This window comes from Ambystoma mexicanum, chromosome 2q (assembly GCF_040938575.1).
Source record: "Ambystoma mexicanum isolate Mex_15411 chromosome 2q, UKY_AmexF1_1, whole genome shotgun sequence".
In the NCBI taxonomy this organism is placed as follows: Eukaryota; Metazoa; Chordata; class Amphibia; order Caudata; family Ambystomatidae; genus Ambystoma; species Ambystoma mexicanum.
The window spans coordinates 912639581-912711669 of NC_090924.1; positions in this window are offsets into that span (position 1 = coordinate 912639581).

The following is a 72089-nucleotide window of genomic DNA, read 5'->3' on the forward strand; positions in this document are numbered from 1 at the left end:
TTTAGGCCAAATCTTTCATGTGTAAAATTACCTAAATGTATCAGAAAGGCAAAATAAGGTTGCACATACTGGAGGATTGGACAGATATGTGCTGCACATAATATGTAACCTGTGTATATAATTTGCCAAGAGATTGCAAGGGTGAAAATGTATGTTTTTGGCAAAATCAGATTTTAAGTAAAGTAAAGGTAGGAGTTCTTGGACATTGTAAAACTCACCTCATAAACCTGACATCATTCCCTTGGAAATCCAACCAGTTGAGAGTAAGGCGGAGACTAGCACCCCTTCCCAATCCAAGTAGTTTAGGGGCGTGCGTATGTAACCCTGCCCAGCCTCTACTTTGATGATGTCATTTTGCACTATAAATAAGGGTCCCTGACAAGACCCTAGAGACACACTCTTCCTGATTTCCTGTGCTGCGTTCCTGTACCTTTCATCGTTCGGATCCAGATTCCAACTACAAGGTCAAGCTTTGCTGATCCTACTCCAGGGCCCACTGCAGCACCCAAGCAGTGCTGACCCCATTCCCAGCAAGGTCTCCAGTATAAAGAAAACACTAATCTCCCATTAACAAGGAGAAAACTGTGATACTTTTGGCATCCTGATCCAGCCTGGCTTTCTGCCACTCACTGCATGCTGCTGCCATCCTGCTACCCTGATGACCTATATTATCCAGTGACCAGAATTGCCAGTCCAGAAGTGCTAGCCGTTAACCAGTCCCTGCCCAGTAGATCCTGTCCCGCTGTTTTAGTCTGGCTGCCCTTTGTTAGATCAGATCCGTGTTGAGACCAGAACCGCTGACAGTCCAAAATCCCAAACTAAAAGTGGACTTTGAGAATCAATAGGAACCATAGAAAACCATAGTATATCTTGCCTTGCCTTGTCCTTAGTTCCCCTCTCTAAGTCATCATATCCTTAGCCTGATAACTTGTAATATTGTCAGACTTATTCTTGAAACCCTGCCTTTGATTTCTTGTGCAAGCGCCATCTCTGTAGTAATTCTGCCTTGTGTAAATCCTGAACTATTAATCCTATTTTGAGTGATTGGGCTGGTTCCGCCAGGGCCAGTGCTGGGGAGCTAGGGTTCAATTCGCAAATCAATCCCGGAGCTTACTGTGTCCCTCTTTGGTAGCTTAGCCTGAATGCTCTAGTGTAGAGTGAAACTGTTCTTGTCAAAACTGATTTCCTTTCCTTTTTCACTGCTCCATTTTACTCAAAATGCACCTCAATCTATCTTGCATTACTCACTCAATTTACCAGCTAGAGACCTAATTTCACTTCCATATTGTACCTATGATCTATAGCTACACCCCAACATACCGATTGTAATTTACAATATTTCACCCATTTTTATTAAAAAACATTTTGGTAATTTCTGGCAGGAATTGCAAAGTTTGCAATATTTCCAACGTGTCATTTGCTGCATTCTGTGTTAAACCTGCCAATCATTTTCGAACTATATGCTCCTGCTAATCCATTGCTTGTGATTGTTTGCACATTTACATTGTTGCTTTAGTGAAGAACTGTATTGTTTAAGGTTTTTGCACACATTCATTGATTTATTCATCCATTTCCGAGTGTCATTTTTGGGCATTTCCAGGGTTTAAAATCCCTTTTTCTCTCTTATTTGGGGAGGGACGGTCCAATTTCAATTCTGTTTCCCATTTGTCATTCCTGATTACCTGTTGTTTATGTTTATCCATTTAGAATTGATCATTTGTGGGTTGAGGGAACATTGCAGGGGGAAATTCTAACTCAAGTTCTATTTTACCTAAAATCAAAAAGTGCTCCTATTTCCTGGTGTTTTGTTGATGTGTTAATAGAATGTTGAACTAAGTGCATTGCTTACATTCCTATTGTTCTTATCACCCCATTGGTGATTGCTGCCCCATTTTAAAAATCGTATGATTTCTTTTGAATTTTAAAATAAATAAATAAATATTACATTTTATCAACCAGCCTGGTTCATGGTCCATTGTGACCGGGGTATTTGAAAAGGTGGTGTGATATGAGTGGTGTACCATCTCAATATTGAATCTAACATAAAACATAAGCATTTCAATCGTGCGCTGCACAGTAGGCCGAGACTAAGGTGTGTGTCACCTGTTTGAAATCCTTAACAGGTATAAGTACATGGCAGCCTGAAATAACTGTATACACATCTTTATAAAAGGCTGGATATACCATTCTTATTGCATTGCAACTGACCTGTAAAAAGACAACAACATCATAACTTCTCCGAAATCAGTCATCATGCTTTAGTTGTGATATCACAATGCCTGCTGCCTTACCCAGCACAGAACAGAATTCCATCTTTCACTGCAGCACTAGTTAAAGACATGACAGTCTTTTCAAATTTCTTGCTTTCAAAATAGTTTTCAGTGACACTTTACAGCCATTAGTTGACGAGGAGCTGCTTATGGTAGAATATTACAGGGTTTGCAGCTTTCAGCTCTCCAAATGTTTTAGGGTCAGATTTACAGAAAGAAGCACAAAAGGAGCGCTGAAAAATCTGTGCATGCACTTGGATTGCACGGCACAAATGCATCGTGCTAGAAGGCGATTTACAGAATTAGGCGCCAGCGGTGCCCAACAGTGCAAAAATATGGGATTGTATTAAGATGGATTTCAAAACTCTGACCTGGTGGGCAGAGGTTTAGGAGGCCAGCCTCAGTTCAGTGAAACAGGGGAATCTTCTGGACAAGCCAGACCAATCTAGGTAGATTGGCAGGTGGTCAAGACTAAGTCTCAGGAGGGGTGAGAGTGATCAGAAGCCCACAATCAGCACACACAGCAACAAGCCACAAATGACTCTTAGACAAGTGTATATGAAAAATATCTATACATTAATTGTTGGCTGGACCAAATAGACACAAGTAACTTTAGCCATGAGAAAATAGTTATCACATAAATTCTTAAACTATACAATATATATACACTACGTTTCCTAATTCTATACAGTGGAAAACACAGCCACAACCTGTAAAGGGAGGGGTGAGTTAACACATAAATGGCATTAGGCAATTCTTCGCAGTGATTCCCTAACTTTTGAGTTCAACCCTAAGAAGAGTGGAGCCTTGTGCTTAACAGTACAGTTGTGCTTAAAAACACACGATTGTACAGGTGAAGCACAAAGCGGGTCTTCTTGGGAGGGCTGTAGCAAGTCAGGAAGGGGCTTGACGTGATGAAGAATTGGTTCCCACTATTCGATTAAGGCCTGCCCTTGGAGGCAAAGCAGTGTTCAATTGGCGAGAATAGCTATAGAGCGCAGGCTAACCCAGCCAAGTTCGAATACCTTTACGGATACTCCTGCGTAAAAGGGATCGGTTGTGCATGGGTGCCACCGGTAAGTGGTGCAAGTACTCACCGACCCTAGCACAGTCCAGATCAAACTTTGCCAGTTTAAGTAGGTTTGAGTCCTGCAGTTTTGCGGCGCTCCGGCTCTCATCGGCTGCGGTGAAGAAAGATTGTCCATGATAGGACAGTTGCCTTTTCTCGGCTTTTGAAGGAGGTATGAAGAAAATTCTGGTGCAGCAAACTTCAGGGCACAGGAGAGCAGAAAAGCAAGGGAACTATAGCAACCGTCACTACCAGGTAGTGACACAGGAATCATGGATGTGGGCAGCATTACACACTCTCCTAATTCGGGAACTGCAGGAACTAGTCCTGCGAAATCTGGCGAGAGAATGCACGGGACGACAAAAAAGCGATGTTCCAAGTCTCATGTCTGCACTCGAAATGGTAGTCTGTGGGTTACCCTGATGTAGAGCTGGACAGTTCACTGGATGGCCCAGGAACACTTCCGAAGGGGCTCACTCAGTGGGTAAGCAGAGGGTGCCGAGAGTAGTTGTTCCCACTACTCCAAAGTGGTGAAGTGCTTTGGTAGGCCTACTAGATCAAAGAAGAAAGCAGGGGTCCATCGGGACAGCCAAGTGTGAAGGGTGCCAAAACGTTCCAAACCATCTCTGCTGTTTTCACAAGTCTGTTTCTTTGTGCAGGAGGGTTGGCTCCTTCTATGATTCGGTGAGAACGCAGGTGATCATCCAAGAATGTATGCAGAGCCCCTTCTCTTTCCCAAGATTAGCTTTGCGCAAAATCAAGGACTTCCAGTCGAACATCTGCTCTCTTGCAGGTATTCCAGACGTGGACCAATCACGGTCCACTGTAGTCTCAGTCCTTCAGCCACTCCAGACATCCTGGCACCAGTAGTGTGGTTTGGGACTAGATAGTCCCAGCCCACTTCCTGGGCACACACATGTGACAGGCAGAAGCCTGTGAAAGAGATTGGTTATTGTGGGAGGCTGCATGCCCAAATGAGGATAACCCAGGTTACTCGACCTGACTGAAGGCAAGGGACAATATGTCCATGGAACAGAACAAAAGACTTTGTGGCTCTGACATTTATGCACCTGGCCACAGTCTTGATCCAAACTCAGTAAACATGGTTTGAGTCAGTAAAAAGAAGTAAAACATTATGAAAAGTAACTGCTGCCATCAGTTCATCCCAGGAACAATCGTACAATCACCAAAGGGCCATGAAACAAAAAGGGACCCCAGTGCACAATACTGGAAGCTACATTGTGCACTGTTAAAAAAAAAGTTACAAAGAAAGGAAACATAGTCAAAGACTAAGGGTACTAACAGTCTGAAGGATGTGTCAGTTTCGCCATGGCAAGTGAGCAAACGCCCAGGGGAGTTCAGCTGAAGGCTGGGCTTCACTGGAAAAAGTCAGGTTAGGATAGCCATACAAAAGCAAAACATTTGAGGGGTCCATAAATGGAGGACAAATTGCACATACTTACACTTGCCCTTCCCAGACTAAGCACAGGGGGAACTAATCCACCCCTGGATAGGACTCATGTTCAGGTTGGTTAAACATTCTGGACAACCCATCAGCATTGCTATGTTGGACACCTGGCATGTGCTCAATGGTAAAGTCAAACCCTTGCAGGTTTAAGGACCACCTGAGCAACTTTGGATTATCTCCCTTCATGTTCATTAGCCACTTTAAGGGCTTATGGTCAGTTTGCACAGTGAAATGGGTCCCATAGAGGGAGGGGCTAAGCTTCCTTAGTGCCATCATGACAGAGAAACATTCTTTCTTCACAATGGGCCACCTGAGCTCTCTGTCCTTAAACTTGGTGTGGGAATTGGGGATGTGGGCAGCGTCTCACACTCTTCTAATTCGGGACCTAGAGGAGCTAGGCCTGCAAAATCAGGTGGGAGAATGCACAGGACCAGAAACAAGCCATGTCCCAAGTTTCGGCTTTGCACTCGAGACAGTGGCCGTGCTGCGGGTTACCCTGAGTTAGAGTTTGACAGTTCTCTGGATGGCCCACAAACACTTCTGAAGGGGTCCTTTTGGTGGGTAAGCAGAGGGCACAGAGAGTAGTTGTTTTCACTAATCCAAAGGTGCGAAGCCCCTTGGCAGGCCTTCTTGATCGAAGAAGAAAGCAGGGTCTGATGGGATAGCTGAGGGCGAAGGATGCCAAAACCTTCCAAAGAATCTCTGGAGGTTTCACAAGTCGGTTTCTGCATGCAGGAGGCTTGTCTCCTTCTCTAGTTTGGTGAGAACACAGGTGATCGATCTGGAATGGATGCAGAACCCATTCTCTTATCCAAAATTAGCTTTATGCCAAAATCAAGGACTCCCAATCGAAGATGTGATCTCTTAGGCATCCCAGACGCGGACCAATCAAGGTCCATAGTGGTCTCAGTCATTCAGGTACTCCAAACATTCTGGCATCAGTAGTGTGGATTGGGACTAGACAATCCCAGCCTGCTTTCTGGGCATGCACACATACGTGATGGGCAGAAGTCTTCAAAAAAGATTGATTTTCACGGGAGGCTGCATGCCCAAATAAGGAAAACCAGGGCTATTTGACCTGTGTGAAGGCAAGGGACAAAATGGCGATGCGACAGATCAAAATATTTTGTGGCTCGGCCATTTTCAGACCTGGCCACAGTCTTGAGCGAAACACAGTAAACACGGTTTTACTCAGTAAAAAATAATGAAAGTAACTGCTGCCATGAGTTTGTCCCAGGCACACTCGCACAATCACCAACAAACCTTTGATGGTGTCTTTGGCCATAAAACAAAAAGGGATCCCAGAGCACGGTACTGGAAAATATATTGTGCACTGTTAAAAATTTACCAAGAAATGGCAACATAGTCAAAGACTAAGGGAAACACAGCTCCAAGTACTGACAGCCTGAAGGACGTGTCAGTTTCCACATGACAAGTGAGCATAAGCCCAGGGGAGTTCAGCTGAAGGCTGGGTTCCACTGGAAAAAGTCAGGTTAGGAAAGCCAAACGAAAGCAAAATGTTTGGGAGTTCCATAAATGGAGGGAAAATTGCACATAAATTAAATCTTTCCTAACAGATTGCACCAGGCACGCCCACAAAACGCCCCTGGTGCAAACCAAGGAGCCACTGAAACTTACCGTTATGGGAGCATTTCAATCCGTTACACCACATGCAGCAAAAATACCACAAATGACATGGCGAGTACCCACAAGCAAACACCAAGAGCTGGCACCCATATCAACCATCAACAACCCCATGCATCAAATATAGCTGCTCTCCCCAAATGCAGTGTGCACGTCCACCCCCCTGTACAACCATGAAACTGAGCCGCCCACATGCAAAGGGCACCTACACCAACTATTCACACCCCCTGTACTCCCATGAACCTGAGCCACCCAAATGCAAAGGGCACCTACACCCACTATTCCCACCACTGTACACCCCTGAAATGGAGCCACCCACACACAAAGGGCACCTACACCCACTATTCCTACCACTGGTACACCCCTGAAACTGATCCACCACATGCAAAGGGTATCTACACCCACTATACCCACCCCCTGTACACTCATGAAACTGAGCCACCCACATAAAAAGGGCACCTAAACCCACTATTCCCACCCCCTGTACACCCAAGAAACGGAGTCACCCACATGCAAAGGGCACCTACACCCACTATTCCCACCACCTGTACACCCCTGAAACTGATCCACCCACATGCAAAGGGTACCTACACCCACTATACCCACCCCCTGTACAATCATGAAACTGAGCCACCCACATGCAAAGGGCACCTAAACCCACTATTCCCACCCCCTGTACACCCTCAAAACAGAGCCACCCACATGCAAAGGGCCCCTACACCCACTATTCCCCTCCCCTGTACACCCTGAAACTGAGCCACCCACATGCAAAGGGCACCTAGACCCACTATCTATCGATAGCCCCTGCACACCCCCAAAACTGAGCCACCCACATGCAAAGGGCACCTACACCCACTATTCCCATCCCCTGTAAACCTTGAAACTGAGCCACTCACACGCAAAGGGCATCTGCACTCATTATTCCCACCCCCTGTACACCATGAAACTGAGCCACCCACATGCAAAGGGCACCTACAACCACTATTCCCACCCCCTGTGCACCCCTGAAACTGAGCCACCCACATGCAAAGAGCATCCAAACCCACTATTCCCACATCTGTACACCCATGAAACTGAGCCACCCACATGACAAGTGCACCCACACATAATAAACACAGCCCCTGTAACACCAACAAATGCCACACTACACACATAACCACTCACACACGCCTCACACCAAAGGACCTGCCCCCACAATGTGGACCACTAAACCCCACAACCCAGCACCCATGCCTCCCCATAACGACATAACGAAAAATACATTGAACAATACAAAACCACATACATGTCACTTAGCTGGCACTATCACCACACATCAGTGGGAGTACAATGGTGGATGCTAACTGTCCACCACATTTATTGGTCCTGCAGTGCAGCATGCAGATGTCCCACTTGCATCAGTATGTGTGCAACAGGAAGGCAGACAGACAACCACTGCACACCATGCATGTCTGCCCCCATTGAATGTGTTATCTAATTTCCCGGAGTACTGAAGAACGGAAAAGTGAACATCGAAGCAGTGAGCCATGTGTTTCCAAGCCGCTGGCAGTGTCCCAGGTGAAGAACCTGGTGTGCATCGTGAGTTCGGGCACTACACATGCAGCCATCAATGCAGACGACTGTGCACCCACTGAGCCTGACGATATGGCCGAATGTGACTCACAACTAAGCACATCAGCTGGATGCACATATAAGGTGAATACAGATAGGGATGTACAGTCGTCTTGGACAGTGCCACAGCAGACCTTGTCCCTTGGGGACTGCACCCCACAAAAACCCAGCCTTGTCCCTCAAAGAAAAAATCCACTGCATGCCAGCACACAGCTCAATACCCAAAGATACTATCAGAAGCAGCAGCACCTCTAGTGAGTAACCAAAACACCCCACTGCAACATGTGTCTGGTACTAGAGTAAACATCACCTAAAGCACATCCTTTGTGTGTCCCCCAAGAATGAGTGTCCACATACGTGGTTGCACTGGAATCTGGCACTACCCCAATAACTGACAATCACACTGCATGGCGGGTGCAACAACATGTTCACCATAACACCGCTCCCGAGCAATAAAACCTGACAATGACTGCCACACAAAATATAGTGGAGGACAACTGCCCCATCGCATTAGCACATCCACACAAATGTTCCCTCACACCATCCCTAGAAGTCGGAGTGACCAATGTGCTATCACATCTCCAGCCACCCAAATGCACTAGTTAGACAGACAAAAACACTGCACAAATGTGTCACACATGAGGTACGCCATGGAGAAACCAATATCGCCATATACCGTAGATACCCGTTGAGGTGAAGACACACATTCACCTGCAGCACATGTACATCCACATACATCTCAATTCACACACCCATCAGACCCACCGCACGTTGGCGTGCAGTTTATTGAGTAACACATGCATTAACAGCCATGGTGCGTGAAATGAATTCAACCCAGCACAAAACCATGAATGCAGCAGCACACACCATGACACTACATATATTGAACAAGACAGTGACCATCAATGGGTCCACTCAAGACACAGAGCAACAAACAGCATCAACCCCAACCAAACCACACCCAACACACCTGTGATACACATGCAACACAGAGCAACAAACAGCATCAACCCCAACCAAACCACACCCAACACACCTGTGATACACATGCAACACAGAGAAAGCCTTGCAGATAGAAACGTCAGCCATGAGAACATACCCACATCAATGAGACATCGACCAAACACACATGAGCAGTGCGTCCATAGTCAAGAACCACATCACATCAACACATCGGTCAACAGTGCAACATGCATGTGCACAGCAAGGCACAGTCACGCTGCCCACATCCCCAATTCCCACACAGAGTCAATCACATACCCGTACAGGAAACACACCTGGACAAAAGACCATCTGTGCAAGAAACATGATGTAGCACCACCCAAACAACCAGTATGACCAACCATCAAAACTCCCCACCACCACCACGGTCACATGCAAGCAGCACACATTATGCACACATTATGCCTATTAGCAATGTGCACATGTACACCCAAATCGCACATGCACCTTGAGCTCATACATGTTCAAATTGCACACATCACATAATCTATACAGAACCATGACATGCTGAGAGATGACACATGAATCCATGCTTATGTGGCATGACCCCTCAAAAGCAAACAAGTGTGACATGCCACTCAATAGATGACTGCACTGACACATGAGTGTTGCACGAGTGTTGCAGAAAACAATTATCCCCATGAATAAATGACAAAATAACCACAGGAATCCCATATAACCAAAGACATAACTAATATAATTGCAAATAATCTAAAGAAAAATGGTACAACTCGAGCAAAAGAAAGTTACAGTAATTCCCCCCCCGAATAAAAAAAAAAAAAAACTTCAATGATGCAAACACCAAATAAAACATATATACAGTCAAAGCTGCTGTCACATTCCTGGAAACTCCAGGTTAAATGAACCTCTGATAATGCCTCCACTTCCTGCAAGCTTGCCTCGGTGATGTTCCTAAGGGCCTGCAGGGCCTCACAAGTTGGCTGCTCTATCTGTTCTCAGGCCTTCTGCTCCCGCCTCAATTTCTGCTCTTAAAACCTGCCTCCCCCACAGCATGGCACCTCTTCTCCGGCTTCCGCATGCGCTGTAGCTGGAATGTCGTGGCCACTCAAATATGGTCCCTGGCCACCATCATCCCCTGGCAGATCAAGTATGTCTGCTGGGCATGCCTTCCCTCCAACTGCCAGCATGCACACCTCTGCTGGCGCAACTCCTCCCTCCATCTGTCAGCCCGCCTCTGCCTCTGGGCCTCCCTCTGAAAAGATGACCTACTTCTGGAGGGGAGTACTCACCCACCACTCTACACACGTGCCATGTCCACCTGCACAGCCTCATCACACGTGGCTGACATGGCTGAGCCCAGTACCAGTGGAAATCCCCTTGTGTGCACTTGCATCCCCACAGATTGCAATTGTGGAACCAGTGCAGTAAATGGTTGAACATGGACAGACGATCCTGCGGTGGCTGTCTGTATAGAGTCCACACCTGTGGGTGCCCGGAGGACAGAAGTTGAGGAGGAGGTGGGTGTGACCTGTGATGCCTGAACCATGTTGACCACACCCAGCAGTGCTACATCTGTCTGGGACAGAATGTCGCACACCTGCCCATAATGGCTGACCAGTTGGCCACAGATGATGCTCCAAGGCATTGAGTGCAGCCAGCTGCCGGATACAGCCCGAGATGAGAATGGGCATCACGGCATCTCTAATGGTATCCTCAGCAGGCACTGCCAGGGTAGTCTGTGTCATGGCATCAACATTGCTGTGCAAAACTGCAGAAGAATGACCCAGGACAGTGTGAGTGTCTGACCCTGCCACTGTGTCCTGCACACCCTCTTGTCCCAGGCGCACGTCCACAGCCTGAACATCAGATGTTGTAACACCACCTGACACCATGGGCATATCCACAAATGCCTCCTCCACCTCCACTACACCGGACCCTGACAACCCTGATGCCACCCCTGTGTCAACCTGCTTTTCTGAGTGGGACGCAGATTCATCTTTCCCTTCTGCCTTTGAGGACTCACCCTCCAGATCCATGAGAATATCCTGTGCATCTGAAGATGAACACCTCAGCTGACACATGTCCCTCAGATGAAGTTATTGAGTGGATCTGTGTACTCCATCTGGGCAGATTCCTTGAGGTCCTTGGCATTGTCACCTGCTCGTCCTCTGTGCTTCTTTCTGCAACTACATGTGACACTGGTTAGAAAGGGAGAGAGGAGAGGCATTTCAGCATTTGTGTGCACATGTGCAAGACCCTAGATTGTGGCCCTCCTTCTCCTTTTACTCCTCCTTCCATGTATCAGTAGGTATGTGAGCAGTGTAGGGACCGGCATGGTGCAGGTCTTTCGCTACGTTTGAACGGTGGGTTCTGTTTCCGGAGATTGTATGGCGCAGTCTCACATTGCGGTAGCATTGTTGCAGCGAGCGGTCGGAATACGGATCATGTTCATGCAGAGTAGGAAGCACTATTTTTATTGGTTGGAAATTTACTTCGAGTAAATCACGCATGAACCTTGCCAAGAAGAAAGTGGGCGGTTCCTGCAGAATTGGGTGCACCATCGGTGCTATTAATTAACAATTATACCACCCAATGTGAAGTCATTTTGATTTCCTCTTAAAAGCGAGGCATTTACGCCATTTTTGGTGTTGGCTAGTGTGCTCCATTGAATTATGATGTGGAAATACATAACCATTGATGCAAGTACAATACATTGGATTTCCTGATGAAGACATTGACTAAATCAGCTTAATACGTCAAAACCGGTCGAAGAAAGGGGGTGGTGGTATCATATGTTTAATATTAATTTGATCCACTCCATTAGTTGATCACATGTTGTATAATTGTAGTGACCTTATATTGAATGCACTTTATGAAGTAGGGATGCTTGTTTGACTATTAGAATGTCTTATTAAACACTGAATGTATGTTGGTATATGTTTTAGCAGTGTGTGGATGAATGTTTGGCACTGATTGTGGATGAATGAGTGACTGGTTCACTGTCAGTTTGACAAATTGGTACGTTTTTAAGTTTGATGTTTTCCTGCAACACAAATGAATTTTGAAAGTGTTGATACATGATTAGTTCATTCTTTATACATTTTGTATCATTCGAAATACATTTTGATACTTTATTAAAAAATAATGTCCTCTGGACAATGTTTTCAGTATATTCTCATTGCAGTCTCACATTGCGCCTGGTCACGGGTGGCAGTGGGTTTTTGGAGCATTTTGGTGGGTGCAGGTCCAGAGGTTATTCTGTGAACATGGCCTTGTTTGCACTTCATGGGGAGTCTTTGTACATTAACTGGATGCCTCCCTCTCCAAGCCCATGTTATTCCTCATTTCTCTGTTTTAAAGAGGGAGTTTGCATATTCCACCTCCTTATCCTGGCACAGGGCTCGCGGACGTGGCACACAGTGCTGGATTCCAGCGCAGAGGCAGATCTGTAAATCGTTGGGTTAGTTAGTGCCTTTTATTGGCGTTATTTAGTTTTGCGCTGCACAATTTATTCTGTAAACCAGGCCCTTAAGCTTTGACTTCCATGATCGCCCACAACTATCTATGCTGGCTCAGTCTGATGGGAGTTGTAGTCCAAAATATCTGCAGACCCAAAACTTGCAGACTCTACGAATGTCTAAGGAGTGCGCAGCTGAAGTTCAACATGTGAGCAAGAATCTGCATGTTATTACTTGATTTAAACAAAAAAATGAAAATGCTTTTCAATGCATTTTTTAAACTTCTCATGCTATTTTTCTGCAACACATTAGAAGCTGCATATTAGCATTTTTTTAAAAATCCAAATAGATTCTAAACTAATTATACGGATCATCAAATGAAAGATCTCCTATATTAGATCAAGAAAGAGGTCATGTATTAAAGGGGATGACAGTGTGTGGCCATGTGTTATAAGGAATAAAAAAAAAAACCGACAGTTTATTAAAAAGGAAATTGCAAGTCACTTTGGAGTTACGTGACCTTATGAAGGAATTTAGGGCCTCATTACGAGTTGGGCGGTATCTGGGCATTATTAACGTTGAGCGTTATTAGCATTAACATTGGGATTAATTGCGCAGAAACCGCTGCAACACAAGTTGACGGACACGCGCACACGTTTCCGGCGATAATGCTAATAACGCTTGACATTAATAATGCTAACGCCCGAAATCCCAGCCTAAATAGCATCACCACCGCCGGTACCGTGCGTTAATAGCACGCAGAAAATATGTCGCCGCCTGAATGGGAAACACCACGGCACCCATTTTGGAAATCGCACACAAATTCTAGACCACTGGTAGCCATCCAGAGGAACTGAATCAAAAACATGTCACAGGAGCTTACAAGGGCCAAGTCAGGCCAGGATCGTATCCACAAACCCAAATGTAGTGAGTCTGAGCTCAATGTCATTGTGTAGGAGGTGATAGCCCATTATGAGGAGCTGTATGGGGCCCAACGAAAATAAACACCTTAAAGCACTGCAACAACATCTGGGCGGACATCAGCAAGAAGGTGTCTGCAGTCGGCCATGTCTGCATGGATGGGGAAGACTCCAGAAAGCGCTACAATGACCTCTGTGTCTGGGTCGGGGGCATCCTAGCCCAGCACAGGTTTGAAAGCATGGAAACCAGAGGAGGATCACTGCCACCACCACTTGAGATCATGCCATGGGAGGAGCGGTGCAGCACCATCATCGGCATGGCAGGGATAGAGGGAGTTGGAGGAGCGGAGGCAGGCACTGCCACCCAGGAGGCTGAATGTAAGTGAACCTCCCCAATATCAAATTTAATGTGAACAGCCCGCCACATGATCCCCCAGTATGTACATCCATGAGCCGGGCAATGTGACTGGGTGCAGTGTGTGGGAACCACCACAGGCACACCCACAGCAGCACCAATGTGCCAGTGCACATAGGCCACCCCTTTGAGCCAGAGCTGATGGAAGGGCAGCCAAGGGCCACATTCGAGTGCCACACAACACACGGCCATGCAGGGGCACAGCAGTGCACCATTGCCAGTTGGCTGTGCAAACCAGATGCTTACCAGACAAATGCCCACACTATCAATCAACCCCTGCCATGCCACCACCGGGAATCCACATACGCAAGTGTGGCCCCCCTCCTGCACCAGGTCCCATAATTTTACAGCAGCGTGACTGATGTGCAGGGCCCCTATGTGTCCTCGGGGGCCTTGACCCCTCCACATCTCACCTCCCAGCTGCTGTCTTTCTACTGCACTTACTTGGGCTCACCCTACCCATGGGTGGTTGTACTTACATTCTTCTCCTCTTAGCACTTACCCTTAGCACTTCTTCATGAGCATCATAGCACCTTACCCCCCCCCACCTGCACTTGTACGTTCTGAACACTCACAAGGCATGGTAGGTCTGCCTCCCCTTCCCTTTATTCTCATTAGTTGTTGTACTATTAATGCAATTATTTATCCTTGCTGGAATTCTTTGTCCACCTTCCCCATTCCCCACAATGTCTGCCCTGTGGGCACTTTGAAACAGTGTTGCTAATTGTATAAGCACCTAGTAAGTGACCAATAAAATAAAAACAAAAATAAATAAATACCAACCCACTTCAAAATGCAAGCAGGCCAAGCCCGCGCATGAGTCCAACTGCCCCGTACAACCCCCTGTCCGTGCTGCAATGCATGCAAAACACGTGAGCGAATGTGACCTGATGCCATCCCCTATGTCCCCTACAGGCACACAGGCATCACCTGAAGCGTCCAGGGAGGATGAAGTAGCGGGTTATCCCATCAAGCGCCCACTCACGCCTCCACCAGCAGCCCACGAAGGGGCCAGCAGGGAACACTAAGGCGGAAGACCCACCCCACCACTCCACACCGCAGCAGTGCCACACCACCCACCTAGGGCAAAACACTCCAGGGCCAAGCCAACAGCAATGGCCCAACCGTTTAGGGTCACACCAACAGCAACGGCCCAACCCTTCAGGGCCACGCCAACAGCAACCACCCAGTCCTCCAGGACTGCACCAACACCGAGGTCACAACCCACCAAGCCCGAACAAGAGGAGGCTGTTGAAGCAGTAACAATATCAACAGCACAGGAGGAGAGAGGGGCAAGCAGTGACGACCGGCAGGCAGATGCGGCCCCCACACCTGCAGACATGCAAGTGGCTGAAATCAGCACACCACCAGAGAGCCATGACTGTGTGGAGGTGCACAGCCCAAGACCCCAGTCCAGGGCACGCCATCATCATGCCTAAACCCCGGTGGCTGACGAGGACACACCCTAATATGCCTCATCCTTAGGCAGCCACACCAGGCAGGACAGCCCCACAAGGTGCTACAGTCCCACCTGGTGCTACAGTCCCACCAGGCGCTACAGCTCACCCATGCAGGGCAGACCCCCAGTTAGGACAGCCCCACCAAGAATTGCAGCCCCACCCCAACAGCCCCTACTGGTCATGTGGCTGCAGTGATGGTGTGACTTGATGTTATAGAGGCACGTCAGCTGAGGATAGAGGGCCTTGCCAGAGGACACAATCGGCACGTGAAGGCCATCAGTCGTGCCATAAAGGGTGCTACAAAGACCATGGCCATGACAATGCCCTCATGAGGAAGGTGGTGGAGGCATGTACAGCATCCCTCATGGGGTTCAGGCAGAGGGTAAGGGTGCTATGCAAGGAGCTCTCAGCATTCGCAAAACAAATTCAGGAAAAGAAGAACCTTCTCCGGCAGCAAATACTAATCCCTGCCTCCATCCCATCTATCTCCACCACCCCCACCAACGAGTACCAACAGGGAATCCCAGGCCGGAGGTCACAGCCCTCTCCAGAATCCAGTGCACATGGGAAGCGGCCACATAGCCAGTGATTGGGCTGTGCATTATCGGCCTGAGTGGCCATCACATGGACACATGGTTGGGTGGGGGACTAGGGGACTGTGTGCAGGGGAGTTGGTGGTGGATGGGGGTCGGGGGACTCTGTGCAGGGGAGTTGGTGGTGGGTCAGTTGTGGGGGGACTGTGTGCAGGGGAGTTGCTGGTGGGTGGGCGGTGGGGGGATGGGTTTAGTTTCACATACATGAATGCCCATTGAAACAGTCAAAATGCAAAGACAATCATGATTGTGTACTTTATTAAAAATGTGCAGGTTGTGTTATGTGTCCAATCACTGTGCTAAAAATAAGTGTCAATCAGTGCCTGTCTGGCAAGCCTCTCCTAGCTCACCACATCCATGTGTGCATCTGGCCTGGCCCTGGCCACATGGTCCTCATCATCATCAGCCCCTGGGTCTTGCCTGTCTGCATCAAGGGATAGGGGCACATTCCGCCTGAGACAGATCTTGTGCAGCATTGTACATGCCAAGAAGATTTTGCCTACTTTGTCCGGGGCATACATGAGGGTCCCTCCAGTGCGATCCAGGCACCTGAATAATGCCTTCAAAAATCCAAAAGCACGTTCAATGCAGATGCATGTCTGGCTGTGGGTCTGGTTGTAGGCGTCGTCATGTGGTGTTCTAGGGTCACACACATGGGTCATCAGTCAGGTGAGCTGTGGGTATCCTGAGTCTCCTGCCTGGGATGAGATAACAACATCATTGATTTGTACCATTTTTGGGTCTGCAGATTCACTACATTCAGCCATAACGCACCGTGGACATTCCTGTGAGCAGCACGGCCATGCAATGTGTGATGGGGTCCGTCCTTCCAATTTCATGCCATGCATTATTTGTCATGTACATGCACCCTGTGTCTTTGAGGTGGCAGTCCTGTGGCGAATAACGGTTGACTGCACGCGGGATGGCTACTGTGGCACTGGTGGACACGGCACAGCAGGTAAGGGAGGTGTGTGAGCCACTTGTACTCATCATGAATTGGCATGGACTCACAGTTCGTACCTGTAATAGAGTGTGGGAATATTCCCTTCAATTATTGTGCAAGGGGCAGTGGGAAGAGTGTGCCCCGGGTTCCACCTGCAACTCTCCTTGGATATAGCTGGGCCAGTGATGCATGGAGTCCCACATGATAGTGCTACTGTTATGACTGTCTGACCAGGGGAAGAAGGCATTTGTTTTTTGATCTACCTGTTTCACTGGATGATGGTAAATGTGCATTGCAAAAACAATTTGTTTCAACAGTTGATACATGTTTCAATGCTATAATGGGATACTCTCTCTGTGATGTTCATGTGCATGTATAATCCTCTATATTTAATTAATACCATACTTTAGGGAATTGGGAATGGTATTCTCTCACTTTCGGAATCCTATCTGGGGTCCTGGGTGGACTCACTGTTGGGTGATGGGGTGTGGATATGCACTGCAGAACATTCCAGGTGCATTCTGGTCTGATGTGTAGTTGTGTTTGCAGCGATGTGTGTCCATCACCATGTGTGGGTCCAGGTGTGGTGGCCATGTGCATGTGCCCTTGGATCCCCCCTTAATGGTGCAGGTGCTGCAGAGGTGCTGACAGTGCCTCCTCTTGACATGTAATACTTCCTGTGGGGATGCCCTCTGCTTTGTGACTTCATCTTAAACATTAATTTTGATCAGGGTTTGTACTCACCCACTAGCCAGGTCCATTGTCCCCTGAGCCTCTCCACGTAGACCAGAAGTGTGCTGTCGGGTAGCACCATGGAGTAGTGGGTGGATCCAGGGTAGTGGGCCTAGAAGTGGCTGATGGTTAGGTCAGGCCCACAGGTCAATAGCACATTCAATGAATGGTAGTGCTTGTGGTTCTGAAAGACTGCCTCATGGGCTTGGGGCGCAACCAATGCAACATGGGTCCAGTCGATGGCTGCAATGACGTTGGGCACTTGCACAATGGCATAGAACCGTGCCTTGAGGTCATTCACCCGTGCCTGGGTGGTGGACAGTGCTATGTGAAGGTTTACATGGTGCAGCAGTGCATCCAGCACCTGGCTCAGAACTGCACTGAATTTGGACTGGGCCATGCCATCCATCATGGCCACAGAGTGCTAGAAGGTGCCTGTCCCCATGAACTGCAGGACTGCCACCAGCTTAACCATTGCGGGCACAGCTGTGCGGATGGCAATCCTGCTTCCAATGTCGTTTTGTATCATGGCCAGCAGCTCTGTGATGGTGGCCCAATTCAGCCGGTACTCAGTTACTATCTGGATGTCACTGAGGGCCCCTGGGGATAGATTGACCCTTGGGATGGGTGCACGCCTTGCTGGGGCTGGTCTCCTTCTCCTCCTCCTCATTCCACCCCTTCCCGCTGTGCTCCCTGTGCCCTGTCCAGGTTGTCCAGCATCTGTAGCTGCAGGCGCAGCATGTGGAACTGCAGGTCAAAGCTCCCAGCACAGAATGGCAGCATGGTGTTGAAAAGTGTGCTTGATGCAAAGCTGTGTGTTTTGGACCCCTCTGGTGTGCATAGTATGCATCAGTGGCTTTATTCCTGGCACCTGGGCTCATTTACCTCTAGCCAGAGGCTGGGGGTAAATCCAGCTGTATGAAACACCGGTCTTTGTGCAACAATACTGCTGGAAATGGTGTTGTGATAGGTCTGTGATTACTGGTGTTGAGGCCGAGTAGAATATAGAATGCGGCCAAGCAGAATATGGAAGGGGTCCTCAAGGAAAGAATGGAACGGGCAGAGGGAAGGAGGGAAGGAGTGGGGAGGGGAATATGTTTGGCAGTTATGAAAGGATAATAAAAGAATACAGACAAAGAGCCAGCCTCACCGTTATTATTTAATGACATACTGGCTAATTGTAATTGTGTAAACTAATACACAACAACTGGTGATGAGGAGATGACCCACGTTGCTGATCGACGGAGGGGACCAGCGGCATGCGGAGGGGGCCAAAAGAAATTAGTAGCCTGTGAGAAAGGTGAGAGAAACACAGCTTGTGTAGGTGGCTGAAGCTAGTGGAGGTGAAGAGGACGGTGTTGGTCTGCCAAGGTGGCCAAAGAAATTGGTGGCCTGCAGAGGAGGCCGAGGAAAGTGCAGCCTGTGGAGGTGGCTGACGCCAAGGGAGGTGAAGAAGAGGAATAGCAGAGGATTGAACGACCTAAGGAGGAAGTTGTGATCGAGGTTTGGGAAAAGACACAAACAAAAGTGAGGAGGAGAAGAGCTGCCGGAAGAGGCCAATGGCTGATGAGCTGCCAAAGGAATGGTCGGCGGAGAATTACAGTGAAGCAGAGGTGACGCAACGAGGACTACAGACACTGCCGGTTAGGAGCGAGAAGCAATAACTATAAAGACGGTAAGAAGTGCAGCGCGGCCTGCCCACACAAGATTACTTAAGTGGCCTGAAAGAACAGAGGCTATATGGCGCTGTTTCTGGACTGTCAGAGTATTGTAAAGCAGCGAGTTTGATTACGAACAATAGTTAAGAGTTGCTGCGCAGGCAATCATTAATGTGCATTTTTTTAAAACGTTTGGAAGCCGCGCTACTCACCAGCACGTGAAAAGGACAATTCCAAGCTAGTATTAAAGTCAGGAGGCAGTGCGTAGCATCAGAGAAATGGACACAGGAACGTGCGGCCATATATAGGGGGTAATTCATAGAATTTAGCGCACAAGTGGCGCACGCGGCTGGCGCACAGTGTGCGCGTGCGAATCCCTGCGCCAGCCGCGTGCGCCAAAATACATTTCCGCGCATAGCGTATTCATGGATTCCAGCCACCAAAACCAGCCGTGGCGCACAGTGGCGCAGCGACCCTGCAGCAGCGCCAGTTACGCCCCCCAAGAACGCCCCTTGCGCAGGGAAAAGGCATCAAAATCCCAAATCCAGCTCAAAGGGCTGCGCTATCCCTGTACCAGCACGGCAAGCGGGGTACGTGTATCACTGGGGTGCGCGGGAAGTACCTCACGTTATTTCAGCTGGGTACGTGTATTTCAGGGGTGCGCGGGAAGTTCCACACGCGATTCCATCAGGGTACGTGTACATCAGGGGTGCGCAGGAAGTTTCACACGTGAATTCAGCAGGGTACGTGTATATCAGGGGTGCGCTGGAAGTTCCACACGCGAATGTCCTGGGTACGTGTATTTCGGGGTGCGCGGAAACGTACACACGTGAATTCAGCAGGGTACCTGTATTACTGGGGTGTGTGGGACGTTTCACATGCGATTGGCCCTGTGCGAGCGTGGTACGTGTATTTCAGGGGTGCGCGGGAAGTTTCACACGCGATTCCATCAGGGTACGTGTATATCAGGGGTGCGCTGGAAGTTCCACACGCGAATGTCCTTGGTACGTGTATCTTGGGGTGCGCGGGAAGTTTCACACACGATATCAGCAGGGTACGTGTATTTCAGGGGTGCGCTGGAAGTTCCACACGCGAATGTCCTGGGTACGTGTATCTTGGGGTGCACGGGAAGTTTCACATGCAAATGTCCTGGGTACGTGTATCTTGGGGTGCGCGGGAAGTTTCACACGCGATATCAGCAGGGTACGTGTATTTCAGGGGTGTGCTGGAAGTTCCACACGCGAATGTCCTGGGTACGTGTATCTTGGGGTGCGTGGGAAGTTTCACACGCAATATCAGCAGGGCACGTGTATTACTGGGGTGCGCTGGAAGTTCTACACGCGAATGTCCTGGGTACGTGTATCTTGGGGTGCGCGGGAAGTTTCACACGCGATATCAGCAGGGTACGTGTATTTCAGGGGTTCCGTGGAGTACTACACGTGAATTGGCCGTGTGGGTCCTCCCAGGAGTTCGCTCCACAACCTCCACAGCCCCTGCAGGCAGCCCACACCACGGGGGACTAGCCTGCACCCCCACTCATGTCCCCCAGCTCCCCCACCCCCCAGCACTGTGGGGCACCCTCCACCAGGCCCCCAACTCATGTCCAACTCATGTTCCCCTACACCCCCACCCCCCAGCACTGTGGGGCACCCTCCACCAGGCCCCCAACTCATGTTCCCCTGCACCCCCACCCCCCAGCACTGTGGGGCACTCTCCACCAGGCCCCCAACTCATGTCCCCCTGCACCCCCACCCCCCAGCACTGTGAGGCACCTGCCAGCAGGCCCCCAACTCATGTTCCCCTGCACCCCTACCCCCCAGCACTGTGGGGCACCTGCCAGCAGGCCCCCAACTCATGTCCCCCTGCACCCCCACCCCCCAGCACTGTGGGGCACCTGCCAGCAGGCCCCGACTCATGTCCAACTCATGTTCCCCTGCACCCCCACCCCCCAGCACTGTGGGGCACCCTCCACCAGGCTCCCAACTCATGTTCCCCTGCACCCCCACCCCCCAGCACTGTGGGGCACCCTCCACCAGGCCCCCAACTCATGTCCCCCTGCACCCCCACCCCCCAGCACTGTGGGGCACCCTCCACCAGGCCCCCAACTCATGTTCCCCTGCACCCCCACCCCCCAGCACTGTGGGGCACCTGCCAGCAGGCCCCCAACTCATGTTCCCCTGCACCCCCACCCCCCAGCACTGTGGGCCACCTGCCAGCAAGCCCCCACTCATGTCCAACTCATGTCCCCCTGCACCCCCACCCCCCAGCACTGTGGGGCACCCTCCACCAGGCCCCCAACTCATGTTCCCCTGTACCCCCACCCCCCAGCACTGTGGGGCACCTGCCAGCAGGCCCCCAACTCATGTCCCCCTGCACCCCCACCCCCCAGCACTGTGGGGCACCTGCCAGCAGGCCCCCACTCATGTCCAACTCATGTCCCCCTGCACCCCCACCCCCCAGCACTGTGGGGCACCCTCCACCAGGCCCCCAACTCATGTCCCCCTGCACCCCCACCCCCCAGCACTGTGGGGCACCTGCCAGCAGGCCCCCAACTCATGTTCCCCTGCACCCCCACCCCCCAGCACTGTGGGGCACCTGCCAGCAGGCCCCCAACTCATGTTCCCCTGCACCCCCACCCCCCAGCACTGTGGGGCACCTGCCAGCAGGCCCCCAACTCATGTCCCCCTGCACCCCCATCCCCCAGCACTCTGGGGCACCTGCCAGCAGGCCCCCACTCATGTCCAACTCATGTTCCCCTGCACCCCCCAGCACTGTGGGGCACCCTCCACCAGGCCCCCAACTCATGTTCCCCTGCACCCCCACCCCCCAGCACTGTGGGGCACCTGCCAGCAGGCCCCCACTCATGTCCAACTCATGTTCCCCTGCACCCCCACCCCCCAGCACTGTGAGGCACCCTCCACCAGGCCCCCAACTCATGTTCCCCTGCACCCCCACCCCCCAGCACTGTGTGGCACCCTCCACCAGGCCCCCAACTCATGTTCCCCTGCACCCCCACCCCCCAGCACTGTGGGGCACCTGCCAGCAGGCCCCCAACTCATGTCCCCCTGCACCCCCATCCCCAGCACTGTGGGGACCCGCCAGCAGGCCCCCACTCATGTCCAACTCATGTTCCCCTGCACCCCCACCCCCCAGCACTGTGGGGCACCCTCCACCAGGCCCTCAACTCATGTTCCCCTGCACCCCCACCCCCCAGCACTGTGGGGCACCTGCCAGCAGGCCCCCAACTCATGTCCCCCTGAACCCCCACCCCCCAGCACTGTGGGGCACCTGCCAGCAGGCCCCCAACTCATGTCCCCCTGCACCCCCACCCCCCAGCACTGTGGGGCACCCTCCACCAGGCCCCAACTCATGTTCCCTAGCCAACATGTCATCACAATCTAGATCCCTGGTCCCTATGGTCAGCCTCCAAATGCCAAACACCCACCCGAGTATTGCATCCACCCACTTAGAAATGGCAATAACATGATAGAACCCCAATTGCAAGTTTGGAAATGAACACATGTCCCTCACATACACCCAATGGGTGTCAGTGAATCTCAAAACCCATATCATGATATGCATGAAACAAATGAGATGATACTACACATTGAAGTTTGAACAAAAAATATGTATTAAAGGAAACTTAAATTGAATCAAAAATAAACAAACAGAAATGGGAATTTAAAAAAATAAAAAGCAGCATGTCTGTGAAATAATGCAAAACCAAAAATCATAATCCAAAGGAATGGTGTCCAAAGTCACAGCCCACAAAAGAAAATCCAATGGAAAATTATAATTGAAAGCCATTGCTCCATGGGTAAATTGTTAAAAAAAAAAAAAATCCAACAGTCAACTATATACAGATGAACAAGCCAGGGTCCATGATCCCAACAGAAGAAATGAAACCTATCTAATAACACTACCTAATAAAAAAAACTATATACAAAAATGTGGCCCATTGTCCAAAAGGTCCAAAAAAAATGCAAAACCAAAGGAAACCTAACACTAACTACAGAACTATTTACAAGAGCAGCGGGTTAGTCCGACGGCTCACTTTTGGATGTCCCGGGCCAGGGCATCATCTAACTCCTGCTCAATGTCCCGGATGCGGTCCTTCTCCATGGCCTGAGGGTCCGCAGGGCCGTCGACATGTCCACCTCCAACCCCCTGCGGATTGCCTCGAGGCACTCAGCCCACCTCAGGGCCCTCCGCATGGAGTTCTCCGCCCTGACCATCGTGAGCCATGCCTCTTCCGCCCGCTGCCGCTCCGCATCTATGGCGTGGCCCAACCGCTGCCACACGGAAGACACTTTCTGTCCTGGGTCCTCCTGCCCTCCGGCCGATGCCTGCCCCTCCGATGTCGAAGGCCCCGAGCCATCATGGCTCCCACCACGTTGCTGCTGCTGCTGTGCCTCTGCCCGTGCACTGCCTCCTGCTGCCTGCACATCCTCCGCTGGCTGGGGTGCAGTTGTTGATGTGGCCACCCCTGCTGGACGTCCGTCTCCCGACTGTGGAAGGGATGCCTCCTCCACCAGCCTGGCCGCACCATCAGAGGCAGCTCCACAGGGCACCCAGGTGACTGATGTGTGGGAAGATGGCACGGAGGATGACTGGCGCATAGGGGGTTCAGTTGAGGAGGGGGTCGTAGCAAGCCCCATCAAACGGAGGAATCCGGCCTGGGCGACCTGTCCCAGCGGCTGACTCGGTCAACGAGCCATTCGAGATGACGTGCAGTCTCCTCATGAAAAGACTGCAGGTCACCTCGCATGGCCCGTTGACGCAACGCCACACCAGTCAGGACAGGCTCAACCCAGACCCGGATAGCCACGTCCGCAGGCAGAGGAAGGCCAGTTGTCGTGAGCTCATCCCCTGCCTGAAAACGGGTCTGGACGTAGGCATCCCTGCTGGTGCAAGATGATGCAGGGACAGGATCAGGGACAGGATTGCACACAGGCACCTCTGCGGCGGCCTGTGCTGCCTCCTGTCCCTGGTCCTGCACTGCACCACTAGCACCAGTGGAATCCCCACCTCCAGACCCCATCTCTGTTGCTTGCACGGCCTCCTCCTCCACCAAACCACCCACCAACCTGGATGACTCCATGCCATCTTTCCCCGTTGGGCCCTGTGGGGTCCCAGCTGCCCCTTCTGCTGCCGAGGAGTCCAACTCCAACCTCCGCCTCTTGGACCTCCCCCCGGCAGCTGCGGCCTGGGACGCGGCACCGGACTCCTCACTCCCCGACGAGATCACAACCTGGGAGGGGAGCCGGGCCTTGCGTCTCCGGCTCGCGGTGGGATCCCCGCGGCTGTGCTCCAGAGCACCTTCTCCGCCCTCTTCATCAGTTGACGCTGCAGACAGGGAGAAATAAAACACAGGCATCAGGGCACTGTACAATGGACACATACACACATGACAGTTGTACATGAGTGGCATTGGCAAACCTCAGACATGCCATCACAATCCCCAACACACATGTCATTTCAACTTGCACACATGAGCCATACCAGAGCCATATCACAACTGCCAGCACCATCCATACACATACAACAGCATGAGCAGGCAATGGTGAGCCAGACATCACATGCAACACAGGGAGTGCACTACACATGTACACACACCACCACACTTGCATGCATGTGTACACCTCTGCCAAGTGTCGCAGTGTTCAGATGGGCATCCATTTCACATCTGCCAATCAGGCTTCCACATCCCGCTGTCACATGCATCCATGTTGCATCACTGTTGCACCCTTGTCAAATACACACACATGCACATGTACACAGTGCTGATACATGCAGCTGAAAACAACATACATGCGTGACATCACGAACAAGTCTACTTACATACACATTCATCCAAACATGTGTGCCCACACAACTGCATTTGGCATGCAAGCCTACACACACAAGCACAATCCATGTCTCACACATTACAGCCCTCGCATGTGTTAGCCTCACGGCCCTGTACACCCCCACCCATCCTCGACCCCATACAAACATATGTGCAACCTGCACACTACTGAAACATCACCACACGCACAGCTCACAATCAGGATGCATGTACACTTACCGCTCGACTCCAGACGGGTCTGCCTCTCAAGGACCTGGACGTGGAGCGCTGGGGATATGTGTTCCAGGACCCTCATCTGATCTTCCGACAAGTGGCCCCGGCGCCCCTTAGCATCCGCTGCCTTCAAGAGGCGCCGGGCCTTGTTCAGGGTCCTGGACCTGAAGTCCTCCCAGCGCTTCTTGACATGTTGGAAGTCGCGGACTGCCACCCCCTCCGCGTTGATGGCAGTCACGATGTCCGTCCAGATCCGAGTCCGTCCTTCCTTGTCGGTGCGGGAACTTCCGAAGAGGGCATCATACTGCCCCAGGACTTGCTCCACCAGGACACCAACTTCCCTGGCACTGAAGCTGGTGCCCCTCTGCCTCTCTGACCGGGGGTTGTCAGTGGTGCCAGATGTTGCAGTTCCCGACATGACAACCCCAGAGGCAGGAGTGGGTGGGCAACTGGGTCCTGGGGCTGGGCTGTGGAGCGATGGAATCCCAGTCGGGAGTCTTCGGTTCCAGCAGGGGTGGTCACAGCAACAGCACCCCTGGCTGATGTGCAGGCAGCAAATGGCAGGGCACGTGGGCAGCAGGCAGTCAGGCAGCAGAAGATGGCTGGTGGGAGCGTGCTCAGGGCTCTGGGGGGCAGTAATTCGGCCTTCTGGGCAGGAGCGTGGTCTTCCGTGTGGTTACGCGTGGCCAGCTTGATACAGAGTGATTTGGCACGTGAATATTCTGCACGTCAGCGTGTAATTCGAGGAAAGGCCCTTAGCGCGTAAGCGCGTCTGCACGCATACGCAATTTCATTGGACATCAGGCCCCTCAAGCGCAAGCGCCCCTGTGACGTGGCACTCGCAGGCGTGCATGGGCATTTTCAGCGCGCGTGAAAAACTGCACGTCCGCGTGTAATCCGAGGAAAGGGCCCATGCACGTAAATGACGTGACGTGCGCGGGGGTTTCCCTCAGCACGGGTTAAAGGTGAGCGGGCCCAGCAGTTCGCTGTACGTGCCTTTCGCGGAGACCGACGTGTGTTGCTGCTTCCTGTTGTTTCGCGCGCCATCACAACTTCACAGCTATCTTTTGGCGGGGGTATTGGCTACGCGTGTTTTTCTGCATTGCGCTAGTCAGACAGTGAGTCGCACATGCTCTTTTTCCCACTGTGGGTGCCCCTGTGTATCGCACCCATTTTCGATGTCATAGTAGCCTGCGTGTCCCACGCGTACGCGTTATTCGTGTTACTGGGTGCCACCGCGTACTGCGGGAGGTTGAATCCACGCACATAGGCTGCAGGGTTGCGTGTACGGTTTTACTGCAGTTTTGGGGTGCCTGAGCGTTGCGTGACCCGTCACTACATCACCGGGGTCACATACAGCCTTGCATGTGCAGGGGGGCTGTTAACATCTTGCTTCCCACCCCCTTCACCCCAATTGCCCAGGTCAATTGTGGTGTACACCTCCCATTGGCACCACTGCATCTGTGCCGGCACTACTACATCTGTGCCATGGTTGGGAGGCCACCAAAGGTGAGGGGCGCCTCAGCTGGGCGTACTCCTCGTGGCGGGCGTGGTCGGGGATGTGGCCGTGGTGACCAGGGAGTAGGGGGACTCCAGGGTGTCCAGGACGGCCACAGAGGGGGAAGAGGCAGGGGTGCGCCACTTGAGCACAATGTTGTGCCATGTGTCGGTGCAGTCATGCCACCACCCCCTGTGGTTCCGGGGGATGCAGCTTCTGCATCTGGCACTGGCGCCCGTGTGACCCGGCAGTCCGTTCCATCGACTGCCACGGGCCCAAGGGTAGTGGTAGCTGCAGGTGCAGCTGTGGACACCGCCACCCAGGCTCAGGGTCTGCCAGCGCAGGCTGCGTTGGCACTTGAGGAGCCCTTGGTAGATCTCCAACAGGCCATAGGGGCAGGCCCGGCTGCTCAGACCAAGACATGTGTCCCTGGGGCAGTCATGTCATCTGCTGCCCCGAACAGCCGGGTGTTGGCAAGTGCAGGGGCAGATGCACCCAACAACACCCCGGTTGTGAGTCCGCCAACCAGGACCGTTGCGGTCAATGACCCTGCCACAGCTGATGTTGCTGCGCAGGGTCCATTAGAGGGCACCCAGCTGCCACTGACACAAGTCAGGCCTTTGGTCGTCCCTCCACCTGCCACTCCCTCGGCTCAATCCACCAAACCCACTGGCCATACTGGTCAGGGCGGCATTAGCCAGCCAGGATCTGCGCCACAGTCCAAGAGGAGGAAGGTTGCACCTGCAGCACAGGCTGGGACCCCACACACAGCCACGACCTCCTGCACGTCGAGGAAGAAGCCTTTCTGCAAGCAGGAACTGGACTTCCTCGTGGACTACGTGCGGGGCCACAGCCGTGACATGCTAGTGGATGCCAATAGTCAGACTACGGCTGCCCAACGTGACACCCACTGGAAGCATGTTGTGGAACATGTCAGTTCATTCGGCCATGAGGTGCGCACGGCGCAAGAGTGCAAAAAGCGTTGGAATGACATCAAACGCAGCACTAAGGCTAAGCGTGCCTCTAATTACAGCTTGACTCTGGTGACTGGCGGTGGGCCTGCACCAGAGGAGGAAGAGCTCACTCCGCATGAGGCACTTGTTGCGGAGTTCATACCACCTGAATTGGTCGAAGGAGTGGGAGAGATGCTGGACTTTGATGCCCAGTCCAGTGAGTGTTGATGCGTGTTTGTTGAGGACGTGTGTGTTTCACTTGTGGGATGTGTTGTGCATGATTGCCACTACATGTGACGCGTACATGGTTCTGATGTGTAAGTAATGCAATGCTTCCGTGATGCATGTCTCCTCTGCCTGCATGTGGGGACTCCATGTAGGCATGCTCCCTTGCCCCTCCTCCGCCACTCTGCACCCCAGTTCCACCTTTGCACTGGTCTGCTTCAATCTTGCCAATGTGTACTTTCTTGTTCATGCGTCCTGTGTAGATGCTAACTTCCAGCGTAGAATCTGCCAGATATATGCCGTGTGGTACAGCCTTAGTACTTGATGCAGGGTATCTCACTTGTACTGTGCATAGGTCAGATGTCCCGCAGGGACATGAGTGCCCATTCATGCTCCATGTGCATTGCACGCATGCCCCTATGTGTCCTTGACTGGATGATCACTGTAATACAAGTCCTTGGTTACATACATTCCATGGCATCTCATCAGCCTTCCCATGTCAACTGTGGCTCAGTACTACGTTGCACACCTGTTTAGGGTCTGACAATCTGTGTGGCTCACAGGCCTCAGCCTGTTCAATGGCCAATGACTCTGTCCAACTGTTGTTGTGTCTTCTTCACACATGGGCGGCATCCAGAGTTTTCATCATGTGTCCTGCTTACTGTCCCATCATCATTTGCAGTGTTGTCACTTGAATCACATTAAGCTGTTGATGCCAGTCAACACTGCCTGTCAATACACAGGTGTATGGTCAGCCTTTTGATACCATGCTAGGAATCCCTGCTTTGGTACTGGGCTGGAGGGGTGCTTGGCTTCTAGATATGGTACACATTGAATGCACAATGCACGTGATGCCTGAATTTCACATTGCACTGCCTTCACATTTCCTGGCACACACCATGGAGTCCTTGTACATGTAGGTAGTGAGTTGCATACACATTTTCTGCACTGCATAGACCCACTTCCATGGAAACTGCCACCTTTCAACAGGTCTGATCAGAGAAGCAATTCAAAGTTGACCCAGCATGCATGCCAGGTTATATGTTGTGTGTCACATGTCTGCCTGATGCGTTTGCTGTCGGTGTGTGTGTGTTGTGTGCTTCTGACATGTGTAGTGACCTTTTTTCTCTCTATTTTTCAGGTGATGACGCAATGGAGGCGGAGGATGGTGTTGTCATGCCAGACACAGGGTTGTTACCACTACATCAACCCGGCACTAGTGGGGGTCTTGGGGTGGTAGGCCACGAAAACCCCCAAGTGCTACAGTCCATCTTGTCTCTGGCTGCCTATGAGTCCAGCCTTGATGACGACTCTGACGTCCATGTTGAGTTGGATGAGCATCAAGTCCATGTGTCAGGGGTGAGTGATTCTGATGAGGACACTCCTCTGTCTGCCACACCTGCACTGAGGGATCAGACAGTCTTGGTTCCTCCGCCCGTGGTGGATCGAGATGCAGGGTCACCCTCCACACCAGTCACTGATGTGCCTGGGACATCACGTCGACGGGGCATGTAGTCGTGCAGCCGCGGGCGGTGCCAACACAGCGAGGACCCCCGGTCCTTGGGTCCCGCAGGGGTCTAGCCCGGCAACTTGGTCGCCGCGTGCAACCGCAGTATACTGAGTGGGAGCAAGACATGACTGCCAATTCAGAACGGCAGGGGGCAGCAATGGAGAACATCGCTGAGAGCATGGAGGGTGTGACCTGATCTGTGCTCCCCCCTGCTAGGCAGGTGCTTCTCCAGCAGCAGGCGGCACGGTCCACGGACCGCTCGCACAGGCTAAGCATGGCGGCCTCAGACAGGACACGCCAGGCTGAAATGTCGTCTCTGCGTCAAGCAATTGCTGCTCACGCAGAGGGGCACATGGATGCCCTGAGGGAGGAGTATGCTTCCCTCAAATCCACTCTGGGTGTCCTTATGATGTCCCAGAGGCAGCGGGCAGAGGAGAAGTTTGCACAGCTTGAGCGTACCATCTCGGCTGAGCTACAGGCTTGCCGGGAGGTGCAGCGGTTGTCCAGCCAGGCCTTGCAGGAGGAACTCCGTATTACACGTGCTACCTTGCAAGAGGAAGCACGTGTATCACGTGAGGTTCTGCATGCAGACCTACGTTACATCGCCACACAGAACCAGGCTCACCCGTCCGGCAGACTTGCTGCCGACGAGGTGCAAGCTGCGGCTAGGCGTGGCCAGGCTACTGTGCCACGTCCTCCTTTCCAGGATGAGCCAGACTCGGACGACCATCTATCTCCCACATAGGTCGGGCTGTGCAGGCGTTGAGCCCATGGAGGTTTTTTTTTTGGCTCAGCATCATCGCATGTGGATTTTGAGCAGCACCCTGTACCTCCCCCCTCCTGGGCGCCTCCCCCACCGGGTCGTATGTGGCCTTTTTTGATTTTTCTTTTAGTTTAGTTAGTTAAGTTTCTGTTTGATAGTTAGTTTAATTAGGTAATGTAGGTTTTCCATAGTTAGTGTAATTAGTTAATATAGTTTAAAATTGCTTGTCTATTGTGCTTTCATGTGACGGTGCGGTGCTTTGCGGCTTTTGAAGGCATCCACTGTTCCAGCTGGGCCCTTCAGGCTTGTCTTGTGTATGTGTTTGCTGCTTGGGGTCCTTGACTCACATATGCCACTCCTGCCTCCCGGTGTCACAACCTATTACACACAGGCTTTGGACTGTCATATCTGTGGCATGTCTGGTGCTGTGTGACTTGTGTTTACACCCCTAGTGGGGATGATTTTGGTGTTATTGTCCACTGTTCAGCTTTTGCTAGATGGGGTGTTTCATGATTAATGTGTACATTCATTGCATTGCATTGTGTAGTATGTTTCTTATCTTTACTGTACACGTGCTTGTTGCAATTCATGCCGTAGATAGTGTTCCACACTTTGGATGTGAAAGACGGACTGATGGTGTGATTTCTGATGTAACTCTCTGACATGGTCAAGTAATGAGATGCCTGAAGAGACACACACAGATGACTCTAAAGCTTTAATCATGTGTTTCATGCCCTTTCTGCAGGGGGATGAGCCTCCAGAGCACCTTTGCCAGCAGACATGGCCCATTGGACGTCAGAATTCTGGACACGTTTGTTGGTGCCCACATGCACATGTGTGCACAAGCAGAGGCACAGGGATTGCAGACCTACATCCTAGAACTCCTGACGTGTTCCAAGGAACTCCAGGCAAGGTGAGCAGCACAGGGGGGCCACAACACAGCAAAGCTTGCACCAGGCGAGTTGCACATGCAGGCTTAGTCACAGCACTGAGGGTGAGCTTGGACAAATATTGGTGTTGAAGCACACAATGCAGCTCAGATGTGTTGGTGGACTGATGGCTGTTGATTGTAAGGTTGTCTGGGACACCTGCAGGGGCAGTGGCACATACCCTCCGGTACACCAAGGTCCATTGAGGCACTTGTATCAACCATGTAGCCTTCAGAGACATGGAAAGGGGCAGCTCACAGGGACATACAGCAAGGGACATACTCGGGTGCAGTGCATTTCAGTTCCATGTACATTTTGATAAATGCACTGCCAACTTTGTTTTGGTCATGGTGGTACACAACTTGCTCTGAAGTCATGCCTTGCTTTATGGGTCTGTCTGCTTACCCAGGGAACATTGCATGTAGTGTGAATTGTGACACATTGGTGTTCCATTTGCCACGCACCCACCGGCGGCTGACTTACTGCATTGACTGTGTATGACCCATCACAGGGGTAATGTTATATATTGGTACGAAGCATCTACACCAGATTGTCTGTTTATAGAGTAGTTTGTTGCTATGGGGCATGTTTGGTGGTGTGTTTTTGTGTAATGGGCACGTACAGGTTGTTGACTGTGGCTCTCTTTGCAGCATTGCAGTGCTCCTGTAACCGGACACTCAAAACCAGAGCTAAGTGTCTTGTTGTTTTTCTTTCAAACTGCTCTGCATAGGCTTGCTGGGGGGTGCACTAATGCATGGATGAATGTGTAATTCAATTTGGTATGTTTTTTTCCCCCTAATCACCCGGAGTCCTATCCAATTTTAAACCCTGTACCCTCTAACCGGTGTTCCTGCTTCCCGTACCTATCCAACCAACATTCCCTAACCCTCTTTCCCCGCTGGGGTTGCGGATGCCTGTGTAAGCCCCAAACTTGCAGGCGCCAAAACCCTAGAGGGGGTGGTTGGTTCGTGCCACTCCTAAGCCTGGACTACAGAAGGCCATGACAATGATGTCCAAGTTTGTTTGGATTGTGTATGTGTTCATGCAGGTAGTACATTTTCGTGCATTCCCAACTTTCATGTGTCATTCCTCCTCCCCTCTGCTGCCACTCATTCCAGTTATCCAGTGTGCCAACATCTGTCCGACTGCATATCCCTGACCCTCCTTCCCCACCAGGGTCTCAGAGGCCTGTGTGAGTTTGACCTTGCAGGCACCCGGGACACAGTGGGGGTGGTTGTTTCGTGACACTCCCGTGCCTGTACACGGGACCTGTGACAGTACACATCCGTTCATGGTGCATCATTCTATGTTATGTACCACACATGGTTCACATCCTGTTGTGACATTGTTTTACTGTGCTACCTTGGTTATTACATCATTGTGGTAGTACTTGGCCTTTGTGAGGTACTGCTACGTCAAGTCATCTACTGGAGGGTGTTCTGGTTCGTTTTTCTGGCATGGATTTTGTGATTTTGGAAATGAGTGTGGACTCTGAGGGTGCAGGCACCTTTTTTACACACAAGGTGGGAGATGGTGACGAAGGGGAAAGGTGATCCTGTGGCCAGGTGGAATTGAGGGTTGAAGGCTCCATGACCCAGGTGCAGTTGTTCAGTGGGTCATGGTCATTTGTGAGGGAGGGGGGGTTGTTGTTGATAGTTCCCTTGCCCTGCAGTGTGATGGGAACCCTGACATTGTAATGGTGGTATCCTATGTACATGTTGTGTTCTGCTGATCAATGCCTGTTCATGTGTTGTGTTTACCTTTCAGGTACGAGGGGATAGTTGTGGTTTGACATGCTGGGGTGTACACATGGTGAATGTTCACATGTGATGTGTAGAGGACACTGATGGTCACTTGATTGCACATGCATATGTTGAGTGCATGTCCTTACTGACCCACACACCTGCACTCTAATGCACTACATGTACAACCAGCCTTGCATATCCACGTGTACACTGTTTGCCTTCTGGTGCCCACTGTGTCCCTGCAGCACATGTTCTGTGACCAATTATGGATTCTGTACATGCCTAATTTGCTTTTTGATGTGGTCTGTCGCTTAGATGTGATGCTCAGGGTGTGCATCACACACAATGGCTGTTCACTGTGCTGTGCGCTGAGCAGTGTGTTGCAGGAGTTGGACACAGCACACAGAAGCTGCAGTGTTGATTTTGCAATGCACAATGTGCATGTAGACAGGCATTCATTGTTATGTTACGTCTTTAACTCTTGTAATGCATTTGGAAATGACTTATTTTGGGTGGGAGGTTGTTGGTCAGTCATTTCATCTGATTCCATGTCAGGCATCATTGTCTGATGCCACTTTTCATTTTGGACATGGCAATGTGTACCTTATTGTTACTGTGTTGGTGTATGTGTATTGCTTGCCATGTCATGTTGTGCTTTGGGAGGGTTTGAGTGACATAACAGTGATGGCCATGGCCTGTTTTGCAGGTGTGTGTGATTCACACCTTGCATGTCAGGGTCATCCGCTTCTCAAAGCAACTAGCTGGGGGTAGATCTCTCTCCGCGGCAGGGGCCTCCCTCTGGAACAGCCTTCCTGCCTCACTGGAACTTGAGGAGAACCATCTCCGGTTCAGGAAGCACCTCAAGACCTTCCTCTTTGCTTCTGCTTTCTCTCTGCCTCTCCCTTGCAAAATTCTTCACTGGAACTGCACTGGATCTGCAACTGGGCTACTCTCACCGACCTCGGTCCCTGCCCCAGCCACTCTCCACTTGCACTGCCTCCCTGGCAACCCCTGCACTGCGGGACTGTCTCTCTATCCCTACAGCCCCCCCTTCCCAGCACTTGTCTGCACTTACCTTTGCAGTTGCCACCAGCTGGCCTATGTATTTGTTTTTTAGTCTACTTACCCTGTACTGCACTCCCCCCTCCCCTTCCCCTTGCACTTTTCCCTTCCCCCTACCTCTGCACTTGCACAATCTAAATGCCACCTGGCCTAGTAGTATCGTTGTCTGTCTTCCCTTGTTCCCCGCTCCCTGCCTCATCGCACCTTGAAATACTTGTGTATAGGCCATATCATGTCATGTCATATGTGTGTCTTTTGGTCACACAGGATAGCTTGTGTTTAAGTAGCTAGGGATGCAGACAATGTGGCACTTCCATGGCAACTATCTCAGGATGGTAGGGTTGTGACAGTTGACTGTCTCTTTGTCATCATCGATTGTCACCTGGTATGTGCCAGGCCTGTGTGCACTCCGCAGGGGTGGGAGTTTAGGTGAAAAATGTGGCCACAAGCTGGGTCTGGGCTTCCTCGCCACGTGCCCTGTCCCCTCCCATGGGCAGCGCCTGTGCCTGTGGTTGGGGATGTGGGGGCACCACCATGTCCACCGGTACGCCTTGCCGTGTTGCAACATTGTGCAGGACACATGCTGCCACAATGATCCTGCACACAACTGGTGGTGCATAGAGTAGCTGCCCGCCAGAGCGGTCAAGGGAGCGGAAATGTGACTTGAGCACTCCGAATGTGCGCTCCACTATGGCCCTGGTTGCAATATGGGCGGTGTTGTATCTTACCTGGGGTGGTGTGGTGGGGTTCCGGATTGGTGTCATCATGGTTGCTCAGAGGGTAGGCACTGTCCCCTGGGGAGGTGTAAATGGTTGTGATTATTGGGGTTTGTGTATTTGTGTGTGTGTGTGTGTGACATGCATGCATGTGCAAGGGCATTTGTACTCACCTAGGAGCCAGGTGTCGCCATGCTGCCCTGCTTCAAGGGCCCGGCTCAGGGCGGACATTCTGTATATGAAACTGTCATGGGTGGAGCCAGGGTAGTTTGCATAGACAGAGGTGATGATTCCCTTTGCATCGCATACCACCTGTACATTGATGGAATGCCAGTGCTTGCGGTTTCGGTAGATGTGCTCAGTGGCCCTAGGTGGACGTAGGGCCACATGGGTGCAATCTATGGCACCGAGCACTTTGGGGAAGTGTGCCACCCTGAAAAAATCCAGGACAACGGCCTGCCTTTCTGCGGGTGTTCTGGGCATGTATATGTGCCTGCAGACTGAGGGGCGCGCTGTCATGATTGCCAGTACCTGGTGTAGGCAGCGTGACTGCGTGGCCTGTGAGACCCCCCCACTATGGCAGTAGTCCGCTGAAATGACCCAGTGGCCAAAAAATGCAGGACATTGAGCACCTTCTCCAAGGGCTCAATGCTTGGGAGCAAAGGGTGGAGGATGTAAGGTCATCTTCCCACTCCCTGACCAGGTCTAGGATGATATGGGGTGGAAACCTATACCTGCCGTAGACCTGGTCGTCAGGCATCCCAAAAAGGCTTGTCCGTGGTGCGAAAATGCGTGCCCTGGCTATTCTCCTCCTCCTGCGGTGTCCCACGATCAGTGCTGCGACAAATGGGGCATTCATCGTAGCTGTATATATGTGTTTGTTGTTTGCGCGCACTTTTATACTGTGCGCAGGGACGCTTCCACCTGCCTTCGTGTGGCGGACGCGTTGACGCCTGTGTGTGTATTTTGTCGTGCGCGGGTTTCCCGTATTCAAATCCATGAATACGGGTTGTTGGCGTGCGTGTGGGCATTCCGTGTAGTTCCCTGCAGAACTTCCCCAGTTACGCCTTCTTTTTCACGCGTTATTCCCCATTTCGCGTGTTACGCCCACTGTTCCGCCCACTTTGGTTGTGTGCGCCGCGCTATGTGCGCTTTTGCGGTGCGCGTAGCGCACACCGTGTGTGCCTGCGTGCGCCATGGCAGGATTTGGCGCACGGACAGCGGGAAACACGCGCAGCGTCTTCCTTGAATCGCACGCATGCGTGTGCGCTGCGTTTCTCACGGTTGCGCTACCTTGCGCCTGCTTGCGCTGGGATTTTCGGCGCACGTTTGCTCCATGAATCGACCCCATATTTCAATTAGTGGCACCACGAACGTTGTCATGACAACACAGCGCGAAAGAAACATTTCTGTTGTTGTAATGCTGATTTTGGAAAGTAGAGAATTGCAGGTGTACTATCACAGCACAGATTAAATTATCAAAGTCTGTACAACAGCTGCATTCTCATCAAGCAAATATTGTTGTAAAAAAAAAAGAATAAAAAGCAGCGACAATGTGCATGGATAAATAATTACTAGTAAAAGCATAAAAGGACACATAGGTCAATAAAGGCTGCACACATCGAGGTGTTGAATCGCACAGACTGATAAAATAATGAAGATACTTACAATCCTAACGGAGGGCCCAACTCTGAAACAACATCCAGGAGATACAATTAACACTTATAAGTCAGAATGGGTGGAAGCGGAAACGGTGGTGTGGAGCGAAGAAGTCAGCAGAGGGGGGGCTGAAGTAGCAGAAACATTGAAGGTCTGGAGGTACTTAGTGGCCATACTGTCTGGGTTTGCCCAGACTTGCCTAGAAGATGATGTTCCTCTGGGGGTGCGGAAAGGAGGGTATCCCCAGATGGAGCGATGGAAGATGGTGAGGCGGAGTAGGCTCGAGATAGGGGGAGGGTAACAGGGTGACGGTGGACATATCATGATACTGTACATAATGCTTGAAACTATGATCGATGTTCACTGTCTGATTTCTTTGGTTGTTTTTATCAATTAAAATCAATAAAAATTGTTAAGAAAAACAAAAAACTTATAAATCACATTTATAAAGCAGCAAGATATAATCAAATCCAAGAAGGGCGAAAAGGGACTGACCTAAAAAAAATAAAGAAGGAGACAGCCATGTCCTTTGACATCGCAAGTGGGGATGCAGCACCAGCCCAAAATACACTTGGGACACCTACAAACGCAATTAGCTACTTGCGCCGTCCTAACCCATTTAACCCTGAACCACAGGAAGGTCAAGGGCAGCGTAGGCAAGGATGGATAGATGAATTTGAGGAATTGTTGAGAGCAGTAGGGAACCAAGATGCCCTGAACAAGCTGGATATATTCATAAATGTATTGGGGAAAGAGGTGGAAAGCGTCATTAAGGCCATACCTACTGAAGAAAGAACAACATATCAACTTTTCTCTGCTGCCATTAGTGGACGATGGGTGGCCCCCCCAGTCGGGATTACGAACATTACAAATTTGACGAATGCACGCAGGCACCTCATGAAACCTTGGAACAATTCGTTGTATGGTTACAAAGGAAGACATCATATTGCGAATTCACAGACTTTGATGATGTTAGGCAGAAACTTGTGCAGTTCCCTTAGGGACCACTGCAAAAAGCTTAAGACTACAGGTGTTAGCAGTAAACCCAATTGGTAGCAATCTGCACCACCCAGATTTACCTGGTAGCTGTGGATGAGCAGTCAGACTTCCCTCAAGAAGAGTTAGGCAGTATGTAGAATATACACAATAGGGCCAAAAATACAGTAGCACAAGCAAACCCTGACCAGAGCTTTGGTATAAAAGTATATAATTATTTATTTAAAAACCCACTTGTAAAAAAAATACACTGGCACTAATATGTCAAGCAAGTTCAAACACAGTCACTAGAAATATATACACCTCCCTAATTAATTATTTGACAAGTCTAGGTTAGTACACCACTTATTTAGCAAAACAGAGGTGAGCGCGTAACCATAGATGGCACTCCAATGATTATTTAAAAAGGGAGGGAAAAGGCAGAAATAGGAAAAACACACAATACCAACACTTTTAAAGAACCACAGCACGTCAGGAAAGGCAGGGTATACTGTAGAGCAAAAAAGTTCATAGGCCAGGCCCACTCTTGAAGAGAGCAAGGCAGAATGTGCCCAAGATCACACAGTTGAAGTACACTTTAAAAGTCTTTGCAGATAGTTCAAAAAGGAGCTAGATTAGTTTGCGTGGTAACCACTGCCACCATCCAGAAACTTGACAAGGGGGGACTGGACAGTGCCCCCTTGAAAAACAGACCCAGGGGCAATCAAATTACACCTACCAGTACTTCCACAATATGATGGTTTGTACTGGTTCTGTTCACAATTTAGGACTAGTAAAGTCAATGGTGACTTTACATGCCCTGGGAGACAGTAGTCAGTCCCAGGGTATGGAATCTATGTTTGGAGGTCACTATGACACCCCTGTGTTACTGCACTGAGGGTGCTGTGTAACACACTTACCAAAAACACATGAAGCCCTATGGAGTAAACGACCCCATAGCCCATAAAACACATTACAAAGTCAAAGGACATTCTCAAATCATGCCTAAGAGTGGGAGAAAAAGAGTCTCACTCTTAGCAGGAGAAAAAAAATAAACCCCAAAAATCCAGCAAAGCTGCTGGGGGACTCACTAGGTTTGGGAAATTAGCCTTAACAGAGAATTCTCCCTAACAGATGATGATGAAGCAATTAGATTGAGAGTGATTGAAGGATGCATATCATCCCAATTTTGGAAATGACTCCTAAAAAAGTCTCTTCCTCTAAAGGATGTCCTAGATCTTGCAAGAATATATGAGAGAGTTGATACACAAGCGGCTAATATTGAAAACCCAAGGAAACTGGATACCATAGCCGCCTTAGAACCCAACATGCGAGGACAATCACAATACTTAGGCATGCCACCCCATCAAGATACATGGAATGGCAATCACAGAAATCTGCCTTTGAGAGATCCTTTTGAAAATCCTCATTTTGAAGAAAAAAACTAGCAGACTATCTTTCTTTGCACTCTGGGGGGAAAGCATACATCGCATACTTATACTTCGGTGCTCTTTTCCCGTTCATCTCAAAATAATTGTTTGCAGAAAAGAGTAAGGCTGATCCCACCATCCAAGCGGCCATTCCACTTACCAATACCAACAGATGGAGATGCTTGCCACGGAATGGTTTGAAAATGGGGAGGTGGATAGAAGGGATTTGAAGAGGTTGGCAAAAATAAAAAGTGAATTGGTCATAATAAAACAAATACATCAGAAGGCCGATTCAGATCTTATGCACATGCCACAAGCAATCTCGCAAATGTTATGAAGTTATCGGAATACCATGCATGAGGCGACTGGGTGCACTCCTGCTGAACTGATAATAAAATATAAGTCTAGAACACGGCTTCCACAACTTGAGGACTATACTCCTGTGGAAGATGGAAGATGAAGAGATTAGGGAAAGAGAGAATGAGAAAAGAAAGAGAGCTAAAGAATAGACAGATCGCAAAAGAAGAGCTGACGAACACAAAATGCCAGTGGATGAGACTGTACTATTTCAACAGAGGAAACGAAGGAAGATGGTCACCAGATACAAGCTAGAACCTCTGGTATTCACATCGGTCAAAGGATCTATGGTTACTGCTATAGGGGATGATGATGAAATAACTAGGGATGCCTCGTTCTTTTGTAGGATGTTTCAGGATGAAGAAGAAGATGAAGAACCTAATGTCATGCCGCCTGAAGGTTCTGCATATTCCCCACCGTGTTTGCATAGTGAAGATGTTCAGGGGGCAACTGCAACTGGTCGTCCCAGAGAGTTATCCGTTAGCCGCAAACCCCACGTCTTGTCGAACAGATGTAAATGTGAACATGCTGAATAGATGTGTGGTATGGACTTATATGATAAGGGGGGTAGTTGTGGCTAAGTAGAATATAGAATGCGGCCGAGCAGAATATGGAAGGGGGCCTCGAGGAAGGAATGGAATGGGGCGGAGGGAAGGAGCAGGGAGGGGAATAGGGTTGTCAGTTATGAAAGGAGAATAAAAGAATACAGACATAGAGCCAGCCTCGCCGTTATTATTTAATGACATACTGGCTAATTGTAATTGTGTAAACTGATATACAACACATAGTATGAAACACTGGTCTTTGTGCGGTAATACTGCTGGAAATGGGGTTGTGATAGGTCTGTGATTACGTGCTGTATTGTCTGCAGTGTTATTTCCGGATGGAATAACGTTGGCTGTGCTACCGCTGACTGTATTACCTACTGTCCTTTTGGGTAAATGCGGCGATAACATCATTGCTGCTGCATTTAAGGGCTACTGCTCAACTTGTGATGAGGCCCTTAGCCTTTGGTCTTATTCCTCTATATGGACAGGATTCTCTTCAGTGACTTGCAGTATCCTTATAACGTACGGTAGGGGTACTTTATCCCATATATGACAGTCAAATTTTGTGACGTCACCACTGGCATGTAATAAGAAAAATTACATCAGTAGTGATCTGCTATCAGTGTTACATCACAATCCCTGCCGCTTTAGCCAGCACAGAAAAGAATTCCAGCTGGCACTGTAGTGCTTAATTAAAACGGTAACGAGATTTTCACATTTCTTTCTTGTAAAGTGGTCTTCTTTGACATTTTATATTGATTAACTGCAAAGCAACTGTGTATGGTAGTATGTTTATTTTGTGCCTGGCTGAAGTTTAACACATAAGAGCAAGAATCTGCATGTTATCCCTTATTTTAAAGCACAGAACGAAAAAGTTTTTCAGATGCATTTTATTAACCTCCTAAAGCTATTGTTCTGCTATACATTAGAAGCTGCATATTAGTTCTCATGTTTAATCCATAATCTATATTGATTATATGTACCAGCAACTGACATATCTCTTACATTACATTAAGCAAGAGTCGAGGTATTAAAGAGGGTGATGTGATTGACCATGTATTATGTGAATTAAAATATTGCCTAGTGCACGTAAAAAGGATATTGTAAGACCTATGGAACTTCTGTGACTTTAAAAAGGAACCCAGTCTTTGTCTGCATTCCTCGTTTTGGTTGCAGAATTCCTCTGTGTCTTGCAATATCCCTGTAACATGTGGTAGGGGTACTTTATCCCATGTAAAAAAACAGTTAGAATCATTGCGCAATAATAATTTAAAAAAAACATATAGTAATACATATGAAGTTGTTACTGCAATGAAGGGTAGCAAATCAGAGTGTAAGTTATGGACTTCTTTGGAAGGTGCCCTTGCATTAAGAAGAGCAGTCTACAAGGGTGGACTGGCCACGCTGGCATTTCGGCCTCCGGCCGAATGAAATTCATCTTGAGGTGGGCCGGTTTTTCAAGCTATAAGATTGGCCGAATTTAAACTGGCTGTAAACATACACTACACACTTCTAATTCCATGTGCGTGTATATAATCAACTTCATTTTCACTAGGGAGGGCTGCTGAAGCTGACTGCTCTTCTTCCTCTCAACTCAGTGTTTTTCGGACAAGTTGGGAAGCGGTGCAAAATTGTAACATTTAACACTGGAAGTTACTTGAATTTAGAAAGTAACAATAACAACATAGGAGGCCCTACCGTGTGCTCCCTGCGCTGACTCCCATCTGCCACCGTGGCACCATCCACAACCCTGCTTGCTCATTCATGTTAATTTTATTTCACACCACTGTAGAGGTAGGCTCTCCCAACTCAGGTAAAAAATAAAACAAGGAAAAAAGCAATCCACAAAAAGATCAAGAAGCAGTGCATCACATGCAGTAAAACACACCATTTAATGGTGCACTGCGACTGGAAACAAGCATAAAACAAGCCAACTTCCACCCGCCCCTTGCAGGCCCAACATTGTATAGCCACAATAAGAGCATTAGCATATGTTAATAAAGGTGTAACAAAAATATCATCCAAGCAAGGTGATTGGCTGGTCATCACTAGCCACCTAAACATCTCTATCTGTTATTGAAAAACGACTGGCGGTTTTCAGCCCATCATAAGAAGATTAACACTCACCCCACACAGTCATCATGCCCCCTTGATCAACCCAAAAAGTGCACCAATCCCATTTCAGGAAAACAGTTTGATAAAGGGCTCCATTTCAATGAGACCATATTGCCTCATAAAATTAGGGCTACACCATCCCACCGAAAAGGGTCAATAGGCATCGAAACAACATGGCACACACCTCCTCTATTCATTCCCTGTTCCCACCATCTTCTTCTGCTCATCATGTAGCTCTCTATCTTGTGACATGTTCCCATTCATGGTACACTGCCTTCTAGCACTTTTCCTGTGATGAATGGCTTTCTAGAACAAACGTAACTGGTCCACTGCTGATCACCGTTCCTGGACCAACATTTCTGCTAATTTCCCCATTTTATTCAGTATATTTCTTAATGTGGCCGCCTGGGAATGCTCGCTGCAGCCTTCACAAACATGATGTATTCCTTCCCAATCAGATGAGGTAGAATTTGTTGCCTAGGACCAGGCATTCATCTCATGAGAAACTCTGGCAATTACCTCACATCCCTCCTTGCCTGCCCTTGAACTCTCAATCTGTTTGCAGAGCGAGACAAAATTCAATCTTGTCCTTCCTTCTGACAACTGTAGCCTAATGCACTACAGTGGCAGCGTACTGCCTCTACTAATAGCAGAGCTTCTGCTCTTAACATCTAGCATCCCTTCAAACACAAGACTTTATGATATTGTGTCATATGATTCACACTAAGGGCCTCATTACACGGTAGGCGGTGGACCAAGGTGCTACTAGCACCTTGGTCCATGCCGGTAAAATACCGGCACCGCCTTGGCGGAAAGGGGATTTACCGCCCCATTCCAAGGTTGGAGGGGCGGTAAATCCCCTTTCCGCCATTGCCCTTCCCCATTCCCATTTCTGCCCCATAGGGCTCTATGGAAATGGGGAAGGCGCTAATTACGGCACCGCAATTTTGCGGTGCCGTAATTAGCTCCGAGGTCCCTTAGCGGGTTGGATATTAACGCCTGCAAGAAGCAGGCGTTAAATCCTCCAACCCGCAAAGGGACCTCGTAGTACGGCGGTAAGGGTTAACGGTCACCGTTGCCATTAACGGTGACCGTTAACCCTTACCGCCGTCCGTGTAATGAGGCCCTATGTGTTGTAAACCTAAAACAATGCATATGTCCATCATGTGTAAAAAATAAAAACATAGCAAGCTGTAGTGTTATGCAAAATGGGAAAAGTGGTGAGAAGTGTGAATACCTGTGTATATGCTGTGCCAGACAATGAGAAGGTACTTGTTGCACTGTGCAGCTTTTTAAATCTGGTGTATTGCGCTGGACTGTGGGCAGGTGTGACACTCATGGCACTTATGAAGTGTGTTGCATGCAGGTATGTGGTGTCATGCTTCTGGTCTTTTCTGCTGTATTGTCATGCTGTGTGTTGTGGGTCATGTTCGAGCGTGACGCAATGTGTTTTATAAAATATAATGTGACCCACCCTCCGTATGGAGTGCCGCGCATGTGATCAGTGCTATGCTAGGTGCCTCACGGCTTGACAAAAAGCAAAATGCTTTCCCTGTCTATGTTATATATAAAGCAAAACCTACACTCATGCTACTGTTCCATTAACACATAGCCTTTACGTCACTGTCGGGGGCCCTGATGGCCTGCTTGAGTATTGTCCTTAGGACCGCTCTTGTGCGTGGAGGTGCACCTGCATCTGAACACCACCAAGACAAGTTACATGACATTGCCTGGCTGGGCCTCTGGCATTTGCTAATTGCTGCTGCTCAATGCCATTTTGTCTGGACTTAGTGCTGCTGGGCTTGGCCAGCGGCAGCAGTGCTTGGATCTAGTATCGAAATCAGGAAGGAGGAGGAGGCGAGCAGGAGGAAGAGGCGAGCATGACAACAAGTTAGAGGGAGCACAAAGCCTACTCGAGGAGAACAGATTTTGTTCACACAGACTGGCTTGCTCTGCTCTATTCTCAGCAAAGATGTGATTGAGTCTGCATCAATTACATTTGACACAAAATCAATTAACACAAACAAGTAAGTAAAGAACTGAAGTCAAGGAAGGGAATGGGAGTGGGGGAGTGGCTGTGGCAGAGACTTGGTGAGTGACCGAGTGACCAGAGAGTACTAAGAACTGGTGGGAGGCTATGTGACCAGCCACCGTGTTGGCAACGGGTTGATTTCATCTTCCTAATGGCCTGGTCTGGTAACCGGATTCACATATGTCCATTCCAGACATGTTTGCTTGCTTTATATGGAGACAATATTTGCGTATCTTATGCCAGTCAAGTGGCACAGCGAGTAGAGCGCTTGCTTTGACACCCATGCAGAGCTTGCTAAGGCAGGTTCGAATCCTGGCAAGGCCAAACTCAGCCTTTCATCCTTCCGAGGTCGATAAATGAGCACCAAGCACCGTGGGTAATAATAGATACCTGAGTGTTCGTAGCGCTATATAAATGCCAAATTATTATTATTATTATGGAAAAACATTTATATACCCAGAAAGCCATTGCCCAGAGAGTTCACCCTGATGTGTTTGTGGTACATGCCCCTGGAGCATATTGAAACAAGATCTTATTTCAAGCCTATAATCAGGATGGGTCCCAGGGCTTAGTGAGTGGCCTATGTTGCAGGAGGCTCCCTGAGGCTGCAATATCAACACTTCCCAGCAGCCAATCATCACGCAGCAGGGGCAGGCAGTTGGGGAGGCCAATCATGCTGGCTGGAGGATCTGGCAATGTGGCAGCCGTTTTGGATTGTTTTTCGGCTTCAGATAAGCAAAGGCCTTGGTGATGGTAGGAGCAATGTTCCCAGCAGGGCTTCTCTCATTTGCAGCAGATGCTGCTTCGAACTGGCAGGTTATTTCTTCCTTCAACTCCACTCCAGGTTTATTTCCTCCCTCGTTTCCTCTGGTTTTGCCTCCTCCTGCCACTCCACTCCTGCCTATAATAGCGCGACAGAATGGGACTGTTATTCGCGGTGCGACAGCAAGACGCATGAATCCCAAGTGTGTTGTCGAACTCATTCTAAACACACGTAGTTGGTCAGTCCTCTGAGTCCTTAACAGTAGGTACCAGTCACAAATCCAAAGAGATTTCAGTCATAAATAGTAACATGCATTTTGAAGGTGACAACGAGAAAACCACCAAAATGGAGGAGGCACCCCGATAACAGGGGCAGGGGCCTCCCTCCTCTTCTCTCCCTCCCCCCTGGGTAGGGGGGGAGGTCTTAGCCCAAATGAGCACCAAAGTGCACGAAAAGCCCGAAAAGGGCAAACAAAAGGAAGGGGCGGAGCAAGCCCCATATAAGCGGCGGGCGTCCTGTTGAAAGGGATTTGCAGTTTTTCAACAGCAGACATCCGCCGCCGAAGAGGATTTTGTTTTCCCACCCACCCTACGTAAGGAACAGCTACGGCAAGGCCTGGCTGTCAACGTCGCGGGACGGCAAGGCAGTGTTTTGGCGACCAGTGATAAGAGACAGACTCAGAATGAGTCATTGATAAGCCGGAAGGGTCTTTGCTCTTTCGGACCAAAGCCTCCTGGGAGCCTAAACGGCAGGGGCGTCTGGTGGTAGCAATGAGGGCTCAGATTCGCCCAACAAACGGCGCTCTCTCAGACGAGGAACAGCCGCAGGGGCAGGTGGGTCTCAGACAAGAAGGGCTTGGGGGAGTTGTGCCTATTATGGACTTTGGGTAAAAGGGGGAAGTAGGTTTTGGATACGGAGCAGTCGCTGCACCTTTGGAGCTATTTTCACTATTGTTTGCTGTGTTTATTATGTGTGAAAATAAATCTGCAGCTTTATTATGCCAAAAAGAAAACATGTCTCATTGTGCACCTTACTAGAGGGGAAAGGAAGGGGCATAAGCGAATGAGCAAAGGTGATGTAAGTTGGCGTAACAAATGGACAAATGCCCAGGTTATGAAACCCAATGTGAAAAATACAGAGCAGGGAGGCAATCTGGCCATGAAACCAAAAATATGAAATGGGCCCCATAAAGGTTTCAGTTTTCCAACATCGAATCGGGTTGGTTTTGTTTGAGCTCTCTGGTTGCGGTCATCCAGTGTCACAATAAAATCACGACACGTTTTCAAGAAAAGCACTACTTAAATGATGACAGTGTATGTTCATTGTGTGGCACTGTGTCTTCTTATGTCGATATTCTGAATACCACTTGGATCAAATTCTCCTCTGGACTAGGGCAAGAATTGGACACTGCTTCTTGTAAAACTGAGAGCATTGAGTTCAACAGTGTTTCACATGCAAACGTCTTTGGAATCCCATTGGGGCCAGACAGGGCTCTTTAGTTTCTGCTGAGTTTTTGAACATCATCACACCACCCTAAATCTCCCGAATGGGCAATTTATCCATTCGCATTTAACACGTTGTGTAGCACTAGTCGGACAGATGACTATTGGTGTGTCAGAAATGAAATCTGAAAGAATTGATCAGCGAAAAAACCTTTTCATTGAAATTTGCAGAAATAAATGTCAGACAAACTTCTGCAGTAGCGTGTATTATTATGTCTGCGTTTTGCATTTGCGCAACATGGTGTTACGAATTCTCCACCTTTAAAAACATGATTTCTACCAGTGTGTGTATTCTAATTAGTGCATATATCTGGTTGCCCATATTCACCCATTCCTCTAGAAGTAATGCAGCAGAACGTAAGCCACGTTTTCGTGAAACGTCAGTGCACTAACTTACTGAGCTGCTATGGGGATGGGCAGTGTTTTTAGTTCCTGTCACTATAACTATTAACCTTACCTGAACCGTTAGGGCCTCATTCACAGAAGCATTTTATAATAGCAAACCCCCATTGGAAAACGCTCTGTGACTCAGGGCCTTAATGTGAGAATGTCACAGTAATCGCTTGTTTTCATCCGAATGCTGAGATCATGTGATTGTGATGGTTTTACTTTTTTGCTACATTGCTCATTTTCTCTTTGTGTTCCATATAGAGATCAGATCAATGTGGCAATCTCGTCTCATTGACCTCTTTTCATTTTCCAGTGATTTGCCTTCTGATAACCCAAGTGTGGCGCTGCCCGATGACAGGGCGCGCACGCAGCGGCGTGACGTTGCATGCCGCCGCGTGTAGCATAAATAAACAGGGCGTTCCCGGCCGCGGCAGAGCGAACGGGAAGCCCGAACCAAGAGGATGTGTGGCCCGGGGCTTACGGATAGCGCCGGGGGTCGCAACCCACCCCCAACAGTGGCGACGAGTGGGGGAGACGATGCCTGGGCAGTGAATATTTCTGCAATTTATTTTACTGAAACAAAGTCATGCTAAGACTTCGTTTCGAGCCGTAGGCCGTGCGTCACCCACGCGGCTGGCGGCCATTTTACCTATCAGGCCGTGGAACTTCACTGAGCTCCGGTTCGAGCAGTGAAGAGCATCCAGACCTAATTTTTGGACATCCTGTCAGCAGGCATACCTGCACATATTTATGACCAATTTGTGATGTCTTCATTTCTTGGGTCTCCTACGTCGAGTGCAAGCAAGGAGGAGGGCTACAATGGCTGGGCCTGCATAGCCCATAATCCTTTCTTGACTCAATTTTTGGAACAGCTGAAGGCTGGGGCCTTCTTTTCATCCTCTTCATCATCAGACTGGTGGCCCTACTGCTTTTTCATCCTCTTCATCATCACGGTGGTGTGTTGCAGTGATTTTTCTTCAGTTTTCATCCTGGAATCATCAGGTCTGGTGGCTGGATATAGGCTCTTAATGATTTCCTGTGGAGGGGGAGGGGGACAGTGGACTATGGTCATCTTCGCTCCCAGGGTGAAATTTCCTTTGCCTGGATGTGGCTCAGAGTTTGAGTTGCGTCCCCCATTTTCCACGCTGGGGGTGCCTGTGCGGTCAAACCCATGAGTGATACTGAGGATTAGGACGGTGCACAACCAGCAGCGGTGCAGCAGCCTCCACATGCTCAAGTAGTGCTTCCGGCCCCATTGCCTCCAGTGCAGCCGGTGCAGCAGCTTCCACTTGCTCAAGCAGGGCCTCCAGGCCCTTTGCCTCTGGTGCAGCCGGTGGTAGCACCTGTTGCCCAGCTAATTCTCCCTGCCATGGCCCAGGCACGTACACGTGCGGCCCTGCAGCCCATCCCGGAGTTTGATGTCTCGGGCCCACCTTCCAGTTTGGGGCCCAGATGGAAGAGGTGGGTGGACCGCCTGGACATGTACTTTCTGGCCGCTCAAGTGGTTGATGATGACAGCAGGCTGGGAACCATGTTATACTTGGCAGGGCCCTCAGTTCAGGAGATTTTTGAATCACTTCCGCGAGGTGATGGATCCTATGGTCAGGCGAAGGCCGCCCTTCAAGCTCATTTTCTGCCTCTTGCCAACGCGGACTACGAACGCTTCGTGATGCTGTCCACCAAACAGAAAGAGGATGAGACTTTGGACACTTTCTATGGGTGCCTGAGGTGCCTGTCGCTGGCCTGTGCTTGGGGCGATGCAGAAGATGTGATCAGGACTGTGCTCATCCAGGCGTGTTCCTCAGGCAAGCTTAGGCGCCAAGTATTAAGGGAGCCCTGAATCACGCTTCCACGCATCCTTGAACTGGGGAGGTGCCCTGAGGTGTCTGAGGCGAGGGCAGCTAGAATGGAGGCTGGGTCGCGCTCCATCAGGACCGAGGAGGTGTGTGCGATGTGGTGCGGTGGCAGGGGCACCAGAAGACCTGGTGGCGGACCCCGGGATAGAGCCGGGAGGGCAGGGGAGGCCTGCCAAAAGTGTGGGCATGACCTGCCCCACCAAATGGAATGCCCCACGGCTGGAAAGACTTGTGGAAGGTGTGGGCTGCCAGATCACTTCTCGAGGGTGTGCAAGGCGGCCATGCCTGTGTTGGTGCCGCGAAGCCCAGCCCGGTCCGGTTTCCTTCGCCAGGGTCAACCGTCCAACATCGCTCAGGTGGACCAGAGTGAGGAGGATGCCTACGTGGAAGAAGCAGACAAAGAGGAGGAAGAGAACATTTTCTTTGTCTCCAGTGTGGGGGTCCTGAAAGGAAAGAACAGCAGACAGCCAAGGTGCATGGTGGAGTTAAATCAGTCTCCAGTCCCGGTCCTGGTGGACACGGGGGCGTCCGTCAATGTGATGGCCCGGGGACACTATGACGCTATGGACCGGCCTCCCAAGTTGGTCGCACCCAAAGCCCGCATTTTCGCTTTTGGTGGTCTGGACCCTATCCCACTGGACGGTGTTTTTGTGGCGAAGGTGGAGCATGATGGCTCCCAAATCACTGCACGATTCTACGTGACACCGGTGAGCACCAATACCTTGCTGAGTTGTGCAGCGGCGGAGGCCCTCGGCATCGTCAGTTTTGCATACTCCGTCTATCTTGAAGACATCAATGACTTGCTTGAGAAGTATGCCGCACTGTTCAAAGGGATTGGGCAGATGGCTGGTGACCCAGTGAGGCTACATAATGATGAATCTGTGCAGCCCATCGCCCTGAAACATTGCAGGGTACCCTTTCATCTTCGTGAACACATCGACAAGGAGCTAGACAACTTGGTCAATCTCGACATAATAGAGAAGGTGGAGGGTCCGACTCCCTGGGTGTCCCCAATTGTAGTGGCACGGAAGCCCAAACAACCAGATGCTGTCAGAATCTGTGTCGACATGAGGCTGCCGAACAAAGCAATCAAGAGAGAGAGAGACACCTCACCCCGATGATTGACGATATCATTGCTGAGGTACAGGGCACTTGCTTCTTTTCAAAGCTGCACCACTGAGTGGGCTACCACCAGGTTGTCTTCCACCCCGAGTCGAGGTATATCACCACCTTCACTACACACTGAGGGCTATACCGTTACAAGAGACTGAGCTTTGGTGTGCCCTCGGCGGCAGAGATTTTCCAAAACATCATCCGGGGCGCCGTAGCAGATCTGGAAGGCATCTTAAATATCAGTGATGATATCCTGGTGTTTGCCAGAATGGAAGTGGACCACCTGAGGCGGCTGGCGAAAACGTTTGAGAGGCTGCAGTCCCTGGGCCTCACCCTCCACAGAGAAATTGCGAATTTCTGCGACCATCAATAGAGTTCTTTGGCTTTGTGTTTAAAGAAGGGGGGGTGTCACCTGATCCCAAGAAGGTCCAGGACATTAAAAGGGCGCAGCCTCCGGAATCCGTGTCTGATGTGCGGAGCTTTCTGGGCATGGTTACGTTCTGTGGACGGTTCATCCAGAATCTTGCCTCCAGGTCGGAACCGCTCAGAGCACTGACAAGGAAAGATACCACCTGGAACTGGGGCCCGCTTGAGCAAGCGACATTTGAAGACATCAGGGGTGCCCTGGCAGCAGATGACACTGCGGCATTTTTTGATCCTGCATTACCATCGGAGATCATTGTCAATGCCAGCCCGTTTGGCCTGGGTGCCGTGCTGACGCAGATTGACCGTGATGGGGGTGTCCGCCCGGTGGCTTGCGCCAGCAAGGCGCTGTCGGAGGCGGAGCAACGGTATTCGCAGATTGAGCGCGAGGCGTTGGCCGTGCTCTGGGGCTGCAGGCACGTCCGGCACTACGTCCTCGGATGCCCGGTGATGGTGGTGACGGATCACAAGCCGCTGCTTCCCATCCTGGCGGGGTCATCATCCAAGCCACCGGCAAGGATTGAGCGGTGGATGCTCGCTCTCCTGGAATAAGGAGTCACCCTGGTGTACCGGCCGGGGGCAAACAACGCGGAAGACTATCTCTCTAGACACCCGGGTGCGCCTGGAGTGGAAGACCATGACACCTGTGCGGAGGAGGCCGAGGAACATGTCCGTGTGGTGGTGGAGGCGGCCACGCCGAATGCCTTGCCCCTAGAGGAGCTTGAGGTAGCTGCAGCGGACGATGAGTGTTTCAAAATCCTACGGCACTCCATGCAACAAGGCGCCTAGAAGTCGTTGCTGGAGGCCCTGGCGGGGCGCACTCAGGAGGCCAGAACCGGACTTGAGCAGCTGTGGAAGGTCCAGGAGGAGCTATCTTTTTCAGCATTCCGGCCTTCTGCTCAGGGGAGATCGCATTGTCATGCCCCAATCTAAGGTGAGGGACGTGATCACCCTTGCCCACCGTGGTCACCAGGGCGCCACCAAGACCAAGGCCCGCTTAAGACTGAAAGTGTGGTTCCCGGAACTGGAGCGGAAGGTGGACGACTTCGTGGCAGCCTGTGTCTGGTGTCAGGCGGCGTCTCCCCTGCAGCGTGAGCCTGTCATAGAAGCGATGCCTCGGGGGACGCGACCTTGGGAAGTCGTTCATGCGGACTTTGGCTCCACCACGATGGGCACCCACTTCCTGGTGCTGGTTGACGAATACTCAAGGTACCCTGAAGTGGACTTCGTGGAGTCGGTGGCGTTTGAACACGTGGTGGTGGCCGTGGAAAAGGTGTTTGCGGCCCATGGTTTTCCCCACACGCTATACTCGGACAATGGGGCGCCGTTCCTGTGGGAGAGGTTCTCGGAGCTGATGGAGAGCTGCGGGGTGCTACAAAGGAAGATCACACCCCTCTGGCCAAGGGCAAACGACGAAGCTGAACGGATGATGAGGACTCTAAACAAGACCTTCAGAATCGCCCAGGGCCAGGGGCAGTCCCTCCAGAGAGCCCTTTATCATTTCCTGAGGGTGTACCGCACCACACCGCATGCATCGACCGGAGTGGCCCCGGCAGAGGCGTTATTCAAGCAGTGCCCTCGGGGGCTGTTACCGGAGGTGGGAGAGAAAGAACCAGGGGTGATCGACAACCAACAGGTCGAGACAGACCGGCGAACAAGGATCGAGCAGGAGAACATCCGGCGAGGGCTTCGCCCGCAACGGCTGGAGCCGGGTGATGAAGTCCTCATTCGGAATAGACATCCCCATGGAAAGCTCTCCCTACCATATGAATCAACAAATAATGTCCCCACAGGGTATAAAATAATGGTGATGCGGTATACCCACAAAGTCTGGTGCAAAACAATTTAAAAGAAAAGATCACTCTAGACTGGATATACTACTCCTAATTCCAGACGGTGTCCTAGTTTTCTCTATCTATGTATGTTTAGCCTCTTGTTGGCATATGATCATGTCCTTAATGTTATCAAAAGAACATTGCTTTAATTTTTACACTTGACTAAATGCAAAATCTTAACCATAAACAAAACAATATTTCTCGTTATTTTAATAGAAAACATAAGACAATCTTTTGTACATGAGCCTCAAAACCATTTTACAAAAGTTTTTCTTAAGACGGGCTCAATTTTAAATACATAACATATTTCAGTCAAATTAACAGCATCTGAATAAATCATGCACCATAAAAAACAATTATGATTGAGAACAAATGATACAGAGAAAATTAAAGTTAGACAATTCAAAAAAACAAAACAATGAAAAAAAGACTTTCCATTTAAACAAATACTCTGAGTATCACAGGACATAAATTCTACTCTTATGACAGAAAGATATTATAAGATTACTCAGTTTTCACCCTATTTTAGTTATGGAAGTCTACAAATGTACATTCTAAGGGTACCCAGGAAAAGAAAAAAAGCAATTATTGTTCCTTGTAGGGTTTGAGAATATAGGGCTAGTGTCAACTTGGTTTATACGTTCACACTTGCCAAACGCTTCTTACAGTGCTGCTCCCTATCATATGAGCCAGAGCCGCTGGACGTTGTTGTCGTCAAGGGATCCATGGTGACTGCATCGGATGGACGGTCTGCGGTAACTCGAAATGTGAGCTTCTTTAAGAAGCTAGGGGATCCAAGAACTGATCTGCCCCCTGATCCGGACTTAGGGGTGGTCCTTGAAGACGAGGGAGAAACACCCTGCCTGCCTGAGTGCCCGGCCCGGGGAACGCCTATGGACAGATCACCCATGCCGGAGGGCTGGGCGAGGGAAACCCGCTCACCTCAGCGACTACGTGTTGGGACATTTGTCTGATCATCCTGACAATGAGAACTGTTAAGTAAGGGGACCCGGGTGGATGTTAATAAAGGGGTGTTTTGGAACTGGGTATTCGAGATGTTATAGGTGTATTGTGATTTGGTTTGCAGTGTGTAGTTTTTAAGTGTTTGTTGTTGTCCTCCCGAAAAAGGAGGAGTGTGGCGCTGCCCGATGACGGGGCACGCATGCGGTGGCATGACATTGCAGGCCGCCGCGTGCAGCATAAATAAACGGGGCGTTCCCGGCTGCGGCAGAGCGACCGGGAAGCCCGAACCAAGAGGACGTGTGGCGTGTGAGTCCTTTGGGTCCGGGCCTTACGGATAGCGCCGGGGGTTGCAACCCACGCCCCACACCAATGGTCTGATAGCACAGCGATTAGAGCGTTCACTTTAACATAATCCCGGCAAGGCCAAACTCAGCCTTTCATCCTTCCGAGGTCGATAAATGAGCACCACACACCCTGGGTAATGATAAGTAGTGCTCAGATAACTGAGGGTTCGTAGCGCTAAATTATTATTATTTATTCTCTAGCTTTGCCTCATGGACTGCTTCACACCTGGACTTGCATTGCTCTGCAAAATTAAACTTGCGAAGATTTTATTTGAGGAATCTAACAATGATAAACGCGTTTATGTAAGTATTATGGTAGCACACTTGAAGGACTCTGGGACGTGCGTCAGCAATATATTTTTAAAAAGAGACCGTTAAATGTTGGTCCATAATGCTGGATTGGTTTTTAGTGTATCATAGCAAAAAGTACCCGCTCTCCAAATGGGTTCTGTGAACAGACATGATAACACTCTCATCAATTGTTGAAAATCAATGATCCTGTAGGTTGCTGTACCGATTCGCTTATCGCTTGATGTGCTTTGCACTTTGAAGTAAACTGCACTTAGAGTGGGCGTGTGTGGCTGACTGACATACCCTGGAGCAGATGCTGGGGGGGGGCAAGAGTTGGTATGCTGCTGCATACAGGTACCTACTATGCTCTTTCCCCGCCTGTGGCCTCACCCTGGCATGTTACAGTTTTTTGAGGTGCAAATGTCCCAGAAACCGTGCATTCTAGGGTTGCAGACCAGACTTTCTACGACCACATAGATTTTTCTCAAATTTCAGGCAACCGTCTCATGAGTGAAGGTGCTGAAATCTGGGGAAAGGGGCAGGGTGCCCAAATGTTATGCAGCCAGTCATGTCCAGAGGTGCCACAAACCCACAAACAAATTTAGACTCTTGCTGAAATCCAGGGAACGGGGTGCAGTGTCTAAATGTCATGTAGCCAGTGCTTCCCAGAGGGTCTGCAAAATTTGGTTTGGATTGGTAAAACGATGTGGAATTATATAAGGAACAATGCTTCGCTGCCACAAACAAGCCTACAAATTTTCACTTTTATAAATATAGATAGATAGATAGATAGATAGATAGATAGATAGATAGATAGATAGATAGATAGATAGATAGATAGATAGATGGATATAATATAGGTTGGCTGTCACCGCCCTTTAGTTAAGGCGAGTCGGAGACACATAGGAACCCCTCAATATTCTATTTTTAATAACCTTTGATTCAAGTAACAGTTTTGGCCTACATTTTTAAAGTAATTTAAGACCCACGCCCCTCCCACCCCACATCCCCAGACTGCAAAGTTTCGTAAAGATTTGTTAAGAAATCAAAAAGTTATTTAGCGTCAAAAATAAAAATCAAATGTGCTGCCTACTTCCCATTCATTTTCCTCAAAGCAAACAAGGTCCATTTTTGCCAAAGCGCACAGCCCAAACCGCTGGACGGATTTGGACCAGGTCTGAAACAACTTGGGCAGAAAGCTTTGACTCGTGAACCTTTTGTGGTTTGGGGTTATTCTGTGTAGTAGTTTTTGAAATATTTGATGGAGAAGGGGGTGACCCTTCCCCAAAACTAGATAGTGATATTCAGATGATTTACCCGAAACCATGTGTTTTTAGAAATTAAACGACCCCAATCTTGTTTTTCTCTTGATGCCAGCAATATTCACAGCTATAGCCGAGGATATAGGAAAATACAGGAAATAAGCTATTTGCAGGTCAAAAAACATGGAAATGCCATCAGGCTAGAGGTGGGAGCGGGGCTTGAGGGCTCCAGGTGAAAATCTGGAGTTGTAGGGGGTCTATGGACTGGGCTTGCAGCATGAAGCTTTCCAAAGCCTCGGCTATAACAGCAAATAGCTGACATCTGATAGCAAACTGCATCACAGAAACAGTGTGTGTTGTGGGGGCAAAGGGAGAGTGCAGGAGAGCTGGGTATGCCATCTGTTGAGTGGGGGAGCTGGCATAGCTGAGGGGGGCATTTGGTGAGGTGCTGGGGGGGCATTAAAGCGTTTTCTCTTCGAGCCATTTTGCCAATATTCGAGGCTACAAATGACTACAGATAACCGTTGGTACGAGTAGTTCTGTTCCTCTGGCTATATAGTTTGGGGGTGTAAGTGTTTCATTTCTTTTTGAAAGCTGTTTCTATTGGTATAGTGACGTGGGGGATTTAAAATCACTGGCCATGGGCAAAGGCCATGGCCAGTGACCTGTAAGTATTTGGGACTCTTTTATTTTGGCTGTGTGTTTTCAGGCTTTTGTATATGTGAGACTTTGGAGAAAAAGAGAAGAAATTAGTTTAACAAAATTAATATAAAAAAGGATCAATTGTATTCTATTTTTAGAGGCCCGTACAATGTATTTTAGGTTGTGTGTTCTTACTTATGGTATTATGTTGTGTAGCTGTGGAAAGTTTGTTTGTGGACGTGTGGTAGCTGCTGCTATCTGGAAGTTTGGGGCGTGCATCTTAGATGCATTGAGTGTTTTGGGGGATTGTAAGAGACTAAGGGAGTGGAGGAGGACAATGCAAAGTGGAGAGTGGGGCCTTGTAGACATGTTGGGGACACTTGTTTGGAGTTTGGTGTTGTGCAAATACAATTTAAAATCCATAGTTTTTGAGAAAATCTGCGGCTATCAGCAAATGGCCATGAATGGCTGTTGTATAATTGCGTCTATAAATAGCACTGCATTGGCGCGTCGTCTTTCCGTTATTTAATTGGTTTTACCCGTAGGCATGGTTATATTTATAGCTGGGCCTATAAACCTACATTTTCTGTGCAATAATCAGATTGTTAGTTGAATGATACAGCACAGAATTTTATTTGTGTTTGGTATTTGATCTGTTTAGGTGTTCTCTTATTTTATTTGGGGTTTTGAAGGCTTGCTTAGTTTGATTTTGGGTTTGCAAAAGATGTATGTGTACCCTTGAATACAAAGCAAGATCTAGAGTCACGTCTAATAGCCGTGGCTATGTAAGATGCTGTATGGGGGAAAAATAGATTTCTGTGCGTTTCATTGTTTGTTTTTCGTTGTTGGGACTTTTCTATTTGTGTAGCTGTCTGTGATAGGTTATGGGGAAAATGTGTCATGCATGTTAGTAGTTTTATTAGTAAATAGTCCTCTTTTTTTGGTATTGATTTTGGAAAGTATAAAAGCCACCCTTTTCTACAGTTTTATTCTTTTGATTCCAGAACTGTTACTGTGGAGGTGGCAGGAGTGTGTGTGACTGGTGTGAAAGTAAGTGTTAATACCTTTTTACATTTTTGAAGGTTTATTTGCAGTCGTGTGTGTCTTAGTCATATTTACCACTGCTATCTGTTGGTCATTATGATTTAAGTTTTAGAAATATGGATTAATACAATTAGATTTGTTGATTAATGACATTTATATGCAGGCATTTCCTTTGTGTACTTATGTCAGGGAGTCTTAAGGTTTATTTGATTTTATGTTTTGTAATTGTAATGCACATTCAGGTATGCAGTACTCTTAGGTCTTTAGAGTGTTGTGGGAGGTAGTTGAATTGATGGTGGTTTGCAAGCATATTTGAGTCATTTTGTTGTGTGTGTTTTGTTGTAGCTGTATCAATTTCATTATCCAAGTGGACTCTCACTAGAGTTTGTACAGTTAACTCCAATGAAAGGTCAATCTATATTCAGAAGAGAGTTTTACTGTTAAAGTGCAGTTGACACTGCTGCAGAAGTTGAGGCTTCTTTCAGTGTTGATGATTTTGAACTGGTGAATGCAGGTGCTGGAGGTGGTGATGATTTCTGTGCACGTAATGCATGAGCCTAATGCATTTTCTATTTTGTGGTGCTGGTGTGATTTCCGATAGGCATCATCCACATATTTGTAGTGGATTCGCACTAGATGGTTCCTCATTATTGATGTTCCTAGTCCTTGTGATGGGACATTGGAAGGGGGGAATAAGTATTGCCACTTAAAAAAAGAAAATTAAGGATGATAGGTAATCTGCTGTTCGGCGATTAAACTCTCCCATTCCTTAAATGTGGCACCTCCCTTGACTACCCATTTGAGGCATCGCCTACACATGACTTGAAATATCAGCACTGGATAAAATAGGAGGCAGTGCAGTTGACACTGCTGCTGAAGTTGAGGCTTCATTTGCAGTTGGTGATGTTGATGGACTGGTGGATGGAGGTGCTGCAGGTGGTGCTGATCTCCGTCTATTCAAGGAATGGGACCTATGCATTTTTCTTTTGTGATGTTCGTGCAATTTCTGATAGTCATCATCAACGTCATCCCAGTGGACTCGCACTAGAGGATTAATCATAATAGATGTTCCTGGGCTTTGAGATGGAACAGTGGAAGGCCCACAGCATAGAGGTTTGTTGCAGAATGTGCAAAGTACCTCCTCTGCCTCTTTTCTTGGAACATGACTCTTCTTGAAGGTTTCAGCAGTGGTTTTCATCCCGGTTGCTTTCTTCCTGGGTGGCAATGCATTAGGTACCCAAACAATGACGTCATCACTACTGGTACTCTCGTGGTTGGACATGTTGGAATGTCCAAATGGAGAAGACTAAGTAAAACAATACAAATGACAACACTAAAAAGACAATGCCTCTATATTGTCAACTATCGGTAGTGGTGTTCATTTTTGAAAAAAATTACAGTACTGGTGTTTCTACCTCTGTGATTGTTTTCTATCCCTTGTTCTCCAAGTTGTATTATCCCATCCTATTCTCTCTTGTTCTCCAAGTTTACTTAACCTTCCCCATTATCTGTCCCAGTATAATGTCCTTTGTTTATTCTCACTGAGTTTATATATCCCTGTTTGTTTCTTGTAGTGGTATTTTCCATCACACCAAGCCAATTCATTGCCCTTTAACGACCTTCTGTTGCCCTGGCTCACAGTTAGAAAATAGACTACCTTGATTTGCCAGTCAGCCTCTACCAGACCCGACAAGAAGCCTTTTCCTGGAAGGTCAGCTGAATATTTCAACTCATGGACGCAGAGGGAACTGCAAGGGGAATATGCCTTGTGCCTGGTGAGCAGAGGGAGCAAGAGCGAACTGTTACATTTATGTTTGTTGTTGTATGTTTTTTACCAATGACCCAATGATTACTATGTGCAAAGAGAACAGCGTTGTATGCACGAATGTTGTATTTTATATTGTGCATGTCATGCACTGTATACAAAATATGAGTGTAAAAAAATGTATTAAATTGTGTTTGTTAAAGTGTGTGTGTTTTTGAACTGATTATGTTTACTTTTTTTCAGATAGAAGGATATTATTATATTTTTTAAACATAGATCAATAACATTGGCTTTGGTCTTGTCCAATGGGCTGTTGTATCTTGGAGGTGTGGGTAACTAACGCAACGGCTGAATGGGCCTCATTCCGAGTATTGAGGTAGTCATGGTGCTATTTGCGCCATGACTACCTCCCATACCGGTACCGTGTCCGGTTTGGTGAAATGGGGACTTACCGGTCCAGTCCGACCTTGGCGGGACCGGTAAGTCCCCATTCACCAAACCATTCCCCATTCCCATTTCAGCCCTCATAGGGCTCAATGGGAAGTAGCTAATAACGGTACCGCAATTTGCAGTACCGTTATTGGCTCTAATTTCCCTTAGCGGGTCCCGTCCTTAACGCCTGGTAAAACCAGGCGTTAAGGACGGGACCCGCTAAGGGAACTCGTAGAAGGGCGCAAAGGGATTACCGGCACCGATGTCCTTAACGGTGCCCGGTATCCCTTTGCGCTCTACTCGGAATGAGACCCAATGTCAGGAGTTTGTTGTGTCAAGTTCTCACCTTAACGTCCCTGGAACTAAAGTTTTTTCCTTGACTAGATAGATAGATTAGAGAGGCCATCAGACCGAAGCACATTTCAGGGCTTGCACTTAATAATTGTGTTAGAAATAGCATCTTTAGCTATACATATACAGTTAGGTATATTATAAACAAGGAATACTGATTCTCTTTTTGAATAGCAATATATGGCAGCAAAGTTTTTTTTCCTACTAAATGGAAAAGATTGGCTCTGCCTGCAGAGATTCTTGAGTTGTTTGAGATTTAAGCAAGGACCAAAAGGTTCTAACATCTTGTGAACACAGACACTGAATAATAGGCTGTGCGTGACTAAGTGCTAACATAGTAGTATAGCTCAGTGGCAACGCACTGAGCATCAAGGTTTGAATCCCGGGTCTGCACTTAGAATACTCATTGGTTTTAAGCGTGTTACAGAAAACCAATAATAACATGTAGCTGTATGATTTTAACCAATTATTGTTTGACTGTTTCAGTTACTAATCATTGAATGCACAAACAAATCACTACCTCTCAGGCATCTGATGTTTTTATATTGCACCATTTCATGAAATCTGTGGGCATAAGTTAACCGAATATAATTCTCATCCAATTTCTTATCGGATGTTAAACCTTTAAGGAGAGTTTGTACTGCATCAGCATATTTTGAAGGATTGCTCAAATCTCACATCTCCAATACCAACTCCTTATGGACCAACGCATTACACCTATTTGCGCACAAGGGGCGCCTCCTCAGAGCATCAGAGCTTCATTAAATTCGGCTATTTTGAAGGTACTGATACTGCAAATTGTGGCAGATGAAATCCTGTCCAATTGGAGGGAGCCTTAGCTGGGTGCAATGTGTTCCAGATCAAACTTCACATTTGCAATTTCTCGTTGACAGAGCTTCTCAGTCTTTCTGAAAGGTGCTGGATAAGCGATTCTAGTGTATTTCTCTTGGTAGAGGGCATTGTGCAGTTCTTTTAGCAATAGCAGTTGCTGTTACCAGATGTAAAGACACTCAACTTGGCGACCATAGAAGGATAAAAGGATGGCTCATTCCTTCCCAGATCTTAGAAGGATAAAGGGATGGCTCATTACTTCCCAGATTTGAACTTTTGACCTGTGGGTTTAACAGAGATCCCAGCAATGAGGACTTAGTTCACTAAGCTTTGTGGACAGGCCTGAATCATCAAACCGCTCAACAGGTATTCACAATCAACAGTGCAACTAACAGATCCTCCAAAATACATATCTTAAAATCAGTTTTATTGAATGCAAGGCACAACATACAGTACTTGAATTCCAATGTATGTCGAAAACAATATCGGATTTCTCTTTTGCACAAACAGTGCGGTCTTGGATATTGGTAGTTCAGTGAATGACAGGAACACTTTTTTTTTGGTTGGAAAACCTGGGGCTTTCCATCTGGGAAATAGCCAGAATCCCAGACCCTCGCGCCATCCCAGACAATACACTTGGCAGCAAGGTTTCCCAGTTGTCTTTGATTAATGGATGCACATGTCAAACAGCCAGCCGTGAACAAAGGCTTAGATTCTAAAGGCAACCAAAACATTGGTGCAAGATGATAGAACTCGTAAACACCCATCCCTCGCACACTACTCTCGGCATAAATGCATTTAGAGGGCCCTCTGAGGTTTTGAGAACAGGGCCAGAACCGCCTCACCCCCAGACTGCCCATCTAAGAATATGTCTACATATGAGAAAATAAAGTGATATTTGTGAATAACCAATTACTGATTAGCATGACTGTCAACCGATGGTTCTCAACGCCATATATGGGCCATATTTCAAAAATGTTGCATTGTGCAAGTGGAATCATTACTAGGGCAACAATTCTCCTAGTGCAAAAAACATATTTTCAATGCATTCCTGTAGTATTCACATATCAATTGGACCGAGTCGGGTACTGCACCTGAGATGTACCCTGTTCAGTGTTTTCACACATCAAAAACTCGGGAAATGCAATCAAACAAAAATAATAATAAAAAACACAATGGTTTTAATCAGTAAGCCCTTGGTTGAATTCTTTGAGGTCCTTGTAGCTGGCTGTCCCCAGTTGTGTGTTAATGTATCATACACACAAGAGCGGTATGCTATGGCGAGAAAAAGAAATGCCCAATCACTGAAGTTTTCTTGGGTTGGTGCAAAAAGGATTAGAGTGAGGTTTTAAAAAAACGCATGTTGAAAATATTACCACATGTGTATACTATTAAGACAAATGTAACTAAAACATTTTTATTATTTCCTATGTCATATAGTCTAGTCAGTAAAAAAAAGTGCTGTTTGAACTTCCTGTCTATAAACAGGAGTGCCGCTAGCAAATGGCCGAGCTATACTGGGATTCTTTGGGTACCCCTATTTGTACTAGCACAGAGTACAGTGTTTCAATTTGTTCTCTGTGCCTAGCAGCGTCTGAGGTATGAAGAATATTACAAAAGTCCCTTTTGCAGTTGGTCATCAAAGGGTAATTACTCAGCCTTATGTCCAATTTTTTGGTAATTCCTAGGCCAAGGAAAAGGTGGTAAATCTAAGTGAACCACTTTCATCAGGGCCCGAAAGGTCAGGGAGCAGTGAATTGCTTAGAGGCTGCTCTAATGTGAATTGCACGGAGGCTGCTTAGGATGATTGAAGGACCCCACCAGGGTGGTCCTTTCCGCGTCTATACAATCAGGTGACAGTCCGACTCAGCAGCATTCTTCCGCATACTGAGAGGTTGCAGCTCTGCGCGCACCACGCTGCACAGACCCACAGAGATAACAGGCAATCATATTTGGGACCTTTTTACGAGGATTTTTTCTCAACACGGCGTGGGGTCCACCTGGAACGCCTCACTAACAGCTTCCATTCAACAAATACGAATCTAGGCAATTCTGCTATATTTCACCTGATTGTATAGGCGCAGAAAGGACCACCCTAATGGTGGGGTCCTTCAATCACCCTAATGGTGGGGTCCTACAATCATCCTAAGCAGCCTCCGTGCAATTGACATTGGAACAGCCTCTAAGTAATTCACTGCTCCCCGACCTTTCTGGCCCTGATAAAAGTGGTTCACTTAGATTTACCACTGAAACTGGTAGGCCTTTTCCTTGGCCTAGGAATTACCAAAGAATTGGACATAAGGCTGAGAGATTACCATTTGATGACGAACTGCAAAAGGGACTTTTTGTAATCTTCTTGATACCTCAGACGCTGCTAGGCACAGAGAACAAATTGAAACTCTGTACTCTGTGCTAGAAAAATAGGGGTTCCCAAAAAATCTGAGTATAGCTCGGCCATTTGCTAGCGGCACTCCTGATTATAGACAAGAAGTCCAAACAGCACTTCTTTACTCACTAGACTATATGACAGAGGAAACAATAAAACATTTTAACCTCCATTTGTCTTAATAGTATACACATGTGGTAATATTTTCAACATGCATTTTTTTAAAACCTCACGCTAATCCTTTTTGTACCAACCCAAGAAAACTTGAGTGATTGGGCATTTCTTTTCCTCGCCATAGCATACCGCCCTTGTGTGCATGATACATTAACACACAACTGGGGACAGGCAGCTAGAAGGACCTCAAAGAATTCAACCGAGGGCTTACTGATTAAAATCATTGGGCCTCATTACACGGTAGGCGGTAACCATGGCGCTATTAGCGCCATGGTTGCCGCCGGTATCTTACCGTGTCCGCCTTGGTGGATGGCGGAATTACCGCCCTACTCCAAGGTGAGCGGGGCGGTAATTCCCCATTCACCAAGGCTCTTCCCCATTCCCATTTTTGCCCCCATAGGGCATAATGGGAATGGGGAAGGTGCTAATTACGGTACCGCAAATTGCGGTACCGTAATTAGCTCCGAGGTCCCTTTGCGGCACCCAACTTTAACGGCTGGTAAAACCAGCCGTTAAAGTCGGGTCCCGCAAAGGGAACTCGTAGTAAGGCGGTAGGGGTTTACCGGTACCAGTGCCCTTACCGGTACCGGTAGACCCCTACTGCCTACCGTGTAATGAGGTCCATTGTGTTTTTTATTATTATTTTTGTTTGATTGCATTTCCTGAGTTCAATGCATTCCTGCAACCGGTCAAAGGTCTAAGAATAGGGTAATCATTGTCCTGGTGCAAAAATGTATTAAAAAAATGTCAGTTTCACTAATGCAATACTTTCCCTGGTGCTAATTGCACTTGCAGTTGTGGAAGGTTTCTGTAATAACACACGTTTTAATTTCTTAGCATGTTTTCATTCAACTTTCTTTTTCGAAGTTTGCAGTGATGTGTTACTCAGCAGAGAAACCAGTACTATGGGCCTCATTAGAAGTTTGCCGGTCCGGGAACTACGGTACTGGTAAGCTTGCTGGTACTGTAGTTCCCAGACCGGCAAACTACGGGTTGCGCTAGCGGGTGCCTTTCTGCCTGCCAGGTCTTACCTGGCGGGCAGAGTGGCACCCGCGAGCACAGAATATCAGATGCACCGGCACCGGAATAGGGAGCATTTTCTTCTGGTGCCCGCGAATGTGCAAATACCAGGTCCAATGGCGTCGGAATGCCCTGGTAATTGCCCATTGGTGGGTGCTGGAAAAAATCACACTAGTTTGGCAGCAGCCTGCCAGTTTTACAGGCAAGGCTACAGCCAAACTTGTAATGAGGCCCAATATCTCGCTTTCTGAATAGTGATGTAACCTGGGGCCGCTTAAATAAACACAACTTTTTCATTTGCTGTACATATTTGTTAGCAACAGCTCATGCAAAGTTCACTGAAAGTCAAAAAGGAATGTTCAGCAAACAGGAATTAGAGTTCCTATAGCACAGAATGATGAAAATCAACTGTTGTTCCATTTTCTTTTATGGTGCTCATGTATTTTGTGCTGAAACACAGATTTTGAGACTCAGAAAGGCTTAGGCTACACAAGTCAATCAAATAATAACGTTGGGCTGCATACCAGGAAAGGGGCATGGTATGGCACCTTCAGACAAGCCAGGTGCTCTGAGAACACTAACGTGGTCATTTGGCGCAGTATAAAAGCTTTGTAACATACAAATCTGGGTCTGGGGTCTTTCATGGATGCCGGTTAGGGTCAAACTGTGGGGAATTGCCATCTGGCAAAGATGTAGAAGCCCTGGCTTTATTGATATTTATTAACTAATACAATTATACTGGTTATTCCATCTCAGAAAAGGTGGCCTCCTAACCAGGCCCCCCCTTTCAGAGGCTCCATGCCAAAATCATAACATACACCTGGACCTTGCTGCATCAGTCTCCTGATCTGCTGCTCCTGCTCTCCAGTGGCAGAGAGCAGATTCAGAAGTCACAGGTGCCCTGTTGACCTCTGCTGTGACAGGCAAGTCATTGCAGAGTAGAGGTTGCATTTAAGTGTTCGCCTCCATTTTAAATTCAGTGTCCAGTGAAAAGGTTCTGGCCAAAAAGGCCATTTCCACAATAATGTATGGCACGAAGTATGTGGTGTAACCCGGTAAAAGTGTCTCCATTAAACCACAAAAGGGGAGAGAGGAGTGCAGGGTGTCCCCTGCTTCCCTTGAATAGCATATTGGGCCCAGGAGTTACTGTGGTGTCCCCCACATCATTACATGGATTGCGGGGTCCACATCACAGCCTTTTTGCCACATTATTTTGGGAAAACAGCCTTTTGGCCACAACCGTTTCACAAGGAACCCTAAATTCAACATGACTATGATAAACCCCCTGACTTGGCGGCAGGGTAAACCAAAAATATAAGCCATGCCCCTTGCTTGTAGTATGGTAGTGAAGGGTTTACATAATTATTAAGAACCACATTTGATGTCTATCATACCTGTATCGGCAGTGTGAGCCCAGCTGAGCTGCAGACGGGTTATCTGTGTTCTGGCCAGACAGCCAGTCCCTGCCATCCCAGCAGGGCCAGAGACTGAATGGCAATGCCTCTCCTTTGATCCTTTGTGAGTTCGGGTAACATGTCTCTCCAGCCCACGAAGTCCTGAGCAGGTGTTGGCCTGGGAAACACAAATAAAAGGGCATACCCCAAAAAAGGGACTACCCTCCCACTAGGGTATTGCATTTCAAAAGGGTCTTTGATGCTATCGTTCTGAAAAGGAGGAGAGTTTAGAGTAGACCGAGAGAGCTCAGCATAGTTGGAGGGGAGTTCCACCAACTTCCATTTATTTGAACTTTCATCTCCTCACTGACCACTCCACTTCCTTTAACGGAAAGCACTTTGTGTATGAGGTCATAGGGCAAACCCGGTATCCCATGAAAATGTTGCCAACAAAAATGTAGTCAGTGAAAATGTTGTGGTGAAAATGCGTCTGCTGTGAAAAAGTCACCCAGCTAAAAGTAGTCAAAAAATGTAGCTAAATGTACCCAAAGATGCAGTGCTGCTAGGGAAAGTGTTAGGGGTTACTGCTCTTTTGATTTCTTGATTTAAAGTTAAGAAAGGGGTTATGGTAAGTATAGGGGTTAGGAATTAGAGTAAAGATTTTGGTTAGAATTTGTGTAAGACCTAGGATCAGGGTTGTGTGCCAGGGATGCTGATTTTGGGGTTGGTTAGTCATTAGGGTAGTTATTTGTCAGGGTAAGTGTTAGGGAATGGGTGATGGTAAGAGTATAGCCTGTCCTCAGCCTACATTACCACACAAGGCAATGCAGTATATCTCTTACCTGTGCCTGTTTCACCCTTATGATTGAAATCACTTTTGTTTTGTAGAGGTTTGAGGGCTGAGCAAGTGGGTTAGCCACCAATCATCATTGTACTCTTACAGGGCAGTGGCCATTTTGTCACACAAACCGTCTGTCAGAGTTTTCCCATACCACTTTTTACTAGAGCACCCCAAATCTTTATATAATGATTACTGCTAAGTTTATTTTATTTCAATACATTTTCAATGTTGCTAGAAAAATAGATACTTATTTGTCCTCTAGTGTATTATTTGATATTGAGATAAAGCAAGTCTCCTAATTCACGTATGTTTGATTTTACAATGAACAATATCATCATTAGACTAGTTTTTCTGTCATTCGCTACACATTAACCTTTGGTCTACTTCTGTGCTATGCTGAAAACAAGGTAATGATCACACTAAAACACAGATTGCATTCTCATCCGGCTTCTCATCTCCTCCTTGAATGCGGGGGGTTTATTGGGTTGTGATGACATAATCAACAGCCTCTGTATGTGTGAGCAACAGTGTCTGCATCTTTCAAGCTCATTCAGGTGGCGAGATCACCACATAACATCCCCTTTATAATTGGAACTAGTGTTAGGCAAACATGGAAATGCAAGTGTGATGTAGTGACTACTGCTGCGGTGGTGTACAGGGATGAGTAGTGGATACAACTCTTTCTCATCCTCACACTGCTACTAAACATGCAGTGATCAAAATCATAATGGTGAAACTGGCATAAACCAACAGGAATAGATCCTTCACCTTATGTGTAACCTGGCCTAAGGGCAGGTTATAATCTTCAGGAGTGGTGTGATCTAGCAAAGAAGGATCAAAACAACAGTAGTAAATTGATAGGAAAAAACCCATGTAAAACCAAGGTTCTGCAAAACAATCGAAGACATTAATTACATTTAAAATAAAACACACTAATAAAAACACTGATAAGATGCTACTGTAAAGTAAGACAAATAATATGCTGACTTAGAATGAAAGGGGCACTTTGGCTCTGAACAGGGCAGCCAGGCCATAGTATTTCAGCAATGTTCAAGTTCAAAGCATATGCTTTAAAAAAGTTGGAATGGGGTCTCAAATTGTCTGTAGGTCCCTTAAAACCAGACCAAGGCTACAAAACCACAGTCTTCTTCTACTTGGGAGGCTAAACAGGTTGGGATTCCTGGCACTTTCCAATGGGTCGCTTCATCATTGAGACAGCTGAGGCGGATGCTGCCACTGGAACAAGTCAGTGTGGAGAATGTCAGGAGGGTTCAATGATGTTCTGCAGTGAGGTATGATCCTGCAGCAGCTAAACCATCTGATGAACAAGCAGCTGATGTGTTAAGATATGCATAGGTTTTACATTCAAATTATAAGATCTCATTAGTGTGACATAACTAACCTCGTGTTCCCACTCATACACCCACCTAACAATTGTGGGATCGGAACAGGCAGTGTTTTTAAACAAAACTCGAAATTATTTAAAGAATTAAAGTCAATTCAAACAAAGGCGGTCTCCAGATTTATACCAAGGAAATCATTGTAACATTATAGCCACAAAAATATTTGGTTAGCAAAACAACATTTGACCTACCTGTATGAATCGCACTATTGTCAATACAAACAGAAGCATTAATTTCCATGATCACATCTATGAATATATTATATTCTAATAGATACTAGCCATTCTAAGGACACTTTTTTTGCTTGTCAATAAATATATCTCAAAATCCTTAACTTTACAAAAACATTTCAACATGAGGCATAACATTGCTTTTCAAATACATCAAAAAACAGTCTTGATTTTCCCCATTACACCCACCAGTTATAGAAGTAGTATTAGTAGTAGTGCGTCACTTGTATAGCGCCTTTGACCATTAGTATGGTAGCAACACACTGTAGGTTGAATGGACTGGAGTCCAGCAATGGGAAAAGATTTGAGAAGGTGCTAGTATGCCTCTGAGAATATTGGCCAATGCTTAAGATATGAGGGGAGATCAATACCCTGTAATCCACCCATATCAAAGAGGCATGTAGATTGGTGATGATAAGGGGGCTAGCATGGGTACAGGAGAGCAGGATAGAAGATCTGTGCAACTATGTATCACATTTTTATTGTGAACAGTAGCTGCATTCTTATGGCAGAGGTGTTGTGCGAAATGTCTTCAAGTGGTGTATGAATGCAGGTGTGTGCGGGTTTGTGGCCGTGCCTTCAGCTAATACCTTTGTGCATGGATAGAAAGGGGTTAAATGCATGTTTTACATTCTAAGTAGTGACCCAGAATAAGTAAGCTGGCTATTCACCAATCTGCTAGTTGTAATGTAGCACTAAATTCTACAATTTACCAGGATCAGTATTATTGGTGCCATCAGCATTCATCTTGGTTAAACTTATATTCTGCTTGTTTTAGGATTCCCATCTTCGCTAGCTTTCTTCGTTTTGCATGGGTTCCATACCCATGCTCGATTGTCCAATTAGCTAAGATTTTAGAAGGATTATTCTGCATACCCCTAATACAGTGCAATGGCTACATTCTGAGTTCACCTGGGAGAAATGTTGTGGCTGCAGGTTCAGGAAAGAGGTGATGGCTCCTTTACATGGTTAATGGTTAACTAGTAACAATACATGGGTTGTCTTCTTCATTTACCTAGCTTCAGGCTTCATTCAGGCTTGAACACATTCTGCAATTCGCAAAGATCTGGGAGTAACTGGTTGCATTCTGTATTCCTACAGTATAGATACACTGGTTGCACTATGAAAACCAGTTTTAAAGAATCCGTTTTCTGTACATTAGTGGTCGCTTTGCCACATGTAACTACTGACAATGAGAGCTAGCGTGTTGCGTCTTATCTGGCCACTGTTGTCTGGCTTCGTTGTATGGATGAGGCTAGCCATGAGAGAATGGGCAATCTGTGAGTGGAAGTGGTCCCAGATGGCTATCCCATTCCCCTGGTGGTCGCCGGGGCCAAAGTGTCCTGCATGAGTCATAGAGAAAGCAGTTTTTCAGATCATGAAACTCCGGTCAGGAAAGAATGGGAGGAAATCAGGTTGCTGGAGGGAAGAGCCAAGTTTTAAGGGCCTTCCTAAAGGCTAGGTGGTCCTCTTGGAGGCGGAGGTCGAAAGGGGGGTTTCAGATTGTGGGAGCTTGGACCATGAAGGATGTTGCTCCTAGTCTGGATGAGTTGAAAGGGGGAATCACCAAATATGAGGTTTCTGTTGGAATGGTAGCAAGAGAGTTTTTTTGTCAGAGGAATTCAGGGCCTTTCTTGTGGAGGGCACAGTGGGGGATGCACATGGCTTTGAAATTGGCCCTTAAGCTGATATGGAGTCAGTGGAGCACCCTGAGTTCAGGAACAATGATGTGTTCTCTAGAGGAGAGGGCTAGGAGGATCCTTGCTGCAGAGTTTTGGATCCGTTTGAGCTTTGTGAGCTGGGAGGCAGGGGCGCCTAGGTAGAGGAAGTTTGAATAATTCAGTAGGGAGAAGATGATGGTCATGATTGCAGAGATTCTGTGAGGGTACAACAGATAGGTGAAGATCCGCCTGAGGATGCGCAGCTGATAGTAGCAAGATCTGGAGACAGTGTTGATGTGGCGAGAGAGAGTAAGGTCCGAGCTGAGGGTGCATCCTAGGTTCTTTACTGAGGTGGATGATGTGGGACGGGGGATGAGGGAGGGTGACCAAAGGGGTAGGTTGGAGGATGGGTGATGTCTTGCTGCAAATCGGGATTTCGGTTTTGCCTGAATTGAGGAGGAGGTGGTTTATTGTCATCCAGTGTTTGATATCCGTTAGGCAGGAGACAAGGCCAGGGTGCAGGGAGGCCGGGCAGTTGGGAATCTTAAAAATGATCAGGGTGTCATCTGATTAGTTGTAGCAGGTGAGGGTGTGGGAGCAGATGAGCCCGGAGAAGGGGCTTAGGTAGAGGTTGAAGAAGAGGAGGGAGAGGGATCCTCCCTTTGGGACTCCCTGAGAGACAGGGCTGAGAGACAGGGACAAGAAAGGAGGAAGGATGGTGATTTGTGAGCAGTTAGATAGGGACAAGGAGATCCACCCTAAAGCAGAGTCCCCGATGCCCAGGCAGTGGAGTCTGTCTCTGAGGGTGGTGTGGTCGATTTCTTTGAATGCTGCCGTGAGAGCAAGGAGGATGAGAGTAGCACATCCTTCTGAGTCTGCTGTTCTTTTCATGTCATCCCAGATGGAGACAAGGGAGGATTTGGTTCCGTAGACTGGTCTTAAACCAGATTGGGCAGGGTTGAGGAGTCTGTGGGATTCTGTGTAAAGAGAGAGTTGGGAGTATGCCATCTAAGATCTAAGAGTTTTGCAATGAAGCTGTTGTTGGAGACTGGGCGATAGGATTGGGTCAAGGTTGGACTTTTTGAGTAAAGGGTTGATGTGAGAGGCTTTGAAGGCTGTTGGAAAAACACCTGATGTTAGAGAAAAGATTATTCTTGATCTAGTGATGTTGCCTGCACTAGTGGGGGGGGGGAGAATATTTTTTGGAGTGAAGGGTAGCAGTGGTCTCTGGAGGATCCTTAGGGGTGGCTACTGGAGAGTAGCTTCAGGAATTCGGGATGGGAGATGGAGGAGAAGGAGCTGAAGAGGGGATCTCGGGGGTGACCACACAGGAGGGGCCAGAACAGGAGAGGATGAGTGAGGGAGGAATGTTGCTAATCTAGAACTGATGGTGAGGTTTCTCTCAATGGCAATGTTATAAAGGTGGACTGAAAGGGCAACACAGAGCGATTTGGAGTGAGGAGTGGAAGGGGAAGGGGAAGAGCAGAGAGGGTCATTAAATTCCACAATGCTCTGGTGGAGTTCCCTACAGGGGTTGAGGGCATTGGTGATTTGGGATCCATAGAAGGATCTTTTGGCTTTCCTTACTTTGGCCCTGTAGTCCCTGATCTGCATGGCTAGGGTGGCTTTATGGAAAGGGATCAGCCCACCAATTGCGTTCCAGGTGGTGGTTTAGGGTTTTGAGGGTTTTGAGGGGGGGTGAACCACTTTGGAGAATATCCTGCTCTGTGGGAGAGGGATCTGAAAGGGGTGAGGGGTGTGAGGGCATCAGAGAACCAACGATCAAAGTGTTCAATGGATGGTATTCCTCCTAGGGGAGTGAGAGTGGGGAGGTAGGAGAGCAGGGAGTTGTCTAGGTCCTGGGAGACAATGACCTTGTTCCTGAGGGGCATGGGGGTAAGTGTCAGAGGATGAGGGGTGGGGTGGGAGGTGGGAAGTAGAGAGAAGAATATAGCAGAGAGGTCTGTCCATATTATGGGGCGGGTGGAGGCAGGGTAGATCAGAATGGTGGAGCTGAATACAGTGTCGAGGGTGTGCCCTGGGGACCTGATTTGAGATGGGTCATGCTGAGAGCTTCTAAGTTGTCGATGAGCGGGTGGGTCATCGGGTTTGAGGGGGTGAGAACCAGATGTTGAGGTCTCCTAGCAGGGTAAGCAAAGAGTGTGAGATCAGGATGGTCGCTAAAGGAGTCTGCAAAGATTCTTTTGTAGCCAAGGGGTCTAAATATGCATAGGAAGCTGCGGGTCATGGCGGGTGAGAGTTGGAATTTAACTAGCAGAGATTTGCAGTCAGCGATGCAGGGATGATGGAGAATACTTTTTCTACATTAAATATGGTGCTGGGGATTCTTACATGTGTGTGCAATCTTTAATGATTATGTGTGTGGACAGCTTTCAGTAAATAAGTATGTAAGGTTTTCAATCTACATATGTGTGCACAGTATTCAGCGAGCATGTGTGTGTACAGCTTTCAATCTATATCTGTATGCACAACTTTCAGTCTATATGTGTGCACAGCTTTCAATCTATTCTTGTACATTTGACTTCACATCTACAGGTTTGGGGCTGGAAATGAAATATTCTCAGGTAAAAGGTACATTGGCAATGCACCCTTGCCCTTTCACATCACCTATGTCTACACTACATAGGTCTATCTGTGCATTTCAAGACAATGCACTATATAGGTCTATCTGTGCATTTCAAGACAAGAGATTGTATGGGTTTAACACTGCATGATTTTCTGTGAATAGAATGAATTCCCTGATCTACTTCTCACCCACAACATATTTTATGATGTCTCCAACTAAAGACAAATGATGTCCCATCAAACATTATCATCCATATCATTCTATGCCGTCAGGATACACAGACTCTGTTTTCAATGGTGAATTTGCAAAAACAATCTGCGTTTAAGTTGCACAAAATGTTGTCAGTTGCATTGGGCTTTTTGGAAATGAACTCTCACTTGCATTCAGTTTTAAATAGAGAACACAGTGCCATTCTATCTTATTTATTTACGTATTTATTTATTTATTGTTTATTTATGATGCACCTTTACAGCAAATGATGTTTCAAGGCGCAACAAGACAGACAAGGAGGGGCTCATGGAGAATAACAAAAACAGTCATACTAGGCCTTGTGTCATTCTGATTGTGCAAGCGCAGTGACAAAAAGTGCAGTAGAGTGGGGGGGGGCGGGGGAATTGCTAATCAGAGTGGAAAGCACTAATGCTGAGGAGTGAATAGAAGTGCAGGTCGGAGTGGAGAGCATGCAAGTGCTGGGTGGGATAAGGAAGGGGGAAGAGGGCCCCTTGGCTAGGTGAGTGCTAAGGGGAGGCCAGGTGGACAAGTGCCAGGGTAATGCAGAGAGTGCAGGGGAATGGTGGTCCACAT